Below are 66,341 nucleotides of genomic sequence, written 5' to 3' on the forward strand. Positions count from 1 at the left end.
TTTTATCTGAATATTGTTGTTCTGCTGCTTCACATCCTCCTCTGTTGAAGAGTATGTGGAGGTTTCCTCTCATATTTATTGTATTTTGCCTGTGTTTAGCAGGAAAACTTCGGACTGAATGAGCAAAAAGCTCCAAACTGGCATTGAAAAGTCAACCCGTGCTTTCTTTGATGAATTCTCGTGAATATATACAGAATGCCTGCTGAACTGTTTTAACGTCTTCGGCTTTAAATCATGCTTAAATGATGTGAAACGTGAACAAAGACAGTGAGTAAGTGCACCTTTGAGTTGTCACACAAACAGCTCAGGTTCATGGCATCTTTTGTCTTCTGCAACTTGTTTAGGCTTGTTTGTGGCTGTAATTCACACTGGAGCCTGTAGGAGGCAGTAGTGAGTCTTCTGACTGTTGGTCTGTGCTTCGGGTGGTTGTTTGATAGTCATGAAAAGCTTCTCGGGAACCATAGAAAACACAGTAAAGTCATTAAGGTCCTTCTCCTTCAACTGTCTGACCACCCACTTAGGTGATAGAACTGACCTGTCATTGGTTCTTGGATCTGATTGGCTGCAGACAAAAAAGGACAAAAGAAACAATTAAACTGATCAATAAGTCTCTAAGGAATATGAATGTCTGCAATGTGTTATGATAGAAAAAATGTGAACCTGTCCTTAAGTGGGCCAATTGTTGTGAAGAGCTTTATTTAAAGGTACAATCTGTATTTTTTTTTAAAGCGTTTTAACTCTCCTCTGGAAGGGGGCGCTGTTTTTCTTCTTTCTTTTGCCCGATATATCTAAATTTCTACATTTCCTTTTCTTTTTACACAAGACATGGAAGGGTCGACCTGCTACATGGACTCACTGTTCCCTCATGTGGTACAACGTGGTGTTACATGGTGGTACAGTTCTTGGCCTGCAGGTTAGCATGCTGACTGACTGAGAGATGACTGAAATGACTGATGTGAGTTATTATTTTAGGCTCAGAATTGTATCAATTGTACCTTCAAATGTGTGTGTTGGCTCCTGAATGCAGTCAGGTACTCTGTGTGCAGCCAGACTGGATCAAAAATAGCAATTCAATATGAACAGAAGCGCTCAGTCAACCTGTTAGCAGGTTATTTATTTTCTATGGTTTAATGTTTTCTTGTCCGTCTTCCTGCCTCCTCCTGATTAACTTGAAGCATCTCAGTCTTCCAGTAAAGAGCGAAGGTGTGTGTGTGTGTGTGTGTTTATCTATGCAGTATTTGGTGCAGTAACCCTCTCATCAACATTGTTAAAAGCATCAAATAGGTGTTGCTGATGCTGATTAGCCTCCACATGTTCACATGAACGTCCTCTTCCTCTGTCCAATGATGTCATCATGATGCAATAATGTACAGATCAGCCGCTGCTTCTCATTTTAGCAATACTTAGGCCTGAGAGGCTCGACGCTGGGGTCCAGCAGCAACACTGGAATGAAGCAGAGATGCACTGTATGAACTGAGATTGTGTGTGTGTGTGTGTGTTTAAAATGGGCATCAACCATCAGATTTAATCACCATGCTTCCAAAATAAAAGCTTGCTTCCCATTGATGCAAAGCAAACATTGATCTGATGTAAAGGAGCAGACATGTTGTCTCCCTGAACCAGGCAGAGATGTGGTTATATGTGAATTTTATCGCACAATTACAAGTTAATCGTTCACGATATGCAGACAGGTGAGTTGCAATATTTCATCAAGTCTTCCTCAGTCATGTTTAAAGACGCACCTCCTGCTTCAGAGCTCCTCCATCAGCTTCTTTATGTACAGTATTTATTCTATGAGCGTGTTTTTTATGAGGATGATATGCAAACTTGTCAGGTTGAGATTATGTAACATTTCTCTTATTTTATTTCTGTCATTTTGTTTTCATTAAAAACTGATGTACATCCAGCGTTCATTCTTTTTTGATCAATAACAAATCTGTGTGCAATTACATAAAAACCTAGACCTCTAAACTGTCTGTTCCACTAAAGGAGAAAACAAAACCCCTACTCAGACTAAAGAGGGGTAGCTGTTAGCCTTAGCTAAAGCTAATTAGCCATTTACTTAAATTTGTTGTGATACTTGAAACTGTAGACAGTATTTACCAAAGGACAGAGTTTCTATGACGCCACCTGCAGGTTTCTGAAGAGCAGTTTTGAATCTCTGTGGGAGACTCCAACTGCCACCATGTTGGCATTGTCACAGTCTGCCTAAACATCTAATACAGGCACATATGTGTAGTGCAAATGGAGCTGAGGTAGGCACGAAAGCATTAGGTTCATATTGTTAGTGGGACTGACTTCAGAAGTGCCAAAACTACAGTTCCTCTGTTGGCCTCTAGGGGCTGACTCCAAAAGTGAGTCAATCCCCATAGACTACCATGTTAAAATGGTCAACTTTACAACAGAAATACACGATTACAGTCTGGTTTTGGTCTCTAATAATCTGTTTTTGTGACAACCGTTTGGGGTTGAATTTATATGTCACCCATTTAATTTTGTATTAAGACTATTATGATAGATTGTTGTGCATGCCTGTAGTTGAATGAACCAGGAGTTTAGGCAGACGCTGTCAGCAGGTCTCTCATACAGACCTCACATGAAACTTAAGGATGATGTCATGGAAGGTTATTTAATTTAAATCAAGGCAATTTTAAACATTCAATTTAATTCTAATGCAGCTCCACTGTTGGTGCTTTGGTGCATGAATGAAACCAGGCCTAAAACTGAACTGCTGCTTAAATACATTGTTGTTGTTGAAAACATGTTGCACGCACACACGCCCTTGAGTGGATAACACAGTGAGCCCTGATGGGAAGCCGCTTGCCGACACCCTCCTCCTTTCTTCTTGTAAATATCATTTTTTGATATTAATACAGAACAAAAATGTCATGATCACCTGCAGAGAAGGAAAAACAAACACGGGATCACTTTGACCTGAACAAACTGGAGCCGCAGACAGAACCAGACTGGACTGGAAGCTTTGGAAACTGGATTGATCATTCACTGCACACTCGGCATCGCCCACTGTGGTATAATAAATAATAAGGCCAGTTAAACAGTGACTTCAGCCCGAAGCAGTGGGTGTTGTTCGTCTTAAGACCAGCATTAACCTGCTTTCTCTCACTTAACCTGAGAACAACAACAGTGCTCACATCAATAACATTGAATCATTAGTTTTTCTAGTTTTCTGCATGTTTCACCATCTTTCTTATCACTTGCAGATTATATGGACACAGAATTCCACATTTTTTGTACATTTTGGAAACAACAAGACAACAAAGCCTGGGAAACATAAAGTAAAGTGTCCACTTTTGCATCGTTGAATGCAAATATCAACCATATAATTCTATTATTTGTTTCTCATGAAGCTGAGATTTTGCATTTTAATGTAGTTTGAATTAATTTGAATTGAACATGTTAAGGCTCAGAGCGTGGAGAAAACAAAACTGCTCTAAGGTGAACTCACTGAAAGTAAAAGTGTGTTTTCCAGGACTTTAGCTGATGTCCTGTAAGACAGATACAATGTTTCCTCCTCTCCTGCTTTCCCACTCTACACAGAAGTTAACTTCTCTCAGAGGATGATGAGGAGGGGAGGATCAGAGGTGGAGTTCCTTTGTCTTGTCTGGGATAAAAAGAGGTGTGAGGCTGCAGAAAGACACTGACACCGCTGCCTCAGCAGGAGCACTGATCCGGTATCTAGGCAGCCATAGTCGTGTATGGATTGGCATGGTACATGTTGATGTAAGGCAATTTAAAAAAAAAAACAAGTACTGGTATTAACAGCAAAGTAAACATCACAGTGACACAGCACACAACAGAAGGAGTCCGGTAAAATGCAGGATTACGAGGCGTCTGTGTCGTTCCTGGGCACCTGGGGCCCCTTCCAGAGGAGAGTCTTCTTCCTGCTCTGTGTCACCTGCATTCCATGCGGATACAACATCCTGTCCGTCATCTTCCTGCTCGCCAGCCCTCCCCACCACTGCCACATTCCCACCCACAGCAACCTCAGCCAGCAGTGGATCCAAGCCAGCATCCCTGTACAGGTCAGGACAAGAGCCAGGAGACTTCGAGTCTCTGTGTGTGACTGAGTGATTCATTTTTTCTGTAGTGGTAAACTAATTAGATGTGGCTGAGACACATGTGGTTTGTTGCATTAAGTAGCTTTAACCCATTGCAGATGTATTATTTTTTACAGTGTATTTATGTACGTTACCATCTGGTTAAAAGCTATGTTTGCTTATTTTTAATAACTTCCTGGATACTCTGTTAGATCTGGTGTGGTCTCCCTCCTCCCGCCTCCCTTCTGCTGTGGGACATAACAGAAACATCTATGATGTTGTTCTCTGTCACCAGGTGGTGTCCGGGCAGCCCGATAGAAGCAGCTGCAGCCGGTATGATCTGGACCTGCTGCAGAACCTGTCTGCTTTGGGACTCAGACCCAGCCTGGGTCTGATTCAGAACCAGTCTGCGCTCGGATCGGGTCCAGAGGTCAACCTGTCCAGCCTGAAGCAGGAGGGCTGTAAAGATGGATGGACCTACAGTACAGAGTACTACCAGCACACTGTGGTCACTGAGGTACTGCTACTGTTAATGCGGAATTTACTGTTACTGTTTAGATCATGGGGGCCCAGAATGGTCTGAACCACTGAGAGGTTGTGACCTTAAATGAGCCACTAATCATTGACGACGGCAGCAGGCAGAGATGAGAAACTGGAACTGACTAGAACTCAGTCTGTTACACTGTGTGACAATCTGAGGAGCTGAGCGATGGGGTCAAGAACGTAAACACATGACTGCAAATCTCTGGAATAAAAACATAACAATAATAACTCGATAATTTATTAATATAACTTTATTCAGGAGTATCTGCTGCTGGTGAGCCTGACTGTCAACCAAGAGGGAGGAAGAAAGAGAAATAAAAGATAGAAAAGCAGCAGATAGACTGAGCTAAGAGCTGCGCGGAGGTGAAAGTTCAGACTATAAAAACCTGAACCACATGGACTCTAGATGTTAGGACCCAAAGGAGGAAATGCTTTCTCCAAGAAAATGAAAGTTTCTGAGACACTGGACCAGAAACCCAGGTGGATCAGGAACGTTAAATTTGTGCTTCTTGTCTTGAAGTGTATCTTTATCTGTCTGCTTTGTGCTCCAGAGTGAACTCACTGGGTTGATGATACATTCATATCTGCTCTTTGTCCTGCAGTTTAACCTGGTGTGCAGCGACCAGTGGAAGCAGCCTCTTACCTCTCTCGCCTACTTCCTGGGAGGCCTCTGTGGATGCTTCTTCTCTGGACTGATCTCTGACCGGTACGGTTAACTCTGCTGGTCTTCATGTTTATCATCTCATGTGGCTGACTTTGTTTGTGCTGAAGGTTTGGCAGGAAGCCGGTCTTGTTTGGTACCATCGCCCTGCTCAGCATCTTCAGCAGCGCTGTGGCTTTCGCTCCGTCCTGGCCGGTCTTCATCTTGCTGTTCTTCATGCTGGGTCTGGGTCAGATCGCCTGCTACATAGTCATGTTTGTACTGGGTGAGTGTTCTTAGGGCCTTTACCCTTCAGCATGCTAAATCAAGGCCTTCTGCCACTGCTGGTGATGTTCATGGAGTCCCATTGGAGGACAGTACACGATCATCTGAAGTTAAATGCTGCCTCCTAATAATTTGAAAAACTAAGACTGAAAATGTCGAGTTTGTTTTGTGACTTTCTGAATTACTTCTGCAGGTTCAGAGATCCTGATCGGTTCTTCCAGAGTTCTCTTCTCCAGCCTGGGCTTGCCTATTGCGTATGTGTTTGGCATGTTGCTGCTGCCCTGCACCGCCTACCTCGTCAGCAGCTGGAGACAGCTGGCTCTAATCATGGCCGTGCCCGGCTTGGCCTGTTTCCCCCTCTGGCGGTAAGATGTCCCTCTGCTTATCTTCATGCTGTGTTCATCATTCCTGGCCTGGATCAACCTCTCAATCATCCCACAGACAGTAAGTACCAGTTTCCACCCTTTGTATTTGTCCACCAGTCTGATTCCGGAGTCTCCTCGCTGGCTGGTGTCTCGCGGTCGTATGCAGGAGGCCGACCACCTGCTGAGGTCAGCTGCTCTGGAGAACCGAGTGGACGCTCCACCTGTCATCTTCCCCTCAGCCACTGTGAGAGTCTCAGACTTTGTTTAGCATGCGATAAATGGCTGAGCATTAGAGTGAAGAGCTTCTGTCTCTCTGCAGGTGGAAAAAAGTGAAAGCCATGAGGTGGAATCCTTCGGCTTCCTGGATCTGCTGAGGACCACAAACATTCGACGTATTACCCTCATATTGTGGCTCATCTGGTGAGTTTAAGCAAGAAGTTTTAATGTCAACATTAAGTTAACCATAGAAGAAGAATACTAATGACGACCCTGCTCTGTTTTTTTTTCAGGTTCTCTATGAGCATCAGCTACTTCGGAGTGTCTTTCAACCTGTCTAGTGTTTCTGGGAGTCCCTTCTTAAACTACTTCTTGCTGGCGGCTGTTGAGCTTCCAGCATCCGTCGCCAGCTGGCTGGTCGCATGCAGCCTCCCCCGCTACCTGTCATTTATCGCCTTCTCCCTGCTGGGGACGGTTGCGCTGCTTCTCATTCAGGTCACCCTGCACAGTAAGTAAGATCAGCAAGAACAGTTTATATTTTTTTGAAAAAAGACAATTACAATATCTGCTCAGGTCATTTGAAGGCAAAGGTAACATAAAGTGCTACACAATGAAAAATAAAAAATGAATCATGTAATTAGTTATTTATTCTAGCTACAGTATGAATGTGTAGGTCGTTTCTCTGCCTGAATGGCTTCATAAATCCACCCAACATGTTGATAAATCCCTGGCTTGGCAGGCCTGCCCTGCTTGGTTACGGTTGCTAAGATGTGATGGGACAGTTGCTGTTTGGGACAGCAGTTGAAGGAACGGCCACTTGCTTATTTTACAATGTTCCTCTCCTCACATCCCCTCTCCTCCCTGCAGACCATCCAGCTATCACCCTGTTCCTGGTGCTGCTGGGTAAATTTGGCGTCATGGCTGGCAACGGGGTGTTGTACATCTACACTGGAGAGCTATCTCCGACTGTCATCAGGACCACAGCCATGTCGTCCTGCACCATGTTCTCCAGGGTGGGGTCCTCACTTTCCCCATACCTCCTGCAGCTGGGTGAGCCAGCTTGTGACGTCACACATTTGGTCTCAATGTTTTTTTTGCATTTTTCTTTGTTTTTTTTCTTCTTTTCAAGGTAGGGTAGGAGATTTCATTCTGATGTACTTTATAGCAACCAATTAGTTTGGCAGTTTGGCATTTAAACGAAGAATAAGAATCATCTGTGAAAGCTATAAAACGCTAAAAACATCAGCCAATCCTCCAGGTGGACCCTGCACGGAGTATTGGCTGGTTGTCACTCTCTTCCTGCTCTGCGCGCACCAGAGAGGTACGTGCATGATGGCCGAAGTCACAGACTGGTTGGGAGGCGTGGCTTCGGGGTGAACTCCGAGAGAAAGGGGCGTGTGTTTACTTTCAAAATCTGGCTGACTCTCGCTGAGTTTTCAAAATCTCCTACCCTACCTTTAAAGTCTCAGTTCACCAAACACACCACTGATCTGGTCTTCATTGTTTCCAGCTGTGTTCTATCCATTCCTGCCGTGGACCATTGTGAGTTGTCTGTCACTTCTCAGCGTTCTGTTCTGCATCTTCCTGCCGGAGACTTTTAGACAACCACTGCTGGACACCATCCACCAGATGCCACCCACACGACAGTATGTTTACACACTGCTAGTACAAGAACAGGCTGCTTTTGCAGGGGCACGGCCTGATGAGTCATAAGCTTCATTTTTAGTTGTTTATGTGAATTTATCTGCCACAGGGTTGGATTTTGAAGATCTTTCTGGTGCTCAAGCAACAATTTACAGAGACACATGAACCTGCCTCACTGATGCAGTTCTCCTCATCTGCCTTCTAGGTTCAGGTGGCCTTGGGCTTCCGTGCCTCCCCCAAAGGATGATGGGAAATCAGTGAAAGACCAGACAACTGTGCCTGAGATCATCTGCACCTCTAACCTATAATCACCCTGACACTTTGTCAGGACAGCAGTGCTGTTTTTACCATCCACCAGCGGGCGAGAGTGATGCATTCACTGACACCAAGTTGAAACAACAGATTTGCATCTTTTTTTGTTTTTGATGCAGTACAAAGAGAGAGCGAGAGAGACCGCAACTGTACACAGTGTTGGGAAGAATACTTTTTAAAAGTATTCAGTTACTGAATACAGATTACATGCCCTGAAATGTAATTTGTAATGTATTCCGTTACATTACTCAATCTGAGTAACATATTCTGAATACTTGGATTACTTACTGAATTGCATTTTAAGTGATAGAGTGCAACAATTAGCCCCTGCTGACTACAAGGGACGCTATAAAACATTCAATAGAAAACGTCCAGATTGTTCCAGCTGACTGCACTCAGTGTTATTAGTTATTAGTTGATCTATGATTTTGTGTAAAATGTAAGTCATTTTACACAAAAAAATAGTTGAATATGTACATAAAACAGACTCATTTTACCATGTATAAAACTACCTGAAGGCCACACGTTCCTATTTAAATGTTAATCAGCCTGCGTTTTGGACGGAGTTAGCTAGCAGCTAACAGCTAACAGGTTCAGTTCTTCAAGTGACGCTAACAGTGTACCGGCATCATGACTGAGGAGCATTAAGCACGCAGCGCTTCATCCTCATCCTCAGACTCTGACCTCCATCAGTCCAGCTGCTCTGTCCTCTCTGTCCCCCGCAGCTGCAGCTTTCTGTCCAGTTTGCCGACATGAACCAAAAACTGTAGCTTTGATCAAATATGTATTGACGGTAAGAGCTCTCACTCCAATGACTATTCACTGTCATACACACCTATATGACCACACAATGAGACAAGCAATCAGGAGAGTCAGATATCTGCTGTAAATAAGATCTTTGTTGTAGAATACGATTTTTTTTACGTGACTTGTTTCATCCAGCAGAGTGAAAAAACACGTGAAAGTACCATTGTGTAATCCACAGATTTTAACAATGTAACTGTATTCTGATTACCATCTCTTCAAAGTGTAATGGAATACAGTTACTCATATTTTGTATTCTAAATACGTAACGTCGGTACATGTAATCCGTTACTCCCCAAAACAGACTGTACATTAAATAAATAATAAACTTGTCCTATGTTTCCATCAGATAAAGGTCACAGAGCTGTTTAGTGCACATAAAAACTAGTTTACTGTTTCCCTCATTGATTGAAATGGTGGCGCATTCATGATAATGTTGATGTCATGAATGAACAACTCATTGTAGTTTAACATGAATATGAATACAAGATAATTATAAAGGAGATTTGGTGATATGAATATTTAGTTGTGTAAAAACAGAGTTTAAGGTTTTTGATTGAACCAGTATGATTGGAGACAAATAAATAAGTTGTGTAAATATTTGATATTCTGTATGAATTGATTAATATAAACGAGTAAATAATGTTATATGTGTTGTTCTTGATTCTTCTGTTTGTTACAGTGACATGGTCAAATGTTGTAGACCATTTATAGCACACTCAAAAAAAGGAAATGTCGCTATTGTTGAATATAAACCATATCATTATATTTGAATTACTCAAAATTGTGAGTTTCGCATATCAACTTGAGTTAGTTGTGTTGTTTAAAAGTAAAAATGTGCTCTGCCAGGTTTACTTGGCTGTATTAGTTTTCCCAACGCAACTGTGTTATGTAAAAGTTAGAAGGGCAGCAGTAGCTTACATCCTCTCGTTCAAAGTCACGCAAGATTTCGGGACTCCCGCCAGGCTGCTTTTCATGACTGCTAGCAGCACTGGTAGCTCATCACCTCAATCTGCAGCCATCTCCAAGATAGTGGTAAGTAATTTCATTTTTAATGTCAATAGCCTATACAACAATTATTATAATGTCTTTTCTATCAGTTATATTGAGGTGGAGACGGAGGTGTCATTTTATTTCAAGGTGCTAGCAAGAGCTAGCGCCATAATTTTAAATATTATTCTGTGCAAAGAGAAATATGTTTCTCTTCTTACTTGTGTTGACACGTACGTGCTAATATTGATAGGGATCGGGTTTAGTGAATGGCTTATGAAAAAAAAAATCAGAACAGTTGAGTCATATATTTTGTGCTCATCTATGGTATTTCCAGAGTGTTTAAAGTAGAAAAAACCTTAACAATGTAAACCGAACCGAACCGAAAACCGTGACCTCAGAACCGAATCGTGGATTTAGTGAATCGTTCCCCCCCTAGTAAATACCATGCCGTGCCGTGTGCCGTTCACCCAATTGCAACAATTTTATCATGTGAGGAGTGCAGCCTTGTGCAGTGTTTATGTTAGAAGTTATGCATGGTAATAAAAACAAATGGTAAAAAAATAAATGTAGGCTCAGACGGTGGCACCAAACTATTGGCTCCTACCTACACCGTTCAGAAACTAAATACCATCGCAGCTCTGGCTCATCCTCTAAAGCGCAGAAGTGTTCTTCTAAGGGACCAGGTCACAGGTGCGACTATAGCTCTCTCTCTCTCTCTCTCTCTCTCTCCTCTGCGCTGTCACGTCATGTTCATAAACTTTATCAAACGTCTCATCTGCATTACAGTGAGAGTCAGATTTGCAATACTTGATGTCATATGAATGAGCTGATAACAACAAAGCTCACCTCTGCAAACGTGACACTGCCAGCGATGGAATCCCTGTGTGGGGTCCCAAGATTGTTTTCAGGGGTCTGTGGTCTGTGAAAAGTGTAAACCTTCTTCCATACAAGTGTAGGTGAAATTTTCTCACACCAAAGATGATGCTCAGTGCCTCTCTTTCCAACTAAGCGTAGTTGGCCTCTGCTTTGTTCAGTGTCCTGGAAGCAAATGCAATCGGTTTTTCCTTACCATTTGGAAGCACGGGAGATGACGGCCCCAACTCCATAGGGCGATGCATCACAGAAAAGCTGAATTGGTAGTGCTGGGTGGAAGTGTGTGAGGACCTTAGACGTGATCAGCGCATCTTTAGCACTCTGAAATGCATTATTATTTCCATTTCTATTTCCATTTCTTGTCTTGATATAACAGTTCATGTAGCGCCTGGAGTACTGATGCTAAGTTAGGTATGAACCTTTTATAGTAATTTAACAGCCCCACAAAGGATCTCAACTGACTCACATTTTCTGGTGGAGGCGCATTAACAATAGCCGTTATCTTTGAGGGTGACGTGTGTAGCCCTTTTGCATCTATTACATGCCCTAGGTACTCTACAGATGGCTTCAGAAACTCACATTTCTCTGAGACCGTACTCACATAGTCTTTGCAGTGTGGCATCCAGGTTACAAAGATGCTCCTCATCATTTGTTCCTGTGCAGAGGATGTCATCCAAGTTCACTGTACACCTTGTAATCCGCTGATAACCTGGTCCATGGCTCGCTGAAAGCTGATGTGATGCCAAAAGGTAATCTACAATACCTGAAAAGTCCTTCAGTTTATTGTTAGTAACTCTCCTGATTGTTTATCCACATGCATTTGCAGGTACGCCTGGTTTAGGTCAATTTTGCTGAACTTTTTTCCATCGCTCAGCTCTGCAAACAAATCATCAATCAGTGGTAGTGGGTATTGCTCTGCACTCAGCACTGGGTTTACAGTTACTTTAAAATCTCCACACATGTGCATATACCCCCATTCTTTTTAGGTACTGGCACAATTGGCATGGCCCACTCGCTTCTTGTGACAGGTTCCAAAACTCCCATTTTTAACTAGTGCATCCAGATCTGCTTCCACTTTGTCACGGATTGCATAAGGCACAGTCCTGGCCTTCATGAACACTGGCTTGCTCTCAGGTTTGATATGCAGTTTCACTGTGATATCTTTCAAGCTGCCTAACTCTGCACGAAAAAACCTCCTCATTTTTGTCTGTTAGAAAGCCGCCTCACTTCTTGCCAGTCAAGCCGTGCCGTTTTCAGCCATATCCGCCCCATAATGGGAGCAAAGTTTCCCCTGGTGACATACACTGAGGCTTAGCAGTTTGGTTATTGCATTGGACCATAATGTCAGTCATTCCCTTCATGTGCACTTTGTGTCCTGTGTATGCCTTGAAAACTCGGGCAGGGCGTAAAGGAAGGTGTTTCATGCATTTCCTGTATATTTGATAGGACACAAGGGATTCTTCGGACCCAGTGTCTATCTGCATTTTCACTGGATGACCTTCTAATAGAGGTTTGGAAACTCAGTTGGCTACTGGAGCCAGCAAGGTGACCTGTTTTGCCGCACCTAAAACATGGGCCTTGTACACTGCTTTGACTGCTTGCAACTTTATGCACTCTTCCAGTACCGTTCAATTGTTGCACTACTTTAGATGCCATTTCCATGGTCACATTGATATTGATGGCTTTTTCAAGGGACAAGTCACTTTCAGTCAATAGCTTTTTCTGTGCTGCTTCATTTCTCAATCCACACACCAGTCTGTCCCTCAAAGTGTCATTTAACACATCTTTAAACTCACAGTGCTCAGCTAGTTTCCTTAAAGCTGCTACAAACATGGTGACAGACTCCCCTTCTTCTTGATTTCGCTTATGAAATCTGAATCTCTCTGCTATGACAAAGGGCTTAGGTGAAAAGTGGCTTGTCAAAGTATCAACAGTCTCTTGGTATGTTTTACTGCCTGGTTTAGCTGGTTGCAGCAAGTTGCGAAGCAAGTTAAATGTCTTTGGGCCTATTACATTAAAAAATGTGGGCACCTTTTTTTCATCCTTGATTCCATTAGCTTCCGCAAAATAGCCAAAACGCTCCTTATACGAGCTCCACTGCTCCATGTTTTTATCAAATGGAACGACTGAGCCGATAACTCCTGCCATCCTGCGCCTGGTTATACAGCTTGTGCCACTTATTAAAACTGTCTTACATTTCAGCTGTTACAGTCAAGGCATGAATCTCCTTCACCACTAATTGTCGCTCCGTCCTTCTCCACACCTCACAAACAGTTTCCTCCACGGACCTGGTCGTTGGTCCAGAGCGTGGGTGCAGTCTATCACCTGGAGCTCCGCGATACGCAGAAAACTCAAAAACTGCACCGTCGCAGGTTCAGATGTCCTCGTCGCCACTTTATTATATATTCCACCTTTTTTCAGGTGAGGGTAATGAAGAAACATTTCTTAGGAATGACACAATTTATTAGCCTCTGGCAGCAACTTGGCAGAGCTCAAAAACACACTCTAAGACAGGGGCATTCTCCAAAACATTACGTACTTACGTACAACGTAACTACGGTTACCCGTAAGGACCAAAATACGTGACGCAACTATTCCCCATCACCGTGACAACCAGCCTAACAAAACGACAAACGAATCACTACTAGACTAACACAATATATGGCTCCTACAACTGCAAAGGAAACATGACAGTGAGACAGCACACAACAGAAGGAGTCCGGTAAAATGCAGGATTACGAGGCGTCCGTGTCGTTCCTGGGCACCTGGGGCCCCTTCCAGAGGAGAGTCTTCTTCCTGCTCTGTGTCACCTGCATTCCATGCGGATACAACATCCTGTCCGTCATCTTCCTGCTCGCCAGCCCTCCCCACCACTGCCACATTCCCACCCACAGCAACCTTAGCCAGCAGTGGATCCAAGCCAGCATCCCTGTACAGGTCAGGACCAGAGCCAGGAGACTTAAAGGTGTCTCTGTGTGTGACTGAGTGATTCATTTTTTTCTTTTGTACCTAAATGTTTTGCATGTACCATATGTTGTACCAAATATGTTTTGTTTTCAAAATATTAATAAAAATTCAAAAGCCATTTAACATTGAAGTCTATGAGAGAGCCCTTCAATGAGGGTCATCTGCCAAATGTATCTCCTCCTACAAATTTCAAGCTACAGACTCCATTTTAGTCTTAAAACGCTCACGAGATGCTGCTCTATCAAACTTGTATTCAGAATTTTCTAATTCCGAATCGTTTCCATGCGCCAGGCTCTCAAAGTTGGAGTGGTTTTTGAGGTCTCCTCTGCTGTTACCATGGTGACAGGCTGACACACAGAGGCATATAAAGCTCTGAATTGCTCTGATTCTCCAGCAATTCAGAGCAATCCTTCACATCAGCATTCAAAGCAAAGCTTCAGCTGCAGCAATCAAACTTTTCTAGTTTATACTAAAGTTTGACACATGTGGTTTGTTGCATTAAGTAGCTTTAACCTGTAAAACATATACTGTAAAAATATTTGTCATTGCAGATGTATTTTTTTTACAGTGTGTTTATGTACGTTACCCTCCCTCCTGCTGTGGGACAGAACAGAAACATCTATGATGTTGTTCTCTGTCACCAGGTGGTGTCCGGGCAGCCAAAGAGAAGCAGCTGCAGCCGGTATGATCTGGACCTGCTGCAGAACCTGTCTGCTTTGGGACTCAGACCCAGCCAGGGTCTGATTCAGAACCAGTCTGCGCTCGGATTGGGTCCAGAGGTCAACCTGTTCAGCCTGAAGCAGGAGGGCTGTAAAGATGGATGGACCTACAGTACAGAGTACTACAAGCACACTGTGGTCACTGAGGTACTGCTGCTGTGGAGGGGGTGCGGGTCGATCGCGTGCCATTTAAAAAATGTTTTCATGTTAGTCTATCACCTATCCTCATGGTGCCTCAAAGATCTTTTATAACTAAAATGTCTCACTCTGTCCTGATCACCCATGCCGTTGCGTGTTTGTGTGTGTATGTAGTGTGTGTAAGATCGAAGGAGTGAGAGCTCTTAGCGTTAATACAAGACCTTTGAGGCAAGTTTTTGGGCCGTGTAGCCTGATGCCAGTTTAGACTGGATGCTGCGCGCTGTGTTTTTATAATGTTCTTCAATCATGGTGCTCTGGCTCGTTAGTTAGCTAACTTGTTAGCTAGCCTCTGCTAACATAAGTCCGTCCGTCCATCCATGACGTGCTGATTAACATTACACTAAAGTAGGAACAGCAGTTTAAAATGGATGGATGGATGAAGTAGGAAGATTTTGCTCAGCTAGTTTTATCATTTAAAGCACAGTAAAAATAGTGATTATTATTTTTTTATTGCCTTTATTATCATCCATTTAGCAGCCTCTCTCTTCACTTATTGCCCACAGCCTGCCCCATGACACATTTGTACTGAAAAATGTAATTTAACTACACATTGTTATTTTGAATTTGATAAAGGTGTGTAATTTTAAGATTTCTGTGTTGATTATTATAACCTGTTTATATATACTGTTCATATATCCTAAAATGAAAATCAATTATATAGACTGTTGGGCCCACTAATCATTGACGACAGCAGCAGGCAGAGATGAGAAACTGGAACTGACTAGAACTCAGTCTGTTACACTGTGTGACAATCTGAGGAGCTGAGCGATGGGGTCAAGAACGTAAACACATGACTGCAAATCTCTGGAATAAAAACATAATAATAACTCGATCATTTATTAATATAACTTTATTCAGGAGTATCTGCTGCTGGTGAGCCTGTCAACCAAGAGGGAGGAAGAAAGAGAAATAAAAGATAGAAAAGCAGCAGATAGACTGAGCTAAGAGCTGCGCGGAGGTGAAAGTTCAGACTATAAAAACCTGAACCACATGGACTCTAGATGTTAGGACCCAAAGGAGGAAATGCTGCAGATCTTTCTCCAAGAAAATGAAAGTTTCTGAGACACTGGACCAGAAACCTTAAACACAAGCGGATCAGGAACTTTAAATTTGTGCTTCTTGTCTTGAAGTGTATCTTTATCTGTCTGCTTACTTACTGCATTGTGCCTTCATTATGTGCCTTGTATTTTGTGTATGCCTCATTGTAGGTACATTTTTTTACACTTTATATTTATCTTTAGTTTTTAGTTACATGTTATATGTTGCGGAGTGAAAAGTAACGCAATTTCGATTCTCTGTATGTCCAGCACATATAGCAGATTTGACAATAAAGCTGACTTTGACTTTGACTTGACTGCTTTGTGCTCCAGAGTGAACTCACTGGGTTGATGATACATTCATATCTGCTCTTTGTCCTGCAGTTTAACCTGGTGTGCAGCGACCAGTGGAAGCAGCCTCTTACCTCTCTCGCCTACTTCCTGGGAGGCGTCTGTGGATGCTTCTTCTCTGGACTGATCTCTGACCGGTACAGTTAACTCTGCTGGTCTTCATGTTTATCATCTCATGTGGCTGACTTTGTTTGTGCTGAAGGTTTGGCAGGAAGCCGGTCTTGTTTGGTACCATCGCCCTGCTCAGCATCTTCAGCAGCGCTGTGGCTTTGGCTCCATCCTGGCCGGTCTTCATCGTGCTGTTCTTCATGCTGGGTCTGGGTCAGATCTCCTGCTACGTTGCCATGTTTGTACTGGGTGAGTGTAAGGCCTTCTGCAACTGCTGGTGATGTTCATGGAGTCCCATTGGAGGACAGTACAGGATCATCTGAAGTTAAAAACTAATACTGAAAATGCCGAGTTTGTTTTGTGACTTTCCGAATTTCTTCTGCAGGTTCAGAGATCCTGATCGGTTCTTCCAGAGTTCTCTTCTCCAGCCTGGGCTTGCCTATTGCTTATGGGCTCGGCATGATGATGCTGCCCTGCACCGCCTACCTCGTCAGCAGCTGGAGACAGCTGGCTCTGATCATGGCCATGCCCGGCCTGGCCTGTTTCCCCCTCTGGTGGTAAGATGTCCCTGTGCTTATCTTCATGCTGTGTTCATCATTCCTGGCCTGGATCACAAAGTGCCAGTTTCCACCCTTTGTATTTGTCCACCAGTCTGATCCCGGAGTCTCCTCGCTGGCTGGTGTCCCGTGGTCGTGTGCAGGAGGCCGACCACCTGCTGAGGTCAGCTGCTCTGGAGAACCTAGTGGACGCTCCACCTGTCATCTTCCCCTCAGCCGCTGTGAGAGTCTCAGACTTTGTTTAGCATGCGATAAACGGCTGAGCATTAGAGTGAAGCGCTTCTGTCTCTCTGCAGGTGGAACAAAGTGAAAGCCATGAGGTGGAGTCCTTCGGCTTCCTGGATCTGCTGAGGACCACAAACATTCGAAGTATCACCCTCAAACTGTGGCTCATCTGGTGAGTTTATGCAAGAAGTTTTAATGTCAACATTAAGTTAACCATAGAAGAAGAATACTAATGACGACACTTTTTCAGGTTCTCTATAAGCATCAGCTACTACGGAGTGTCTTTCAACCTGTCTAGTGTTTCTGGGAGTCCCTTCTTAAACTACTTCTTGCTGGCGGCTGTTGAGCTCCCAGCATCCATCGCCAGCTGGCTGGCTGCACGCAGCCTCCCCCGCTACCTGTCATTTATCGCCTTCTCCCTGCTCCCTGTCCCCTGCTGGGGACGGTAGCGCTGCTTCTCATTCAGGTCACCCTGCACAGTAAGTAAGATCAGCAGGTACAGTTTATTAGTTTGATTGCCGTTCCTAGGCAACTTCAACTTCCAAAAAATGTTTTCCAAAAAATTATAGTTTTTCAAATATTAAGCAATTTGATGTCATTTTTAACATGAAAGTCTATGAGAGAGCCCTTCAACAAGGGTCATCTGCCAAATGTATCTCCTCCTACAAATGTCAATTTTTGTCTTAAAACGCTCATTAGATGCTGCTCTATCAAGCTTGTATTCAGGATTTTCTAATTCCGAATCGTTTTGTTTTTTTTTAGGTCTCCTCTGCTTTTACCATGGTGACAGGCTGACACACAGAGGCATACAAAGCTCTGAATTGCTCTGATTCTCCAGCAATTCAGAGCAATCCTTCACATCAGCATTCAAAGCAATGCTTCAGCTGCAGCAATCAAACTTGCATTTTCTTCATTTTCTTCTTATTCTAGCTACAGTATGAATGTGTAGGTTATTGTTTCTCTGCCTGAATGGCTTCATAAATCCTATGACAAACCTCCACCCTCTGACCTCTTAAAATCTCTTTCTCACTGCAGCCCCGCGCACACCACCCAACATGTTGATAAATCCCTGGCTTGACAGGCCTGCCATGCTTGGTTACGGTTGCTAAGATGTGATGGGACAGTTGCTGTTTGGGACAGCAGTTGAAGGAACGGCCACTTGCTTATTTCACAATGTTCCTCTCCTCACATCCCCTCTCCTTCCTGCAGACCATCCAGACAGCACCCTGTTCCTGGTGCTGCTGGGTAAATTTGGCGTCATGGCTGGCAACGGGGTGTTGTACATCTACACTGGAGAGCTATCTCCGACTGGCATCAGGACCACGGCCATGTCGTCCTGCGTCATGTTCTCCAGGGTGGGGTCCTCACTTTCCCCATACCTCCTGCAGCTGGGTGAGCCAGCTTGTGACATCACACATTTGGTCTCACTGTTTTTTTTGCATTTTTGTTGCTTTTTTTTTCTACTTTTATTCATTGTTTCCAGATGTGTTCTATCCGTTCCTGCCATGGACCATTGTGGGTTGTCTGTCACTTCTCAGTGTTCTGTTCTCCATCTTCCTGCCGGAGACTTTTAGAAAACCACTGCCGGACACCATCTACCAGATGCCACCCACACAACAGTATGTTTACACACTGCTTGTACAAGAACAGGCTGCTTTTGCATGGGCATGGTCTGATGAGTCATAAGCTTAATTTTTAGTTGTTTATGTGAATTTATCTGCCACAGGGTTGGATTTTAAATATCTTTCTGGTGTTCAAGCAACAATTTACAGAGACGCATGAACCTGCCTCACTGATGCAGTTCTCCTCAACTGCTTTATAGGTTCAGGTGGCCTTGGGCTTTCGTGCCTCCCCCATGATGATAGGAAATCAGTGAAAGACACTGCACCTGAGATCATCTGCACCTATAATCACCCTGACACTGTGTCAGAACAGCAGTGCTGTTTTTACCATCCACCAGCGGGCGACTTGCGAACAGAAGATCTGCAGAGAGTGATGCATTCACTGACACCAAGTTGAAACAACAGATTTGCATCTTTTTTTGTTTTTGATGCAGTACAAAGAGAGAGCGAGAGAGACCGCAACTGTACATTAAATAAATGATAAACTGCCACAATTGTCCTATGTTTCCATCAGATAAAGGTCACAGAGCTGTTTAGTGCACATAAAAACTAGTTTACTGTTTCCCTCATTGATTGAAATGGTGGTGCATTCATGATAATGTTGATGTTATGAATGAACAACTCATTGAAGTTTAACATGAATATGAATACTAGAAAAGGGCATTTCCTGAAGAAAATGAAAGTTTGATTGCTGCAGCTGAAGCATTGCTTTGAATGCTGATGTGAAGGATTGCTCTGAATTGCTGGAGAATCAGAGCAATTCAGAGCTTTGTATGCCTCTGTGTGTCAGCCTGTCACCATGGTAACAGCAGAGGAGACCTCAAAAACCACTCCAACTTTGAGAGCCTGGCACGCGGAAACGATTCGGAATTAGTAAATTCTGAATACAAGTTTGATAGAGCAGCATCTAATGAGCGTTTTAAGCTTGAAATTTGTAGGAGGAGATACATTTGGCAGATGACCCTCGTTGAAGGGCTCTCTCATAGACTTCAATGTTAAAAATGACGCAGAAATTGCTGAAACTGCTTAATATTTGAAAAATTATAATTTTTTAAGTTGACCCGGAATGCCATCTGTGAGAGGAACATTTCGATAGTTGAATGGCTGAAATGTATACTGAAGATACGCTGCGCCAAAAAACGTACGGAAGGAGATTTGGTGATATGAATATTTAGTTGTGTAAAAACAGAGTTTACAGTTTTGATTGAACCAGTATGATTGGAGACAAATAAATAAGTTGTGTAAATATTTGGTATTCTGTATGAATTGATTAATCCTAAATAAATGTATATAAACGAGTAAATAATGTGTTGTTCTTGATTCTTTTGTTTGTTACAGTGACATGGTCAAATGTTGTAAACCATTTGTAGAATTTTTTGTGGTTTTGTGGTTTCTGAGGGCACATGAACGCCTCAGTGGTCTGAACAGGGCGGGGCGGGGCTTAATTTGACTGTTTCCCCGCCCCGGAAATACAGCTTCAGCCTCATCAAGTTTTACAGGATTTTACCGGATTTTTGAAACTAGACTTTCAAAATAAAAGCTACAATTGCTGAAACAAAACCCATAAAAACATGCGTGTAGCTGTGAGTTCAGTTCCGGAGTATCTCTCTCTGGTCCACACTTACTGCGCCCACAATCCTTTGGTACCCAACGATGATTTTAACTCTACAAATACAGTTCCAATGTTGAGAGTGACTATAAAATAAAATAAAAAAATTAATGAATGAATAAGATTTATTGCCGTTCTTTATGCGAAACTAGCTTCTCAGATAAAAAGTGTACAATCATATTTACAGTATAAATTAAAACTAGTAAATAAATAACGCCTTCAAATCCCTGGCACCAAAGATAAAGACAACAAATAAAGAGCTTAATCGGTCAGAAAATGTGGAGAAACATGTTGATTCAGTCCATCGCAGCTCCTTGGGGCTTTTATTTTGAATGTCTCTCTACCGGAAGTCACCTATTTTGATTGCGCTTCACTGAGGCTGCGCAGAGCAGCGAGCACCGCCGCCTGCTCTGTCTGTGAGTCCACTGTTGTTCAAAGCGAATCGAGAAACAAACTGAGCCCTGCTCTGTTTTTAATGGAACACGGGTCCGGATACTGCTGATCAATCAGCCCGGGAGGAGAAGAGGAGGAAGAGGAGGCGAGGAAGAGCTGCAGAGCACAAGGAGAACCAGAGGAGCAGAGGAGGAGGACTGGGAGGAAAAAAATCCGGACGCTGTAAAATGCTACAGATTTGACTGCAAGGTAAGAAAAGCCGCCGGATCAATACTTAAAAGCTGATCGATCCTAAAGTTGTCGATAGTGAAAGGATCGGGCTGCGGTGCGGTGCGGTGCGGGGAGGTGAGAGCCGCAGCAGCCCGCAGCCCGCAGCTGCTGAATGTAGGTCATTGTGTCTGTGGGCCGAGCCGAACCAAGCCGAGACAAACCGAGCCGGGCCGGGCCACCCTTCAGCCGCAGCCAGGCCGCAGGCAGGCAGGCAGGCTGAGGAGGAGGAGGAGGATGAAGGTGAAGCCCTGCAGCAGGACAGAGTGACTGACTGGTGCTGCATCAATAATCTCATTTATCCACACATGTGCTCTACATCTGCAGAAACATAAAAGTATTAAAGTTTAATCCCGAATAAGTTCAGTAACAGTGTAAATGTAAGATAAATAAACCAACATGGTAGAAAATAAGAGAAACTATCATTGATTGGTGGGATTAAATCTTCATCGTTGACACATGAAGTTCAGTGTTTGGATTAAAACATGTGTTCATGTGCCTCATCAGGCTGTGGGTGTGGTCTCTGGAGCAGATTAAATAACAACTGCCTTCAGTTTTCAATTCAAATATGGCTAAACCCTGTAATGTGACACTGCACGTTCGGAAAGGACCGAGCTCAGGCAGAAAAACAGCCACGTTTGGTTGGAAAGGCTTCAGTGGTTAAGGAAAATTCACTTTTAAAGGCCTTAGCTGTGAAAAATGTCTGAATAAAAATCCTAAATAAGCAGATAAAGCCTCCACATCGTGTCATGGTCACAGTTTTAATGCTTTTTTTGTGCTGAAATGTTCAACGTGTACCTTTCAACAATCCAGCAGTAACTCAAAGAATTTGATTAACGAGGTAAAACCAAAAAATGAGTCCTTCACTACAAAACCACTAATAATTATGTAGCTGCTGAACTTTTCCTTTAAAGGAAAATGACGCCGCAGAATGGGGAAGGTTCATGAGACAGTAACACACGATGCAGAGTGAGAAGTAAAACAACACAGATGTTACAGTGACAGAAATGTAAACTGACTGATTTACTGGCTGGCTGCTCTGACTGCTCCAACACACTGATGGAGCAGGCGGTAAATCACAGGCCGAGCTGCAGCCAAGAATCGGAATCTGCTGGGAGGAGCGCCAGCGGAGAGAAAATCCTTCTGGAAAGTCACTGCTGTCATATTCATATGAAACAAGCCGTGATCTGATCTGCTGCCGTCCTGCAGCTCGTGGGGTCGGTGTGTTCATCACCTCTGTTTACCTGCAGTGTGTTTGTTTGCTCTGCTCTGATGAAGAATCTTTTAAATATTGACGCTCTAGGAGCTGAGACCACAGCGTGCATCTGAACCTGTGGGTTAGTGTCTTTACCTGTGAGGGAGACTGTGGGCCTGTACGTTAACCTTTGAGGCTCTGGACTGCATCAGCAACAACCTCTGAAACTCTGGGCTTGTGAGCTAGCCTGTGAGCTCCTGGACAAAGCATGTGAGCTGGCCTGCTGAGCTCAGAGGCTGTTGTTGTGAGTCTGTGAGACTTGAGCTTGTGATGGTTCCATTGGACGAGCATCTAAGGCTGTGGGCTAGTATCTGAGTAAGCTAGCCTGTGAGACTCTGCGCTGCATCTAAACTTCTTGGCTGGAGTCTGAACTTTTGAGGCAGCCTCACAGACTCCGGTGTAGTGTTTAAAGTGGTGACACACAGCTCTACTGATGCTCTTCTCAACTGTATTTTGGATATCAGAGTCTGGGTGGTATGAAACACTTTGAGTCTTTGGGCTAGGGTTGGAAGTTGTTTGTGCCTGTGTTGGTGCCATTAGACTCACATCCAAGGCTGTGTCTGAGACTACAGGCAGGTGTCTGAGCTTAACCTTTGAGATTTTAGATTAGACCTGAACCTGTGTCTCTGAGGCCAACATCTGAGTCTATAAACTAGTTTTTGAGACAGTGTTAAGGTATCTACATTTCTGGGCTACCCTTCAAACTTTGGGCTAGAATCTGAACTTGTGAGCTTGCTCTGGAGCCTCTGGACTGGCATCTGAACTTGTAAATTAGCCTTTTAGACGATGGGCTCGATCTGAACTTGTGGGTTATTGTCTGAGACTGTAAACTCGTCATTAAGCGTGTATGCGAGCCTGAGAGACTGGGTACACAGCTGGATTTGTTGGTAGTTGTCTGAGACTGTGGACAAGCACCTGGTTGCACCTGGTTGTGAACAAGCACCAAGTTGTGAGCTAGCCTTTTTCTTTGTTTGGAGCAGTGAACCTTTCCTTATGTGTGTTCACAGATGTCCAGCGTTACCATGGAAGCGACCAACATCCTCCCCGTCCTCAAGAAGAAACTTGCCTTCCTGTCAGGTAAAAAAAAACTTCATGTCTATATTGATCAGGATCCTCCTCAGAAACTGTTCAGTAATCAGACTTCTCTGTTTTTGTTTTGTTATAGGGGGCAAAGACCGGCGCAGTGGTCTGATCCTGACCATCCCTCTCAATTCAGATCAGACCAGCATGGAGGAGCTCAGCGCCACTCTGGACTACTTGCTCAGCATTCCCAGGTAGACACACACAGACACAAACACACACATGCACAGAGTCACAGGCAGTTTGTGTGTCTGTTTGGTTTCATCCTGAAAGACTTCAGACATGAGCTGCTGGATCTGGTGTTTCGGCTTCAGTGTGTTCAGACAAACTGAAGACTGCCCAGTCCTTTGCAGAGTTTTGGCAGCTCAGCAGATAATTCAGCCTTTTTTTCCATTTCTGCACTACAGATGTCTTTGAGTTGCTTTGGACTCATTATCACTTCATTTATTTCCTCTCAAACACATCGCACAAGCTGTTTGAAACTCTGTTTGTGATGAATGGCCCATAAGACACAGACACAGCCTCTAAATGGTGTTGAAGTTACAGATATATGTCAGAGGGTTTGAGTCTGCACTCGCCAAAGTAGAAAAAGCATCCAACAATCCACCTGCAGGATCACCTCGCCCTGCAGTGGGGACCAGTTCTTTGACCCTCAATTTCACCTGACGTTGGTGGCTATAGGACAGACATGGTGACCTGTAAAGCAGAAGTGTAGCACGGTCTGCATGCTAGGCCCAGCTGGGTAACGCTCATATTAATCCTGCTGTTCACTGGTCACTTATGAAGTGACACTTTATGGGTTTCATTCGTTGATTTCCAGTGATGGAGGAAGTACTGAAGCTTGGTACTTAAGTACAAGTACAAATACCCAGCAAAATACTACTTAAGTAAAAGTCTTAAGTACTTTTAAATGTACGTAAAGTATTAAAAGTAAAAGTACTCACACACTGAATATATATGATTGAGTTCCACTGCAAAGGATCTGAACAGGTTAAAATAATCAAAGAAATCATCTTAAATTAAAATGGACCATGTGTAGTTAATGTACATGTCCAGTCCAGACGCAGCTATGGACAGGTCTGTGTGTCATGAGGCAGGCTGTGGGCATCAAGTGAACAGAGAGGCTGCTGATAACAAACAGGCATTCAGCATGTTTACTGTGTCAGTGTTCCTGCTGTAGATTCATGTTATGATTCATGTTAATCAGATATTAATGGATGGACCTGTGTTAGCAGACAGCAGCTAACTAGTTAGCTAACTGAGCCAGAGCACCGGCTTCATGACTGAGGCTCATTATAGAAACACAGCTGGCAGCGTGACACCACCTCCATGCAGAGTCTGACCTCTCATCAGTCCAGCACTGTGTTCATCACATGGAACAAGGAACTACAGACACTGTAGAAATGTAGTGGAGTAGAAAGTACAGGTAACAGCTGCAACATGGAATGGAGTCAAAGTATAAAGTATGCACTATTATTTTTACTTAAGTAAAGTAGAAATACATACAAATTACTTAAGTACAGTAACAAAGTACAAATACTTAGTTACATTCCACCACTGGTGATTTCCTGTCCGTCAACATGATTAAATCACATCTAGTGGTGCAATATATATACAGTAGCACATGATGGTACAGGCTAGCACTAGCATGCTAACTTAAAATACAAACTTTTAGTTTAAAATGCTGTCTGCTCTGTTTGTAGTTTTTCCTGCTGGGTGTGACAGCACTGTGAGAGCTGAGAACAAAGCAGCAATTTGCTGGGAAATTCTATCCCATAATACTAAAATAAGATGTGTGTTTTAATGAACTATAATTATCTTTGAGGGGAAAAAATGACACCATGTTTATAAGCAAGCAAGTCTGTGAGTGTTCAGCAGTTGAGCTGGATGTTTTTACTGCGGAATGAATCCATTTGTTACAAAACATATTTTAAAATTGAGACATTTTTGAGTAAACATCTCAAATAAACATCATTGTTTTTCATCCGTGGGTCAAAAAAGGCAGTTTTTAAAATATTACCTTCACTGTTCTGACATTTAAATTTAAAAGAATGAATCACATGATTGTATGAAGCCAACATGCCGACTGAACATTAGAGATGATTTGAGTGGGGTGACTCAGATGATGTCTGTATGACCGGGAAGCTGGATGTAAACGTTGTGTCTGCTCTGTCTCAGTGAGAAGTGTAAAGCTCGAGGTTTCACCGTGATCGTGGACGGACGGAGGTCTCAGTGGAACATAGTGAAGACGGTGGTGCTCATGCTGCAGGTACAAACACATGTAACGTCCCTGCAGACACGACATGCATCGCTGCATTAGCCGCTCCGGGTTTCCACACACTGATGCTGCTGCTGCTGTTTCAGAATGTGATCCCAGCTGAGGTGTCGCTGGTCTGCGTGGTGAAGCCAGATGAATTCTGGGATAAGAAGGTCACACACTTCTGCTTCTGGAAGGAGAAAGACCGGCTGGGCTTTGAGGTGAGGTTTCCTCTGTGTTTTCTCTTCACCCTCACTGTGTTGTTCCAGTCCAAGCAGTGGAGCAACATTCATCATGTTACAAAATGTTAGCATGTTAGCGGCTGCATTCAGCTGAGAGCATCTCTCGGTCTAAATTTAGCCTCGCAGTGGTGTTGCGGGCTATGATTACTGTGTGTGCTGTTTAGTTGGCAGATGAAGTAAACAGATGTGGGACAGATAACAGTAATAACAGCAGAGCTGACATTGTTCATTTTCCTTCACATTGTTTTGTACTGAATCCAAATACCTCACACAACACAACACAACACAACAACACAACACAGATCCCACTGTTCCCATCCCTTCATCTCCTCCCTGCGGGTGTATCCTCTTTTCTTTCTTTTTCTTTTTTTTTCCACAAATCTTCTAAAAAAACAAAAATAATAGTTTCTAGCTGTTCTGAGGAGCCGCAGTCCAAATGGCTGCGTGACAGAGAAATGTGGGGCCAGTTTGAAAACCCAAGGTTTTAATCTAACTTTGGAATAACCCCAGAGACAAACAGGCCGTTTGTATTTCAAGCTTTTGTTCTTGTGAGCACACAAACAAACACACACACACACACTCTTCTGATTTGTGTTGTCACCTGATATGAAACTGAGCCGGTTATAATAACCTTGAGCATCATTAACAGTCCTGAGTGCTGCTGGAAACCTGAGCCAGGATCAATGCATTGTGTGTCTGTGTGTGTGTGTGTGAGGTGACTGTGTGTGTCTGTGTGTGTGTGTGTGTGTGTGTGTGTGTGTGAGATTTTTTGTCCGACCTCCTCCTCAATTACAACAGATGGTTTTACTGACAGAGTTCAGTAGTCACTGTGACCCAGATTTCTGCAGCCATGTTGGCTCCCTGGTTGTTGCCACGGTAACAGAGCAAGTTGATGGTTTATGAAAGTTGTTGCGGAAGGATAATCCATCACGGTCAATGTTAAGATGAAGTCAGAGTGGAGTTTATCTTTGTAACACTGTGAGTGTAACTCTGCCTGCTCCTGCCTTCAGGGAGTGAAACCCACTTCATCCTGATGGTAATGTCCTTGTTGTTTTGCTTGTTTTGTGAGCTGTCAGATTTAAAAACATGCATTTGGTGAGTAAACTACACGTGTTACAGCAATCATCTGCAATTTATTCCAACACTTAGACACACACTCAGCTGCTGGTAGGGTAGATTCCATTGAGGGTGCTGAAATCTGACTCATCCCAACTATGGAGTATGTTTGTGGATGACACAGTGGGGTGTGTGTCATACAGCTGTTCTAATGTCTGACTTAACATTTAAATAAACACACACACACACACATTCTCTGAAATGAGTCCAGTTTCTCTGCCAGGATCAGCTGCAGTGACAACTGGAAGACAGACTCGCTGCCAGCTGTCTTCTCACGGCTGTACATTCACTGTGGTGAATGTAGTGCAGGATGAAACATATTTACAGGAGACATGTTGACTCAGTTCTCCTGAACCTAGAAGCTAGTCTCTTGTAAACCCTTCCATCAGCTTGCAGGCTGTTTTTACAAACCCTGAACGCCTTTATCTCCTGATGCAGAGGGGCTGAGGGAGAAGGTTGTCTTGTGATCCTGCTGAAGCTCGATTTAAACCGTCATTCAACAAATATGTGTTAAAGTTTGCCTCAAAGCTCAGTGTCTCCTTCTTAACCCTCATACCTGTTGGCTGTTAACACACAGGTGATCCTGGTTTCAGCCAATAAACTGACCCGTTACATTGAACCCTGTCAGCTGACGGACGACTTTGGAGGAAGTCTGGACTACGACCACAGTGACTGGCTCAACAAGAGGCTGGTGTGTAACCGGCTTGTTTACAATCGATCGATTTTACACTGATTGATATTACCCTCCTGGCTCGTTGTCATGGTAACCTCCTTTACCCATTGCAGGTTTTTGAGAAGTTTACAAAGGAGTCGACGTCGCTGCTGGACGAGCTGTCGATCATTAATGATGGTGACAAGAGCAGCGGCTCGGTGGATAAGGACAAGTATGTACACACACACACACACAGACACACAGCAGCAGCAGACGTAGATGTAATCCAGAGGTGTGTGCCTGTCTGTCCTCTGCAGATCAGCTGACTGCACCCTCCTGCCGTCCTTTGACCCTGAGACCGTCCTACAGACCGGTAAGTGTGTGTTTTCTCTGTTTTTAATCCTCTTTCAGACTCGCCTGCACTCATGTAAATATGATGGCGGCAGATTAAAAACAGCAGCCGGTGTGACGCGGCATCCAGGTTAAACATCCTCTGTTAGATATATTTCCCTTATTTTATGCGCAGGTTTTAACATAAATTTAAAGTGAGGAGTAATTTGACCAAATGATGGTAAATATGATGAAATGTTGACGATCAGCCTATTTGTTCCTGTAGTCCACAGTGATGTCTGCGACTGTTTCCTCCTGTAAAGAATCACAGCGCACAGTAAATAAAGTTTTCAGGTCGAGCGAGCAGCGCGAGGATTAAGGATTCCTCCATGATAAAGCGCAGACATGATGGTTGACCGAGCAATAAGTTTCCAGTCCTCCAAACATTAATGCACACAGAGAAAATAAATGATAAAAAAAGTCATGTCTAATGATGACTCTGCTGGAAAAAAAAGGGCGGGGGGGCAGCTTAGCTTGTTGATCACTGTGTGATTAAATAGTTAATTACTTCTGGATTTCCGCTGGGAGTGTGAAATCCACAGCAGTGATTTCCATCGTTTTAACTGCAGCACAACAGGGACACACAACGAGGAAATGTTGCACTAATAGACTTTTACTTTGAAAGATAATAACTTGATTTGTTTATCATGTCTGTGCTGATCATGTCACAAGTGTGTGGGCTAAGATCGCTGTCAAATTTTTATCACAGGGTTTGATTAGAAGCCACAATTAATTGCACATTTTTTAAATCGCCTCTTATATTGTATATGATATGTTCTAAATGTACCTTAAAAGGGAAGTGGAGACACTTTGTGCTGCTTTATGCAAATGTACGGTATGTTTTTTTTATTATAACTTGCAAAACAATGGCAAAAACTGTCCAGAACAACCTTTAAAGGATTGCCTGCTCAGAACATCAGAAACGGTGCTTCCACTGTTTAATATCTGACAATAGGGCGATTTAAATGAAACTGTTGTTGCTTCAGTTTGATGTGATCACAAGACACACAATCTCGCTCTCTTTCTCCCACAGGGGAGTGAATTTGATTCTTTAACTCGGTGAAAGTTTGATTTCATAATCCTGGTGACTAAAAATATTGTTGTTGAGTGTCATCATGTGCAAAAGCAGGAAAACAGAGGTGAAAGCATCACGCCTCAGCTGTGCACTCGTATAGTCTCTCACCTAGAGAGAGAGAGAGAGAGAGAGAGAGAGAGAGTCAAAAAGTAAAGGTGTTAAAATAAATGTGTGTTAATGCTTATTGAATTTGACAGCACTGGTTAAAAATAGTCTCCCTTCTACTTTTACACGTTAGTCTGGTGGTCACTGTGCATTCAGATGCCTTTTCTTCAGAAGCTGGCGTCTTGAACAGCAATGACCTCATCATCACATTCGAAATAATGACCAGAGAGCTCCTCCCACATCATGGGGGAAGAGGTAGAAGGACGCTGGCAGCCATCAGTGCTGGGGCTAGTGATAGTGTGACCTTTATCCAGGTAGTTCAACAGCAGCTCTCCCCTTTACAACCCAGGAAACAGAAGCCATCACTGTGATGCAGGTCTTACTGATTTGGACACAAACTCAGCTGCTCTGATTGTTTTTCGGTTGAAAGAATGGGGTCTAACTGGTTGAGTACAGCTCTGGATCCACCTAAAAATAGCAGATCGTCCTCTGACATGAAGCTGTGTGCAGTGTGTGTAGCAGCTGTGGATCCAAACAGCCAGGGCCGGGTTTTCAGGGCTCTGTGTGACCTGGAGGAGGAGAGGAGGAGGTGCTGGATGCTAATAAGAGGTCTAGATAATCAGACTAAGTGTGAAAGATGATGGATGGATGTGTGTGTGCACTGTACTGAGCAGCAGCCTGTGTGTGTGTTGGGCAGAGGTGAAAGCAGCCTTTGTTTGTGGTACCACCCTCCTCCCTCCACCAGCTCCCTTCATAATGTAACAGCATGTGTGCACAAACACTGATGCATTATTGTCTTAGATGCTTTTATAACATCCTGTTAAATCCCAACCTGTCTGTCTGCAGGTCACGAGCTGCTGTCGGAGCTGCAGCAGCGCCGTTTTAACGGCTCAGAGGGAGGAGGAGGAGGCGGCGGCGGAGGAGGACAGGGAGGTGAGGAGGCAGCTGTCGGTTATCCACATGTCCCCGTGATGGCCCAGCTCAGACAGACGGGTGCAGAGATGGATGAATAAAGGGTGTTATCTGCACTGTTTGGTGCATGTCTTGTCTCTGAACTGCTGGAGCTTGGCAGTGGTTCAGCTGTTCCAGAGCACTGTGCAGGACACTACAGCATGAGTGGATGCAGCGTAGACTGATGTATTGTTGTGTACCAAGAGCCATTCAAATGAGATTTAGGTAGAGATGGTGCAGTGTAACACGAAGAAGAACACATTTTCAATGTGAGTCAGAGAAGTGTCACATCAATACTCAGTGCCATTAATAGCAGAAATGATTTATAGCTGATAATCTGCTAGTTTGCTAGCAACACAAGCTAAGGAGTGGGGCTAAGTGAATCTTAGACATTATATTATTTTCTCCCACCGGTGGGATATAAGTCCAAACACTGCAAACTAATTAACAGGCACATGTTTGGGATGTATGAGGAAGCCAGCGTACTCAGAAAACCCAGACAGGCACAGGGGCGATCATTCAAACTCCACACAGAAAGGCCCCAGACTAATTCAACCCTTGAACCCACATCCAGTGTCTGACCCCCTCTGTGACCTCTGACCTGCAGGTCCAGCCTGGCGCCCCATGGAGGAGGAGCTGCTGGCTCAGCCTCAAGTGATGAAGCTGCTGGACTCCCTCAGGGAGCAGTACACCAAGTACCAGGAGGTCTGCAGGCAGCGAAACAAGCGCACCCAGCTGGATGAGATCCACACCAAGGTCATGCAGGTAACACGGCCAGACATGCAGTGCACGCACACATGCATACGTTTGGATGCTCTCACCCTCGCGTAGCGCCAGGCTAGCTGTATTTCCTGAAATAATGGTCTCTGCTCCTTCATACTGAAGCTCATGGTACTGAACATAGCTCTTTGTCCTGCTACAGTGTTAGCTTAGCCTTTGACGTCTAACCTTCAGAAGCGTGTCAGTGAGCAGCCTCAATCATTTCAGGAGTAGTCCAGTAGAAGTAGTCCATTCTATAGTTTCTGGGAGTTCCTACAGCCACAGGGGTTGGTGGGTAGCACTAACACCACCACCACCACCGTCTTGGAGATGAGCCTGGGGGTTGCCATAGTAACCGGAACATGTCGGTCGCTAGCCTGGAGGATTTTCTGCGTGTGTGTGTGGGGGTTGGCCTAATTCTGGATCGAACTCTGTGTGTGTGTGTTTGCTCTTGAAGGCATCACTGACCTCAGAAATACAATTAAGTCCTAATACTGACACACACACATCTGTACGTCTCTGTGTTGTCATGCAGATATAACTTTTGACGAAGTGCTCATCTCCACACAAGAATGAATAAAAATGCTTGGATGCCCTGATCACTGCACATTGTCCCGATTATAGGAAATCAATCATTTTACACAATTTAAACTTACATTTACAGGGAGATGTGAACATGGTCCTTCACAGTGATTTATACCTCATCCATACCAATGCTCTGATCTGCAGAACTATCAGACTGCAGAATGCTGCGTTTGACCAATCAGAATGGATTAATTGATTTTTGTGGAGATTTCTGCATTTATTTATCAGTTCTTCTGACCTTTTAAATGTGACGTCTGCAGCCCTTGTTGTGATGTCACTGCTGATGCATTCATTCTTGGTTTTTACTTACAAACTTGGACAAAGATGTGAGGCATTAATCCTGAGGGTCACACAGGACACACAGTTGCATGCTGGGAAATGTCGGATAGTCGTCTGATCAGCTTGTTGTCATTTGTGAAGTCCCCACTCGTCCTACATATTAGTTGCAGGATATTAATGCTATACAGCGCATCATGATGGATAATAAGTGAACTCAATGACCTAGAGAAGGGTAGCGTGTGAGAGCCCCCTGCTGGTCACTCCTATACGCTGCAGCCTAGAGAAACTACCTATATTTCTTCTGTAGGAGTTCATCAAGGCAGCTGTGGCTCAGGTGACAGAGTGTGGTTGCACTATTGGTGTGTGCTTGTCTGTATGTTTGAAAAGTTAAATGGTAAGTAGGTAGTAGGTAGAAAAAGCTCTGTATAAACACAAACCAGACAGTCACCAGGTTTCCCCTTGTCTCTGTTTCTGTCAGGTGGTCAACTGGCTGCAGGGTCCTGGTTCAGAGCTGCTGAAGACTCATCAAGCGATCGGAGACTCGATGCGAGCGGCTCAGGCCCTGCAGCAGAAACACGAGGAGATCGAGAGCCAGCACAGCGTAATGACACACACACACACACACACACACACACACACACACACACACACACACAGGGCATCATGTGACAAACTGATTAATCAGATTTGGGGTTAAAAACAGATCTGAGAAGGAACAAATTCACTCTCAGTGGATTTCACATGATACTTGGTGTCAGTGTCTGCAGACACAGAGAAACATGTTATTTTTCATTTACACCATTACATCCAGAATACAAAGAAAGGTCAGATTTTTATCTTTCTAGTGGTGCTTAAACACATCATGTGGGAGGTGTGGGAGGCCAAATTAGGGATTCTCTAAACAACAAACAAACAAATGTGCTCCTCGGTTTAACTGAGAAGCCACGACTGACTCATCTGCAACCACATCTCATCTGTTAGCGACTCATGTTTAGCAGTGCTGGAAGGTGGTGTTATTATGATGTAAGCAGAATGTTTCTCCAGATACCACAATTTTCAGTCAGTCAGACTTAGTTCACACTCAGTATAGTAACACATCATGATCTGATATCATCACATCCTACAGCTTTGAGTTGAACATTTTAACCTGAAAACCTGTCAAAGATGTGAACTGTGGTCTGACTCGGTGTGTCTGTGTCTTTATAGGAGTGGTTTGCAGTGTACGTGGAGCTGAACCAGCAGATCGCTGCCTTGCTCAGCGCTGGGGAGGAGGAGGAAGTGGCAGAGCTGAAGACGCTGCAGCAGCAGCTGAGCGACGTCTGCTACCGACAGGCAGCTCACCTGGAGAGCCGCCAGAATGTCCTGCAGGCGGCGCAGGGCTTCCACAGCACCACACAGGAGGTAACGGTTACTGTGGTACAGAGATGAGCTAGCTTAGCACAAAAACTGTTAGCCTTGTGATGTGATGCGATGTGAAAATATTATAAGATGAAGCTGAAAATGTGCTAAGATGGAAAAATCAGCAGCCATAGAGGTTATGTCCGTCTGTGCAGTTGTCGCAGCAGTTGGACGGTCTACTGGGCATGCTCTGTGCTGATGTGGCACCAGCTGACGGAGCATCGATTCAGCAAAACCTCAAACTTCTGGAGGAGAAGCTGCAGACTGTCGGTTTGTACTAATTATCTGATTATTTTCCTCTAAAATAAAGCCAGGTGTGGTGAAATTCCTCTGCAGCATTAACTGTTCTGTCCTCTGTGTAGAAGGCGGTCTTACATCCTTGCGCCAGAAGGGGGCGCAGTTGCTGGAGCAGATGTGTGGCCAGCCATCATGGCCTCTGGAGGAAACTGAGAGCCCAGCTGGGGAGCAGCAAGACAACATTCAGCAAATCCAGGGTGTGATGGAGGAGATGCAGCTCCGCAAGCAGAGGTTACTCATTAATGCACATAATGAACACCGCAGCCACAAGGAAGGGTCCTTAATTAGTACTTGTGTGTGTGTGTGTCGCAGGTGTGAAGACATGGTGGATGTACGGAGACTGAAGATGCTACAGATGGTCCAGCTGTTCAAATGTGAAGAAGATGCTTTACAAGTAAGACTCTTAGCAACAACAACAAAACAAAAATACACATATAGTGCACTTCCTGTGATGTGTGTGTGTGTGTGTTCAGGCTGTAGAGTGGCTAAGTGAGCTGTTGGATGCCTTGTTGAAGACTCATGTCAGACTAGGAGACGACGCTCAGGAAACCAGGACCATGTTGGACAAACACAGAAAGTTCGTTGACGTTGCTCAGGTGAGTTTAACATGCTAAGATTTGAAGTGGTGCATCCATAGAAGCAGGTTAGAATTTCTTTGGTAGTTTATAGAAATGAACAGTCGGCACCTTTCTGTCTTCTCTGTCAGAGCACCTACGACTACGGCCGTCAGCTGCTGCAGGCCACTGTCGTCCTCTGTCAGTCTCTGCGCTGCACGACGCGCTCGTCCGGAGACACTCTGCCGAGACTCAACCGAGTCTGGAAGCAATTCAGCGTCAGTGCTGAGGAGAGGCAACAGAGACTGGAGCTGGCTCTGAACTTCCACACAACCGCTGAGAGGGTGGGACAGGCAGAGACAGAGAGGTCATGTGTGCAAGTTCAGTAACCAGATTTGACAGCTGCTATTTTTTTGGACTGTTTCAGGTGTTGCAGCAGGAATATGTGGACACAGAGTCTTTGGATGACGTGGACTCTTTGGGGAAAACTCTGCTGGACAGACTGACCATGCCTGTTATCTTCCCTGATGGGTAAAAACACGCATTAAATTTTAACTTTTGAGGACATGCGTCCTTTAAAATAAGACCCCTTTAACCCTGTATAATAATGTGCGTTGTGGGGACCTTCTTTTTGTCGCCACCTGGACACACGTCATAATGTATTAATACAAGCTCCTAACTTGCATTGTGTTAATTTCAGAAGCGAGCAGTACTTTGGGAGTCCCAGCGACACAGCGGCGGCAGCAGAGGGTGTGAGAGAGCGCCTCCTGCTGGTTGAGGAGCGAAGGCTCCAGCAACAGGAGGCCAGGCTTCAGAATGAAGATGAGGAGGAGGGAGTGCTAAACGGGCAGGATGCAAGGCTCGATGTGATCGGAGAGGAACTGAGTGAGAAAGAGGAGCAAGATGATGATGAAGAGGAGGAGGAAGGTGCGGGGCAACAGGATGAAGACTTGGATAGGTCTACGCAGGATTGCTAATAGATTGCTGATGACGTGAAACCGGGCAGCCTTAACGAAGCTCCTTAGCAAAAATACTGGAATCATTTACTGGAGTAGTTAACATCTGCGTCTCTTGACGGCTTTGTTGATAATAATCATCTGTAAAATAACCCATTCTGGATGCTGCTCATTTAAATGGGCGGAGCTAATATGGTGCTTACACCAACGCCTCATGGATCCTCGTCCTGCAGCACCTTTCCCGTACATTTCTCTCATGGACGTCATTAGGTTACAGCTACTGACGGCTACAAAGCGGCTTTAAAGTTGAACTGAAATCTAAATTCTCCTAATGTGTAAGATACTCAGCCAGAAGTTAGCCACATGCTACAGGTTTCTTTCCTTTTGGCAGTTTTTTGGAACACAACCCAGCCTCTATATTCAAGGGATGACAGATGTAAAAGTTAGCTTAGCATTAGCCAAACAATACTGGACTTAGAGGCTTTCTATGGCGGCATAAGCAGCTGTAACCTGGAAGATTTGGTGGCGGCAGCTTCATCGCTTTATCGTTAGTAACGGTGTGTAAGTAAGTATCTGAAGATCCAACCGCTGCACCTTTCAGACATCCTCCTAACTTTTTAAAAGGCATCTCCTCTGGAGACTTAACTCAAACCAACCCAACAGAGGAAGAGGCAAAATATTTAACAATCCAGAGCATGATAATAAACACGTTGATGCCAACACTTTTTTTGGCAAGTGGATTTAATGAAATGACACAAGGTGAAACACAAAGATTTGTCTTTAGCATAACAGAGTTTCAGTTTCAGTTCCACTTTAAGCCAGCTGTCTAGACATCTCCTCTTAAAATGGATCATAGTGGAGATCCAACCTGCGACGCTTGCTCTGGTCCAGACTGACCACAGAGACTGATGTGACCTCTGACTGCAGTCTGGGGTCATTAAACCACCGAGACTGAAGATCATTTGAGGACACTGTTACGTAAGAACAGGAAACTTTTGTATTTATTTCCTTTTGCTTCGAGCAAACCCTCTAATTGGTTGGTATTTTTGACCAGTTAACTGGTGCTCTAAGTGTAACCGCTAGATACTGTGTCATGCTTTCTCTCCCCTCCCACATTTACCATGACATTCTCTAAATAAAGAGGCTTCTGAAGTTGACATCTGGGCTCATTCATTCATTTTGATAACCACTGTGAAGGTTTAAAAATGTTATATATTATCACTTCCACATAAACTGTTTAAATATGGAAGACCTCAGAATTTATTACTATTATTAGATATATTAAATAGATCATTATATACTGTCTTTCCAAAACTGCAAAGTTAATCTTCTTCACTGTCTTGCAGGACTCTGAGCAGATGCCTGTGTGTGGTGTTGCTGCTGATGGAGAGCTGAGAGAATGTTAAAGTGTTCGTTAGTAACAGCGCAGGTCATCGGCGGGTCTCTTTATCCAAAAGGTCCTTGGCCTCGTTGATCTTTGCAGCGAGATACGGTGACCCACCTACACACACACACACAAACACACCAGCTTTAATAAGAGGCAGTGGAGCTTTACTGTAACCCACAGCCAGCCAAGCTGTGAAAACCACACTGAGCGATGACATCTGCAGTCGGTGTGTGACAGAAGCAATTACCCCAAATATTGAGTGTCATATTCAGTGTGACAGTCCTGTCTTCAATACATTACAAAGTCAAATTTTTTTTCAAGGACATGGGTCTTATTTTCCTATACGTGATCTCACTATGTGCACGAAACCCAAACAAATAATTGAGAAAATAAATTATAGGCTGGAAATGTGACCTTTAGATACAGTACACTATCAGAAATATGGAGTTAAGTGCAACACAGGTTTGAGCTTACCTTTATCTGGATGATTCAGGACCATGATCCTCCGATGTGCCTCCCGTACTTTGGCCTTAGTGCTAACTGGGCTAAAAGAGACACAAATAATGCATCCATTTAATGAATCATAAATCATCACTGTCCTCAAACAGCTGCATAAAAAAAAATGGGACTTGTGTTAAAATTTGTTTACTGAAACACACCTGATGCCAAGAACCAGGCTGGCCTCTCGTTTGGACATCTTCTGCTCAAAGCCCCCTTTATAATATGATGAGAAAGCCTAAAAGGACACAAAACAGCATGAGCCAACAAATTCTGAAGAAAAAAAGGCACGGACCTAAATAAGAAACCTTTAACTTATTAATTATTATTACCTAAATCTATACCACATTTTTCACATGTGGTCTAGTTTTCTTTGGTAAGATTATTTTCTGGAGAGGAACACATTAATTACTCACTGATGAGGGCATCTTCTTGACAGTTTCCGAGAACATTTGTCCAAGAGGCTTCCATAAATGGAAAACATAGCGGCCTGGGAGTCAGACACACAAAAAATAAAGTGAAAAGAGCAATAAAAGCATAAAAATAATAAGCACTGAAACAATTCTCACAATTAATTCATTGATGTATCACATTATTGATCATAAATCTATTCATACCTGCAAAACCTGCAGCAGCAACACTGAGTCCGACTGCAATCAGAGTCCCTCCCTGTCAGCAAAACAACACATTCACCACATTACACAGTTCCCTCAACTGACTGAAGGGTTTACATTTAGAAAACTCGACAGTGTGAGCCTAATACAGCCTAATTGAGTCAAACTCAAAAAGTATTAATTGCAATAAGGGACCACATGCCTATAACAATATAGTATATAATATAAACAGCTTTTAGATCTTTTAATACAGTCATAATGACAGACATGTGTTATGTAATAAATTCAGCGCCTCTCCCACAGCCTGCTGTTGCACACATGGTCAATAACAGATGTTTTTCAGCATCATACAGAACAAATCAGGGAACAGAGACATGTTGGAGATGAAGCAGGATCAGTTTGGAGACGTTCCTTGTTATAATAATAATATATAATGAATACCAGGTACATTTTCGCTTAATAACATCGTTCGATACAGAGTAAATAAAGACGTGGTCGGTTGTCCTAAAAGCTAAATGATACCAAACCACTGCTTATGTATATTTAACATCTTGTTCACTCTCTTCTAGCTAGCTGTGTGTACCTGATGCAAGACTTCTCATCAACGTGCAGCTAGCGGTCACTGAGGTTAGCTAACACCGGCTCTAGCAGCTACAAAATCCTCCTTGTTTAATTTGACAGGCTCCATAAAGGTCTTCAGCGTTGAAACGAATACTTACCAGTCGTCTGTCTATATCTGCGTCACCTCTAACGTTTGTTTTTGGAGTATATTCAGCGTATCGCATGTCGTCTCCATTCGCGGTCAAACCTCCGGTGTTCGCCATGTTGCTTCACTAATGTCACCCAGAGCACATCCGGTTATGACTTTCAGAATAAAACTCCAGTCTTACAGTCACTTCCTGTTTTGTTTGAAGCGTTCACTCAGGTTCTCTTTATTTATTGTGCTCAAATTAACAGCTTTAATTTAGTTATCACAATTAGAATAAAGAAAAAAAACAACTGTTTTGTTTTATCACTCAAAATGGTGTATTCCACAAATTTCTGGACTATCTAGTATACAGAGTTACACAAAGATAATTATCTTTAACATTACTGCAAAACTACTTGGAACATCATACATAACTTCCTCCTAATAATAGATGGCATGCCCATCTCTGAATAAATCTGTAGCAGAGCTGATCACTTCACACTAATAATAAGTCATTATAGTCAAACCACTGTCCGTTGTTTATCACACAAAATAGTGTGTTCCAGGAATCCTATATTATTATCTATGCAGTTTGTCTTGTCTTTACTATTTTGCAAAATGTGGTGAACACCGGTGGAACATGTGACTTCCTCTGACTGACCACCGCCAGTTTCACGTGTCACAGCAGTCTGTGCTGCAGAACTGATTGTGCTTCAAACCTTACACTGATTCAAGTGATGGAGGAAATTTACATTAACGTCAAACCTGTCCATCCAAAACCTTCTACAAACCACACAGGTGAGAATAAAGTGGCAGAAATGTGTTTGTTGTTATCACAGTTTACTACACTGGTTTAATTTCTGTATTTTCTCTGTTCAGGTCTGAGATGATGTTTTGTAGCTGCCATTGTCTGTTCGGGGCTGCTGAGTGTATTCCTGCTGGTTGGGCTCATCACCCTTGTGTTCCTCTGTAAGTCTGATTTTTCAAAGTCTTTAAGACTTAACTGGTCAGAAGTGATGAGAATTCAAGAAAGTGGTTTGAAGACGGATTTCTCTGTTTTCGTCTCTTCATTTCTTGACACTTTAAAACAGTTTCTGGCTTCAGATGTTTCATGCACTGTATTAGCAGGTATTTAAGATCTTGCAGAAGGGAGACAAATACATATGAATGTATAAGGTGATTTGTGGTTTGTGTTGTATGTCACAGATCATCACTCAGCCCGTGAGGCAGCTGCAGAGTTCTCTGCCATCAAAAACAACCTGACTGAGCGTCTCCAGGACAGTGCTGACAAACTTTCCTCAATGACTGAAGAGAGAGACCGAATGAATGCTAAGCTCAGAGCCAAGATAGAAGAGCTGGGCAGACTTCAGACTCTGTACAAAGAGAGTGAGTCTTTTTTTTCTTTGTAAAGACTGACTTTGTTTTAAAACCAAATGTAGTGTTTCAATAGCCTGACAAACCAGTGTTTATCAGGCTACCACACACACACACACACACACACTAGTCTGGTCTTTGTGGGTTTCAGTTAGATTTCCAGGGTGGTACCAACAGATGCAGAATAAACTATTTTTTTAGACTCTCTGTGGTTGCATGTCTGTCATGCAAGCAGAGTGATCAGAACAGTATAAAAAATTCAAGATGCTGTACAGTGCAGCAGGTATGAATGACCTTTATCAGTTTTACCTACATGACAAATCAGCAGATAATTTTACATTGTCTGTCATTTGATGTGTCTTCCAGAGACAACGTGTCCCTCAGGATGGACCTGGTTTGGTTGTAACTTTTACCTCGTCTCCTCTAAGTCTGGTTCCTGGGATGAAGGCAGAGAGGACTGCAGAGGAAGAGGAGCTGATCTGGTGGTGATAAACAGCCCTGAAGAACAGGTACAGTCTGCTTTGTGTTTGCACATCAATATTGACCTTCATACCTTCTTGACTAGAGGTTTTGATAGAGAGAGATGGAGCAGGGACCCCCTACTTTATTAAATACAATTGTGTTTTATTACACTAAACTAATGCCATGTATAAATACACTTTGTTATTGGGCTTCAGTATTAAGCTGTTCAAATTTATGTTTTAATTTTAAACAAACAAAATGTAACGGCCTTTTAATGCCACTTCCATGCATAAACATATATTACATACAATACTGAATCATAATATTGCAGTGTGCGTCCTAGTGTCTGGGATCTTTGTCATCTGGGGGTCTGAATAGGCTCTCAGTCAACCTGACAGAGCCACCGTGTGTGGTGGGAGAAGTCCACCACCATCTCCTTGGTCTTCTTCACATTGATGCAAAGGTTGTGTCCTCTGCACCACTGCACCAGGTGTTCCACCTCCTCTCTGTATTTTGACTCATCATTGTCAGTGATGCATCCTACTTCTGCTGTGTTGTCTGCAAGCTTCACTATGTGACAGCTGGGGTGTCCCACCCGAGCAGTCGTATGTCAGCAGAGTGAACTGGAGGGGGCTCAGCACACATCCCTGGGGTGAGCCGGTGCTGAGGGTGATGGAGGAGGAGATGGTGTTGTGGATCCTAACAGTCTAAGGTCTGTTGGTCCAAGTCCAGGACCCAGTTCCCCAGAGTGGGACTCAGACCAAGGGAGGAATTAAGAATGTTCATGACAAACAGCAGTGTTGGGCCCAACACTGCTGTTTGTCATGATCAAAACATCCTTAATAGTACCTTAAATAGATTTATAGGTCTGTCCTTGTGCAGCCATGTTGCAGGTGTATCTAATGTATGCTGGGACATTTCTCATTCTCCTTTGTTTGAAATATGGTCTTGTTGTGGTTTGTGGTTTTATTTCATGCCGTGTAATGACAGGGGAAAAAAAATTAAATGAAACATTGTATAGAACATACACATTCTGTGTTCATCTTGTTTGCGCTTTCAATGTTGAACAGGAATTTCTCTCTACATTCACCACTGAACAAAGTTGGATTGGTTTGACTGACAGAGATGAGGAAGGCAAGTGGAAATGGGTAGATGGGACTCCACTGACTCAGAGGTAAGTCTTTATTTTACTGGTTATAATCAATGTTGTACTTCTAGCATAGATGGAGGGGACACGTCCCCACCAATAATTTGATCCCCCATCTAAAAACAGATTTTCATTGGAGTGCAGAAAGGGTTAAATTCCAGTGGAATCTTAGGTCCCCACCAATGTCAAAAGCAAAGCTACACCCTTGGTTATAATAACTATAATTTTAAATGATTCACTTTTTATTGACATAGATTTGGTGCATCCACAAAGACTTTTATTTGACCATTAAGATGAAGAGTTATGTTTTATTTACAGATTTTATCATTACAGATTTGCATACATGTTTCTAGTCTAAATTGTTGATCGAATCAACAGTGTGATGACTCTGACTGCAGGTACTGGAGGCAAGGTCAGCCTGATAATGGAGGTGGAAATCCAGAGTTGGGTGAAGAGGACTGTGCTCATATTACTGACACTTCTTTGAATGATTTGTCCTGTACAGCTCGGCTGAAATGGGTCTGTGAACGTCGTGACTCTGTTTGAAGATCACACAAATGTTTTACTGTGTGAAAACAGTGTTTTCTTTTTTAAATGATTTACTTGTACTGCTCAGCATTTGTTGTTGCATTGTTTTCATGAATCTAATCCAGTGCGATCACAGTTAATGTGAATATGCTTCAATGTTCAGTTAATGAGATTTTTTGTCAACTAAAATTGTCTCAAAGGGTAAAATGGCTGCTTTCATATGTGGTATTTCTCCTGTTGGTACCACTAAAGTCGTTGCAAGCCGGTCAAAGCCTGCTGCAAAATTCAATGGAGGCCATAATGTAGCTAATGCTTTGTAGCAAATTTAATAAATTTACTTTCAGAGTTCCTAAAAATAAAATGGAGGATGTTATTGCTGGATAATTACTGGGTCACATATCTGAGAATAGAACTTTAATCTGCCTGATCCTATTCATGATGGATCAAAACATCATTTCAAAACAGTTTTTCTTTGTGAAGCTTTGCTGCACATACAAGTAACTTATACCACTGAAAGCTGCAATAAAGCTCTTTCATTTTATGGTTCCCTGTGTCGATAGTTGTTTTGGGCTTTGTAGCTGTGAAGTTACAGTATAGCTGTAATTTTAGTGGAAATTACTGTGAAATATATACAGTTAAACATTGTGATATAGTTCCAGTAAATTACTGTAAAAGATAAAGAGAAGACAAGCTGTACACACTTTGTTTTATCTTTATATTTCACATTACTGTTCTATAAACTCTACTTAACACCTATGGAACATGTGACTTCGTCTGACTGACCACCCACCAGTTTCACACAGTCACAGCAGTCTGTCCCTCCAACCTTACATGATGGAGGAAATTTACATACTTAACATGTATGGATCATGTGACTTCCACATAAAGACAGAGCAATAAGACTCACACCTACATTAGTCTGTGCTGCAGAACCGATCGTCCTTCAAACCTCACATCCATCTGAGCAATGGAGGAAATTTACGTTAACGTTGAACAAGTCAAACCTGTCCATCCAGAACCTTCTACAGACCACACAGGTGAGAATAAAGTGGCAGAAATGTGTTTGTTGTTATCACAGTTTACTACACTGGTTTAATTTCTGTATTTTCTCTGTTCAGGTCTGAGACGATGTTTTGTAGCCGTCATTGTCTGTTTGGGGCTGCTGAGTGTATTCCTGCTGGTTGGGCTCATCACCCTTGTGTTCCTCTGTAAGTCTGATTTTTTAAAGTCTTTAAGACTTAACTGGTCTGACCTGGTTTGGTTGTAACTTTTACCTCGTCTCCTCTAAGTCTGGTTCCTGGGATGAAGGCAGAGAGGACTGCATATTGACCTTCACTCCTTCTTGACTAGAGGTTTTGATAGAGAGAGATGGAGCAGGGATCCCCTACTTTATTAAATACAATTGTGTTTTATTACACTAAACTAATGCCATGTATAAATACACTTTGTTATTGGGCTTCAGTATTAAGCTGTTCAAATTTATGTTTTAATTTTAAACAAACAAAATGTAACAGCCTTTTAGTGCCACTTCCATGCATAATCATATGTTATATTACATACAATACTGAATCATAATATTGCAGCGTGCGTCCTAGTGTCTGGAATCTTTGTCATCTGGGGGTCTGAATAGGCTCTCAGTCAACCGGATAGAGCCACTGTGTGTGGTGGGAGGAGTCTACAGAGCATGGCTCGAGTTCAGCAGCCTGACAGCTTCAGGAAGAAGCTGTTTCTGAGCCTGGTGCTCTGAATGCTCCTCCCCGGCCTGTCCTGTCTCAAGTCCACCACCATCTCCTTGGTCTTCTTCACATTGATGCAAAGGTTGTGTCCTCTGCACCACTGCACCAAGTGTTCCACCTCCTCTCTGTATTTTGACTCATCATTGTCAGCGATGAGCCCACTTCTGCTGTGTTGTCTGGGGTGAGCCAGTGCTGAGGGTGATAGAGGAGGAGATGGTGTTGTGCATCCTAACAGTCTAAGGTCTGTTGGTCAAGAAGTCCAGGACCCAGTTCCCCAGAGTGGGACTCATGACAAACAGCAGTGTTGGGCCCAACACTGCTGTTTGTCATGATCAAATACATTCTCAATAGTACCTTAAATAGATTTATAGGCCTTTTCTTGTGCAGCCATGTTGCAGGTGTACATACAGTAGGTCTTATGGTGAAACTGTGGTTTGTGGTTTTATTTCACGCTGTGTAAGGACAGAAGGCAAAAAATAGCATTAAAATAGAACATTGAACATGCACTTTCAATGTTGAACAGGAATTTCTCTCTACATCCACCACTGAACAACGGTGGATTGGTTTGACTGACAGAGATGAGGAAGGCAAGTGGAAATGGGTAGATGGGACTCCACTGACTTAAAGGTAAGTCTTTACTTTACTGGTTATATAATCAGTGTTGTACTTTTAGCATAGATGGAGGGGACACGTCCCCACCAATAATTTGATCCCCCATCTAAAAACAGATTTTCATTGGGTGCAGAAAGCGTTAAATTCCGTTAGAATCTTAGGTCCCCACCAATGTCAAAAGCAAAGCTACACCCTTGGTTATAATAACTTTAATTTTAAATGATTCACTTTTTATTGACATAGATTTGGTGCATCCACAAAGACTTTTCGTGGCGCTGAGCCTCTTTGATGGTGGACTCAATCTTCCAGGTAAGAGAACTGATGACCTGGGAGGCAGGTAGGATGGGTTCAGTCTCAGGAGACAGGTTTTCGTGCTGGTGAGAGAGAGCATCAGGTTTAATGTTATGGCTGCCAGGTCTGTAAGTGAGGGTGAAATCGAACCTGGTGAAAAACAGCTGCCAACGGGCTTGGCGGGAGTTCAGTCTTTTGGCTCCCCTGATGAACTCGAGGTTCTTCTGGTCAGTACAGACCACAAAGGGTTGTTCATCTCCCTCCATTCCTCAAGGGCCAGCTTGACCACGAGCAGCTCACGGGTGAAGTTTATCATCCTCAACTGAGCACTGTGAGAGGACTGCCCCCACCCCAGAATCAGACGAATCTACCTCGACGATTGTCTAGTGGGATCAGGCAGGATCAGGATGGGAGCTGAGGTAAAACGGGCCTTTAACTCACAGAAGACCTCCTTGGCTGGAGGAGACCACACAAACGGTCTGAGAGTGTAGGTAAGCTGAGTTAAGGGAAGAGAAATGTGACTGTAATTGTGGATAAACCTTCTGTAGAAGTTAGCAAACCCTAAAAACTTGCAACCGGTGGTCGGTCCGGGCCACTCAACTACTGCCCTGACCTTTTCTGGATCTGCCTTCACCTGTCCCTCATGAATAATGAAGCCCAGGTAACTTACAGAAGGTGAGTGGAATTCACATTTCTCAGCTTTAGCAAAAAGTTTATTCTCTAACAGGCACTTGAGGACTACTCTGACATGTGCAATGTACTCCTGAAGAGAAGAGGAGAAGAGGAAAAGATTAGGATATCATCAAGATACACAAATACAAATTGGTAAAGGAAGTCTCGGAGGACGTCGTTAACCAAAGTTCGAAAGATGGCCGGGGCATAACTCAAACCGAACTGCATCACCATGTACTCAAAATGATCCAGAGGAATGTTGAATGCAGTTTTCCACTCATCCCCCTTGCGAATTCTAACCAGGTAATAAGCCTTGCGAAGATCTAATTTTGTGAACACACGCGCACCCTGGAGAACTTCGAAAGCGGAACTGATGAGGGGGAGAGGATATTTTTGCAGACAGTGATCTTATTTAATCCACGGCCGCAATACGCCCATCTAGGGCAGTAGCGCGGACTGGCTCCTCTAGTGGCACAGAGAGGAATTTGTGTCGCCGCAGGAAACTGGCGTCAAGTAAATTGCCGTTGGCCCCAGAATCAATCAGATAGTCTAGGGAGAGAGAGTGAGGACACAAAACAACAGGAAGAGACATTCTAGGGTTAGCAGTGACAGTAGCTTGGCCCACTCGTAACCCTAGCCCTACTGGTGAGCCCTGTCATTTGGTCGAATCTTACAGGAAGAAATTACATGCTGGCTGTCCCCACACCTGCCCTCTCTAGGCCTACGATCTCTCTCCTCTGGGGCAAGGCAAGTCCTGCCCAGTTGCATAGCTTCGGGTTGGTGAGAGTGCTCAACAGTAGATGGCGCTGGTGGTAAGGCACTTCTGAGGGTAGGTGGGGAACTGGTGCGGTGGCAAGGAGAGACTCGCTTGGTTCGGGATGAGGTCTCGAGTCAAACCTCTCTCATGCAATTGTCCAACTGGAGGGCTAGGGTAATGAGAGCATCTAGGGAAGGTGGCTCCTTGCAACAGGCTAACTCACTCCTGATGTTATCATTTAGGGACATTAGGAAGGCTCCTTTTAGAGCTGGTTCGTTCCATCCAGCCTCCAGAGCGAGAGTCCTGAATTGAACAGAATATTCTGCCACTGAGTCAGAGGCATTCCCAACACAGTTAGGGACATCAAAAACATCTTTAACCCTTATGCACTGTTCGACATTTTTGTCCTCTGAGAGTAATTTATTTTGGCCATAATTTTGTCAATATGTGAGCAAATTGAATCATTTCTGCTCAACAAGCTTAATTTCACATACATTTTGTTAATATGATTTTAAATAACCCTTTTTTCATAGGTCAACAGTACACTGTGGGAAAATTTTACCCCCTTTCATGTTGTTCGGGACAAAATCGTCCTCTAACTTTAATGGTTTTAAAAATATATCAGATAAATATTTTTTTGGAATTTTTTTGCATAGACCTTTTAATTAGAATAGAATAGAATATACTTTATTAATCCCTTTGGGAAGGTCCCTCTGGGAAATGTGTTATCAGAAGTGGGATTCAAACCCACGCCTCCATTCGGAGACCAGAAGTCCCGCTTTGTATGGGAAGGATTCACCCTTGAGCGTAGACGTAGCTAGCCCTCTGTTAGGGGGGCTTCAGCCTCCCTAAAATAATCCAAAGCCCCCCTATAATTTGCGGCAATATTTTATGTATTATTATTATCTTGATCATTTCGGAGTTGACCACGTCGTATACGGCATGAGAGCATATGTCTTACAAAGTCACTCATACATTAGGAAAGTAATAGCTAGAGACGTTCTGTTTCTTTCCTCGAAAAGAGGACACTTCAGGCATGTCTGTGTGACCTAACCCGGCTGTATTATTCTACGGGCAAGTCAGTGTCCAATTGGACCACCGAGCGATATCACAAGGGGCTCAAATATCCAATTGTAGAGCCTTGTGCCTCTGACGTGGTGTATCAAAGATGTCTTCTGAAGACAAGAGAAGTATCTCCACTAACTAGCTGAGTCGTCTACACATCTGAAAAGCAGCCCTGAACACAATAATAGACGCGTAGCGGACTGTTATCTCAGCCGGAAGGTGCATTGTTCTGCATACCCCTGTTATATACTGTTATTCACTGTTATTTCTTACTGGAAACTTTTATTTGACTTTAGCGGTGCTATGTTTTGTTACGCTAACCCAGAAGTTACGTCGAAGACGTTCCGGATGAACTTTTGCCACACAACTATTGCAGGGACAAAAGAGACATTTACAGCGCGACTATTTCTGAAATAATAAGAAAAGATTATAGACTGAGATGCTGTTTCAGAGTCACTGGCAGAAGACTTTTCCACAGATGAAAAGCTGTATTGGTGGTTGATAGGTGCAATATTCACACAGCACACTATACAATAAATTACTTATTTGTTCTTTTGATGCACTATGTACAGTTTTCTACAAACCACTTCTACCTCCAGTCATCTGTGCAGTAATTGTTAATCTGTAAACTCTTTTTTGATTGTATTGCATAATATCGGTAGTTTATTTTATCATGTATATAGCTTTTCTTATCTTTTGCTTTCTGTAACTGTGCTGTTGCAAAAACGCAATTTGCCCATTGTGGGACAAATCTGTGGGAAATTACCTGGAGCATCTGGAACCATCTGAAAAATAATATATATAATGACAATAAGAAATGAAGTAATTATAATGTGTAAATATGTATTTTGTTACACTTATTTGTGTTTCTTACATTTATTTTATAGAGAAAAGTGTCCAAGTCGCAAATCCCCCCCCCCCCCCCCCCCCCACTAATTTTAGTGGAACTTACTGTGAAATATTCAGAATAAATTACTGTTCTGTAAACTCGACTTAACACCTGTGGAAAATGTGACTTCCTTTAACTGACCACTCGCCACTTTCACATGTCACAGCAGTCTGTCCTTACTTTGATTCAAGTGATGGAGGAAATTTACATACTTAACATGTATGAATCATGTGACTTCCTCATAAAGACAGAGCACTAAGACTCACACCTACATTAGTCTGTGCTGCAGAACTGATCGTCCTTCAAACCTCACATCCATCTGAGCAATGGAGGAAATTTACGTTAACGTTGAACAAGTCAAACCTGTCCATCCAAAACCTTCTACAAACCACACAGGTGAGAATAAAGTGGCAGAAATGTGTTTGTTGTTATCACAGTTTACTACACTGGTTTAATTTCTGTATTTTCTCTGTTCAGGTCTGAGACGATGTTTTGTAGCTGCCATTGTCTGTTTGGGGCTGCTGAGTGTATTCCTGCTGGTTGGGCTCATCACCCTTGTGTTCCTCTGTGAGTCTGATTTTTCAAAGTCTTTAAGACTTAACTGGCCAAAAGTCATGAGAATTCTGCCTGCTCTGAACATTATATGAAAGAAGACAGTGTGAAAAGCCTCAATGTGCGGCACAGCAAGTTGCCATTTTTACCACCTTCCATTCACAGCGTTTGGTTTTTGTTCTGCATTTTGCATGTTTTCTTTATTCTTCATTTCTTGACACAAACAGTTTCTGAGTTCAGATGTTTCATGCACTGTATTAGCAGGTATTTAAGACCTTGCAGAAGGGAGACGATGTGTTTTATAAACATCTCTTATGCAAAAATATGAATGTATAAGATGATTTGTGTTTTGTGTTGTATGTCACAGATCATCACTCAGCCCGTGAGGCAGCTGCAGAGTTCTCTGCCATCAAAAACAACCTGACTGAAGAGAGAGACCGACTGAATGCTAACCTCACAGCCAAGATAGAAGAGCTGGACAGACTTCACACTCTGTACAAACAGAGTGAGTTTTTTTTGTTTTAACACTGATTTTATTTTAAAAACCAAATTTAGTGTTTCAATAGCCTGATGAATCATTGTATACACACACGCACACACACATAGTATTAGTCTGGTCATTGTGGGCGGTACCAACAGATGCAGAATAAACTATTTTTATAGGCTCTCTGTGGTTGCATGTCTGTCATGCAAGCAGAGAGACAACCAGAACAGTATTAAAAAAACATGGCTCTGCAGCGCCCCCTAAAGTGTGAAAATATTCACAGCAACTGCTACAGAATTGACGCTCAGTACACAGATATATCACCTCGTGCCGAGAAAAAAAGCCTCTTGGATGAAAATTCCATGACGTACAGGAAGTCCGCCATTTTTTAAAAAACCATGCTATGTTCCAATTTGCACTCCCCGCAATTTTGCGAACTCCTCCAAGGGGATTTGCTCGATAGGGCTGAAAATTGGTGCGCTCGCTCTTAAGGGGTCAGGGACCAAAAGTTTTCAGACACGCAGCACTTCGTCATATGGTCTGGTGGTCCGAATTTGACCCTTCGCCAAAGCACAGGAAATGGATGTATTTGTGGCTGTACCTCCCACATATTTCATCCTATGTGGATGAAAAAAATCAGGCATGCTGAGCCTGTCATTCTGAACAGATTGATATGCTAATGTGGGGATACTCTCATAGCGCCACCTACTGGCATGAAATGTGTTCAGACTGATTTTCCATGTTCCACACCTCGTATTTGAACGAACTCCTCCTAGGGAAATACTCTGACAGACCTGAGATTTTGTCACATGGTTCTGAGAACATGGCTGAGCAGAAGTTATCAAAAACGCAGCTCGATGTTACACCGCGTGGGCGGGGCAACGCCACAAAGGTGACCCTTCACCACCATAGTGAAAGCTGCTGTGTTTCTTGATTTATTCATCCTACCTGCCTCTTACTCTATCACAACATCATGACCCTGTGCACCTGTTCAAATCACCTTATCGTCATATGTGTGCGCGGCCACATGGCTCAGCAGCGCCCCCTAGAATGAGATCTGAGTCCCCGTTTGATCTACAGACACGAAAATCGGTACACATATGTATCACCTCGGGACAAGAAAAAAAGTCTCTTGGAGGTATCCTCTAAAACGCACAGGAAGTCCGCCATTTTGAAAAAACCACACCCTTTTGCATTATTCACTCTCCGTACTTTTACGAACTCCTCCTAGGGGATTTTTCCAATCCTCCTGAAAATTGGTCTGGTTACTCTTAAAGCATTAGGGACCAAAAGTTATCCAAAACGCAGCACTTCGTCACACGTTCTGGCCGTGGCACCTCAACTAACTTGACCTTTCGCCAACGCACAGGAAATAGATGTTTTGGTGGCTGTATCTGATGCAAATTTACAGTCATGCTGAGCATCTGACTCTGCACACATTGATATGTTGATATGTTACAGTCACTGCCCCACCTGGCCGGTGGACCTGTCTTTTGTATATGTGTATTTCGGTGAACTCTTCTTCCCTGCAGACCACTGCTCGTGCCGGTAACAGGGAAGAGAGGATGCGGAGGGATAGGGGAGGCAGCGGCTGCGAGTCCCGCGGACCGCAAGGAGTGCGAGGGCCCGTCATCACTGCCTGCAGCTTTAAGCTTACATTGTCTCTCATTTGATGTGTCTTCCAGAGAGAACGTGTCCCTCGGGATGGACCAGGTTTTGTAGTACCTGTTACCTTGTCTCTTCTAAGTCTGGTTCCTGGGATGAAGGCAGAGAGGACTGCAGAGGACAAGGAGCTGATCTGGTGGTGATAAACAGCCCTGAAGAACAGGTACAGTCTGCATATGAATGCAATTGTGTTTGCACATCAATATTGATCTGGCGCCCGTCCCTTCTGAAGTCCACCACCATCTCCTTGGTCTTCTTCACATTGATGCAGAGGTTGTTTCCTCTGCACCACAGCTGTTGCAGGTGTACCCAATGTATGCTGGGACACTTCTCATTCTCCTTTGTTTGAAATATGGTCTTGTTGTGGTTTGTGGTTTGTTTTATTTCATGGCGTGTAATAACAGAGAAGGTAAATTAGAACATTGTATAGAACATACAAATTCTGTGTTGATCTTGTTTGCACTTTCAATGTTGAACAGAAATTTCTCTCTACAATCACCACTGAACCAAGTTGGATTGGTTTGACTGACAGAGATGAGGAAGGCAAGTGGAAATGGGTAGATGGGACTCCACTGACTCAGAGGTAAGTCTTTATTTTACTGGTTATAATAACTGTAATTTTAAATGATTCACGTTTTATTTACATAGATTTGGTGCATCCACAAAGACTTTTATTTGACCATTAAGATGAAGAGTTATATTATATTTACAGATTTTATCATTACAGTTTTGCATACATGTTTCTAGTCTAAATTGTTGATCGAATCAACAGTGTGATGATTCTGACTGCAGGCACTGGCAGCAGAATCAGCCTGATAATGGAGGTGGAAATCCAAAGTGGGGTGAAGAGGACTGTGCTCATATTACTGACACTTCTTGGAATGATTTGTCCTGTACAGCTCGGCTGAAATGGGTCTGTGAACGTCTGTGACTTTGTTTGAAGATCACACAAATGTTTTACTGTGTGAAAACTGTGTTTTCTTTTTTAAATGATTTACTTGTACTGCTCAGCATTTGTTGTTGCATTGTTTTCATGAATCTAATCCAGTGCGATCACAGTTAATGTGAATATGGTTCAATGTTCAGTTGTGAAAATCAATGGAGGCCATAATGTAGCTAATGCTTTGTAGCAAATTTAATAAATTTACTTTAAGAGTTCCTAAAAATAAAATGGAGGATGTTATTGCTGGATAATTACTGGGTCACATATCTGAGAATAGAACTTTAATCTGCCTGATCTTATTCATGATGGATCAAAACATCATTTCAAAACCATTTTTCTTTGTAGCTGTAAAGTTACTGTATAGCTGTAATTTTAGTGGCAATTACTGTAAAATATTCACAATAAAGAGAAGACAAGCTGTACACACTTTGTCTTATCTTTATCTTTCACATTACTGTTCTGTAAACTCTACTTAACACCTATGGAACATGTGACTTCCTCTGATGCCCACCACCAGTTTCACATGTCACAGCAGTCTGTCCCTCAAACCTTACTTTGATTCAAGTGATGGACGAAATTTAAATACTTAACATGTATGGAGCATGTAACTTCCTCATAAAGACAGAGCAATAAGACTCACACCTACATTAGTCTGTGCTGCAGAACTGATCGTCCTTCAAACCTCACATCCATCTGAACAATGGAGGGAATTTACATTAACGTCAAACCTGTCTATCCAAAAGGTTTTACAAACCACACAGGTGAGAATGAAGTGGCAGAAATGTGTTTGTTGTTATCACAGTTTACTACACTGGTTTAATTTCTGTATTTTCTCTGTTCAGGTCTGAGACGATGTTTTGTAGCCGTCATTGTCTGTTTGGGGCTGCTGAGTGTATTCCTGCTGGTTGGGCTCATCACCCTTGTGTTCCTCTGTGAGTCTGATTTTTCAAAGTCTTTAAGACTCAACTGGCCACAAGTCATGAGAATTCTGCCTGCCCCGGATAAGTGTTTTGAAGACGGATGAATGGATTTTCTCAGTTTTCTTTATTTCTTCTTCATTTCTTGACACAAACTGTTTCCGACTTCAGATGTTTCATACACTGCATTAGCAGGTATTTAAGACCTTGCAGAAGGGAGACGATGTGTTTTATAAACATCTCTTATGCAAAAATATGAATGTATAAGGTGATTTGTGTTTTGTGTTGTATGTCACAGATCATCACTCAGCCCGTGAGGCAGCTGCAGAGTTCTCTGCCATCAAAAACAACCTGACTGAAGAGAGAGACCGACTGAATGCTAACCTCAGAGCCAAGATAGAAGAGCTGGACAGACTTCACACTCTGTACAAACAGAGTGAGTCTTTTTCTTTAAACACTGATTTTGTTTTAAAAACCAAATTTAGTGTTTCAATAGCCTGATGAATCATTGTATACACACACGCACACACACATAGTATTAGTCTGGTCATTGTGGGCGGTACCAACAGATGCAGAATAAACTATTTTTATAGGCTCTCTGTGGTTGCATGTCTGTCATGCAAGCAGAGTGACAACCAGAACAGTATTAAAAAAACATGGCTCTGCAGCACCCCATAAAGTGTGAAAATATTCACAGCAACTGCTACAGAATTGACACTCAGTACACAGATATATCACCTTGTGCCGAGAAAAAAAGCCTCTTGGATGAAAATTCCATGACGTGTGGCTGTACCTCCCATATATTTCATCCTATGTGGATGAAAAAAATCAGGCATGCTGAGCCTGTCATTCTGAACAGATTGATATGCTAATGTGGGGATACTCTCATAGCCACCTACTGGCATGAAATGTGTTCAGGCTGATTTTCCATGTTCCACACCTCGTATTTGAACAAACTCCTCCTAGGGAAATACTCTGACAGACCTGAGATTTTGTCACATGGTTCTGAGAACATGGCTGAGCAAAAGTTATCAAAAACGCAGCTCGATGTTACAAAATGTTTTCAAACAATAAACCATGGGTGACAAAGGACATCAAGGCATCACTCAACAGAAAGAAGACAGCCTTCTTGAGTGGAGACAGAGAGGAGATGAGGAGGGCCCAGGCAGAGGTGAAGGAGAAGATTGGAGAGGGCAAGGAGAGCTACAGGAGGAAGCTGGAGAGCCAACTTGCCCGGAACAACTTGAGGGAGGTATGGAGTGGTATGCGAACCATCACCGGCCACAATAGGATCTCTGACCAGCTGATGGATGGAGATCTGCAGGAGGCCAACCAGCTGAACCTGTTTTTCAACAGGTTTGATAGTCCACTCCCTGACCACCCTCCCCCTCCCCCTCCCTGTGATGCACCATTAACACCTGTCTATAACAACAATGTACCTCCTCCTCCTCCCCCTCCCCCTAACCATACTAACCAGTCTCACCTCCCAATCAATAACATCACCCTGCTCCCCTTACCCCACCTTCCATTAACAACCCCACAGCCTCCCTGCCCCCCTCCCCCATCAGATCTCTCTCTCTGCTCTTCTGTGTCCACAGTTACCATCACCACAGAAGATGTGAGGAGGGAGTTCAGTCACCTACGACCGGGAAAAGCTGCAGGACCGGACGGACTCAGCCCCAGAGTACTCAGGGACTGCGCCACACAGCTGTGTGGGGTCCTTCAGCACATCTTCTCCCTGAGTCTGAGCCTGATGACTGTCCCTGCCCTGTGGAAGACAACATGCCTTGTTCCTGTGCCCAAGACCAAACATCCAAGCACACACAGCGACTACAGACCAGTTGCTCTGACTTCACATGTGATGAAGTCTCTGGAGAGGCTGGTCCTGAAACACGCGTGCTGTTGTGGAACCATCGCTGGACCCCCTGCAGTTTGCTTACCAGCCCCGTATTGGAGTGGAGGACGCCATCATCTACCTGCTGCTGCTTTCTGCTGCAGGCCTCTAGTGGGTAGGTCCTGCTTCTGGTTTGATGGTTAGTCTCGGATTGTATTTAATACACTGATCACATGTTCAAATTAATGCCACCAGTGCTCCAGATTTCTTAACATCTGAGCTACCCCCACATGGCCTACCCCATGTGCTTCTTCCATGGCAGTTTGTCTCAATCCAGGTGGCAGTATGGGTCGTCCGTCCGGTCCCCTCCATACTCCTCCTGTGTCAGTTGCCCCCCCTCGCTTTCCAAAAAGTCTTTTCCTTTGGAGAGGCTTTGTTTTGTAGTTGTGTTAAGTCATTCCAGTCAACAGGGGGAGGTAAGTCCGTTTCTGAACACATCAAAATCATCTGTTCAACATAGCCTGCTGCCTGCTTTGCTGCCTGATCTGCTGCATTATTTCCTCTGGTGATCCTGTCAGCGCCTGTTCCATGACCTTTGCATTTTATTACAGCTACCTTGCTAGGCAACAACAGGATTTCTGCAAGTTCTCTCATTTCTGCTTCACGTTTTATGGGTTTGTTATCTGCAGTCAGAAATCCTACTCTCAGCCACTGGCCCAACTCCACATGCGCTGCTCCTGCTGCATATGCTGAATCAGTGAAAACATTGATGTGTTGTCCTTCCCCTATTTTGAGTGCTTCGATCACTGCTCTCACCTCTGCTCTCTGTGCTGACTGCTGTCCCTCCAGTCTTTCTGCTTTTAGCGTTCTCATCTCTTCCCGTGTGTCTTCAACAACTGCGTATGCAGAGACATCTAAATAGATAGCTAGTAGCTAGTTCTGCTGCTGTAGCCAAAGATTGTTTCAGTTCAATGAAAGAGCGTTCAGCTTCCTGTGTCCAATTTAGGCGGGCTGTTAAATTACGCATGCCATGTTCTCTGACTAGGTCTCTAAGTGGCTGTGTGAGACCAGTGTAGTTTGCAACGTAGTTTAAAAAATATCTCTACAGTCATGAGCCAGCAGAAGACAAAAGAAAGCATTAGCCAAATCTAATCCACAAAGGTTCAGATGTGTAAACCCGGAATGTCACAGGCTCACAGTTCACTAAGCCTACATCAGTGGGGCCCTCTGCCCATAAATGTGTCGGTAAGTCATTAATCAAAGCCTGAGCAAGAGGGTGATCTGTTTTTTTCTCTTCCATGATGTCTGGCAAGCTGTTTGTGTGCTAATATAACAGTGTTAGTAGCTGAAATAGGTGTAGGTTGCCAATCTGTTTGAGCTATGGCACGTTTAACCATGCCACCTAATTCTTTTGCCTGATGTTTTGGATGTACAGCTAATGAGAGGTGGGAATGCCCTTCGTCACTGATCATATACCAAGCCTGTTGTTCTAGTGTGAGATCCACACCAGCTGCTACGCCCTCAGATGCCACAAAAATATCTCGGACTAAAATCAACCAGTTTTTCTCCTCTAGGGAGCATGTGAAGTTATCATGATACCAATCAGTTTGCCGCCTGTCATAAAACAAAGTCACATGAGGGGGTCAGGGGGAGTGACATATGGCTCGAGCTGGGCTATCCAGGGCTTCCACTGCAGGTAAGCAGAGAGGATTCCTGGTCGTGTGGCGTTTCTGCATGTAACAGACCCCAGTAGATGTCCGCACAAGGGTCAGCTACAGGTTTCACAAGATACTGTCCACCTGTGTCAGAGGCATTACAGTGGAACATGGTGCCGTCCGGCAGTGTCACTGTCAACCCGTCAGGGCTGCATAAAATAGATGCTCCAAACTTAATCAGCAAGTCTCTCCCCAGTATATTCAGAGGCACTGTGGGTGAATATACAAAACAGTGTGACACAGTCTGATGTCCCAGCTGAGCAGTCATTGGAGTGATTATAGGCAGAGTCTGTTTCTCCCCAGAGAAGCCCATCACTGTGATAGAGTCATTTGAAAGTTTCTTAGAAGATGTATGAATCAGAGTAGAACAGGTGGCCCCTGTGTCTACCAGAAAAGGCAGTGTCTCATCTTCTACTCGCATAGACAACATCGGATCTGCCGCAACGATGTCATCAGAGCTGCTCTGTGGGGAGTGTCATTGTTGGGAGGTGTTTTCCCCTCCCTGTTCCCAGCCGGAAACAGAAAACTGCCCCTTCCGTGGAGCTCCAGCAGGGCGGAAAGAAGCCCCTCGTGGACCAAATGCTGCACGCCCTCGACTGTGCTGTTCCTCTCGGCTGTACTGCCCCATAATGTATGGACAGTCCTTTGTCCAGTGTCCAAGCTCCTCACAGTAGTAGCAGCGGTCACGACTGAAGTCTCCCCTCAGCTGTCCCCTAGGCGGTCTACCCCTTCTGCACCGGCCTCCCCAGCTGCCTCTCCCTGGTCCCTTGCCCCTGTATGACCCTGTGGGCGGCTGATCATAATTAGGATAAAATAGCTGTGGCACCCAAGGTGTGTCAGGCGGTGAAGTGGAGCCCTCAGTGGCCACCATGACTTTATTAGTTTTGTCTTTCTTTTTGTCATTACCTTTTTGTCTGGCCTCAGCCAGTTGCATTTTTAATAATTGAGTCTATAATTCCTGTACATCCTTACTTTCTGTGTGCTGCATCCTGGGCATGAGTCAAATGATGCACTAAATCCATGTATCATATATTGTCCCCATACTGCGTACTATACTCTGATTTGGATTATAGTGACACTTATACACTCATACTCTGTACTTAACTACATTTAATGTAACTTGATTCCTCTGGCACAAGAATTTCCTTCGGGATTAATAAAGTTTTATCTTATCTTAGATGTCTCTCCCACACATTGGAATCACAATCTGCCATGTCTAGGTTACTTTCCATGGCATTTTTCACGTTCTCTGGGACCCCGTTTAGGACGGCGGTGCTGTACCACACCCTCTGAATGCCTGATTTAGCTGGATGACAACCTGTGTGTCTAATCCATGCGTCTTTGCTTTGATTAATATATTCTCTTGGACTCTGTTTCAGATCCCATTTTAAGGTGGGGCAGGCTGCTCCACTAGGCAAAGGATATAAAGGGCAGTATATTAGATTGTGTGTAGGGGGGAGGGTCGCTACTCTTTTCTGTTTTCCCTTTCTTTGCTTTGGGCTTTCCTGTCATGAGGTGATTTACACCCTGACATACCAAAGCCCATCTCGCCCACTGAGTTATTTACTCCTCCGCCTTCTCCTGCTCTTTTCTGAATTTTCCTCTCTTAGTCCAACCACACTGCTCTGCACTTTCCTTGGCCCTCTCTCTGTCTAACCTCGCTTCTCCCTCTTTTCTCCAAAACTCCTTCTGCAAACTTCCTCTATCTTTCACCATCAACTTTCACAACATCTTTCTGCCAACAACTTATCTACAGCATCCTCTATAAGACTCTCTTCTACTGCTGCAGTCTTAGAGTCATAAGTCTGGTTCAGTATTTCGCCTAAGACCGTCAGCTGTTCTTCTACCGTCTTTAGTGGGCTCAGTCATTAAAGTCTTAATCTCGTGGTCACGTAGGAATTACAAAACTATAGTTCAAATTCAAATTTACAAAACTGCAGTTACAAGGTTTCTATCCTCTACCAAACTATGTACACATCAGAAAAAAACTAATCCAGTTCGTGAGTGAACCTACTTCAACAGACCACTGCTTTACGTTAACACCAGTTAGGTTTCCAGCAGTGCTGCTGCTTCAGCTCACACGTCCCTGGCACTCATCCACATTTCTCATTCATGCATTACCCATAATATGAGCGCTCAGTATGTGTGTGTGTTACAGCTTCATTCTCAACTGTGTGTCTCAGTACGGGGTGCTTTTGAACTCACAGGACTTTCCTCTGTTCTTGCAGCCGGTCCGACTACTCACAGTTCATCTGTTCTTGCCGTCTCTCTTTTAGAGAGGCTCACAGTCATAACAGTGTTCTTCACTGTCTAGATTCAGGCCGACTGAGAAATATGGCACGCTATGTCCCTAGTACTCAGTCCAGTGGATTTGAGACTAGCCTCTCTTCCACGACACCAGAATCTTATACGTCTGTAATTTGGAAGCCTGTAGACTTACTACAACTTACGCCTAACTAGTGCGGTCGTTGTTTCAGTTTCCAGTCATTCCAACATTCATACCATGTGTTTGCCTGTTCTTGTTCTATTCCTCTCTCTTTTTTTAGTGATTTAGGGTTCCTCAAGCCCCGGGACTCAAACCCAGCTTTTCCGGCCTCTCATCAGAGCACCGGTGGAGTCGCCACACTCAGGATTTTGCAACCCCTTTTTTCCTTTTTCCTTTCTCTTACTCTTTATCTTTACTCTTACAAGAATTCTTTAACCTCTTTTTTTCATTTCTCTTATTCTTTATCTTTACTCTTACAAGAATTCTTTAACCTCTTTTTTCATTTCTATTATTCTTTATCTTTACTCTTACAAGAATTCTTTAACCTCTTTTTTCCATTTCTCTTATTCTTTTGTTTCAGTCAATGTTCATATAATTTACAGGCAGATTACTACTAAGGCTCGGGACACGTTACACTTTAGAGTAGTCAATGCAGATATAAAAGGTCTGCTCACCTTATTGTTGGCGCACCACATGTCCTCTGTCTGTTCGTAATCAACCCCTGTGTTCAATTGACGGATCTGAGAAATATATAATTACCTTTAATCCCGGACGGGCCCCCAAAATGTCGTGACCTTCCCTGGTCACCCCGATTGTCAGATTCCGTCTCCTGTATTCAGAACATTGAGTGAAAGAAAATACCCTGGGTTTTGTAGTTTCGCCTTTTGCAAAAGGGAGAACACAGTGAACACAGGCCTTTCAGTCTGCTTCACTCCCGTCCATAAGTGTTCTGCCCCTCCCTAGACACAGGCATGTTTTATTGAAAGTTGAGTTACATTTGCATAATAGATAAACAGTTCTTCAAGACCCTCGTTGGTATTCCCATATTGGGACATGTTGCCCTGTTATCCACACCTACTAATTATAATAATGTTATTTATGACTGTGAAACACTTTCCCTCCTATGTTGGATGATTTATCTTACGTCCACCTTCACCACAAAAAGGGCTCCTCCCTAAAGCTGGATCCATACTCCGCGAGACAAAGACATTTTTCCCCCCTGCAGACGTTACGCCCACAAAATGACGTCATTTTTTGTCTCTGACCGCCCGCTGATCCGCACTTTTGTGCACAGGGTCCGGGCCGAACTTTGTCTTTCAAGGCTGTGCGGCAACCATGCTGTGATTGGTCGGAATTTATTGTGGGCGTGATGAAAGTGGAGAAGCGCAAGAGCCTCTCCAGGTATATAGGTAGGTGTATAAACAGCGCTGATTCAGCAGATTTAGATAAGACCATACCGGTTTTGCATGATGAGCAATAAAAGAAAGAAAGAAAGGCAAGTCAGGGTGATTTGTCACCAATAACCCCAGACAGCCATTCACACATACCAGATGGTGACTGTTATTACCATTCTATATACTCCTACATACCCGGGCATAATAGGCTCGTTAACAGTATATCTTTGCTATTGTTACTTTTAATGTCGCATCTTCACAGCTCATCACCGGACAGTTTGAAGTATCGCAGGCACATTGGAACACAGTAGATGTGCAAATGTGGTCATAAAGGCACAAACACTGAATCTTTGCTATTGTTACTTTTAATGTCGCATTTTCACAACTCGTCGCCGGACATCTCACGCTGTTGCAGGCACCCTCTCTGTATAATGCCCTCTTGCCATGGCACAAGTCCTTGTGGTGTGTTAAAAAACTCAGTAAAGTCTTTCCTTATAGTTTAGTGGGCGGGCCGTATGAGGAGTTCTGCACACATGCGTCTCGCGGAGTATGGTACCTCAGTGCGGAAAAGACCTTTTTTTTGTATCTCTTACCACCCGTGGAGTGCGTTCTCCGCTCTTTGTCTCGCAGAGTATGGAACAGCCTTAACTCTTTGTAAGAGTTATAGATGTGTTTTTCTCTGAGTGTAAGCATATATAATCAAATACATATGTGGTCTATATCATGTCATTGCGTAAATAACCTTGTATACTTCACACTGCACAGAGCACACACCTACTTGGAGGAGGCAGGTAACACTGTTAGAATCATGTTCTTTGATTTTTCCAGTGCGTTTAACACCGTGCAGCCTGCTCTTTTGAATAGGAAGCTCCTGGACATGCAGGTAGAGACCCCACTGGTCACCTGGATCACTAACTATCTTACAGGTCGACCACAATTTGTGAGGCTGAGGAACACCGTCTCGGACACGATAGTGAGCAGCACGGGGGCACCCCAGGGCACAGTACTGTCTCCATTCCTGTTCACACTCTATACATCGGACTTCAGACACTGCTCACAGTCCTGCCACCTGCAGAAGTTCTCGGATGACTCTGCCATTGTGGGCTGTACCAGCAGAGGTCGGGAGGCGGAGTATATGAGTGTGGTGGACAGCTTTGTGGAGTGGTGCGGACAGAACCACCTGCAGCTGAATGTCACAAAGACAAGAGAGCTGGTGGTGGACTTCAGGAAGCACCAGACACTCCCTAACCCGGTCAGCATCAAGGGTACCAATGTGGACATTGTGGACAGCTACAAATACCTGGGTGTCCACATTGACCACAAACTGGACTGGTCCACAAATGCAGAGGCAATATACAGGAAGGGACAGAGTCGCCTGTATCTACTGAGGAGACTCAGGTCCTTTAACGTCTGCCAGACCATGCTGCAGATGTTTTACCACTCGGTGGTCTCCAGCGTCATCTTCTACGCTGTAGTGTGCTGGGGCAGCAGGATGAAGACGGCCGACACCAACAGACTCAACAAGCTCATTAGGAAGGCTGGCTCGGTATTGGGAGTGGAGCTGGAGTCTGTGGTGGAGGTGACAGAGAGGAGGATACTGAGGAAACTCCTCAGTATTCGTAACAACACGTCTCACCCCCTGCACGACACACTGCTGTCCTACAGGAGCACATTCAGCGGTAGACTGAGACTACCGAGGAGCAGCACAGAACGCCACAGGAGGTCCTTCCTGCCAGTGGCCATCAGACTGTATAACTCCTCCCCTTTCTGTAGGGAGAAGTGCTAGATAATCATGTCAGGCATCACTGTCATTCCCTCCACTGGTCTATATTTATGTTTACTTAGCACCTTACATCTCCATATTTGTATCCATGTATCATATATTGTGCTCATACTGCGTACTGTACTCTTATTTTTGGATTATAGTGACACTTATACTCTGATACTCTGTACTTAACTGCATGTAATGCAACTTGATACCTCTGGCACAAGAATTTCCTTCAGGATTAATAAAGTTTTATCTTATCTTATCTTATCTTATCTTATCTTACACCGCGTGGGCGGGGCAACGCCACAAAGGTGACCCTTCACCACCATAGTGAAAGCTGCTGTGTTTCTTGCTTTATTCATCCTACCTGCCTCTTACTCTATCACAACATTATGACCCTGTGCACCTGTTCAAATCCCCTTATCATCATATGTGGGCGCGGCCACATGGCTCAGCAGCGCCCCCTAGAATGAGATCTGAGTCCCCGTTTGACCTACAGACACGAAAATCGGTACACATATGTATCACCTCGGGACAAGAAAAAAAGTCTCTTGGAGGTATCCTCTAAAATGCACAGGAAGTCCGCCATTTTGAAAAAACCGCACCCTTTTGCATTATTCACTCTCCGTACTTTTACGAACTCCTCCTAGGGGATTTTTCCAATCCTCCTGAAAATTGGTCTGGTTACTCTTAAAGCATTAGGGACCAAAAGTTATCCAAAACGCAGCACTTCGTCACATGTTCTGGCCGTGGCACCTCAACTAACTTGACCTTTCGCCAACGCACAGGAAATAGATGTTTTGGTGGCTGTATCTGATGCAAATTTACAGTCATGCTGAGCATCTGACTCTGCACACATTGATATGTTGATATGTTACAGTCACTGCCCCACCTGCCCGGTGGACCTGTCTTTTGTATATGTGTATTTCGGTGAACTCTTCTTCCCTGCAGACCACTGCTCGTGCCGGTAACAGGGAAGAGAGGATGCGGAGGGATAGGGGAGGCAGCGGCTGCGAGTCCCGCGGACCGCAAGGAGTGTGAGGGCCCGTCATCACTGCCTGCAGCTTTAAGCTTACATTGTCTCTCATTTGATGTGTCTTCCAGAGAGAACGTGTCCCTCGGGATGGACCAGGTTTTGTAGTACCTGTTACCTCGTCTCTTCTAAGTCTGGTTCCTGGGATGAAGGCAGAGAGGACTGCAGAGGACAAGGAGCTGATCTGGTGGTGATAAACAGCCCTGAAGAACAGGTACAGTCTGCATATGAATGCAATTGTGTTTGCACATCAATATTGATCTGGCGCCCGTCCCTTCTGAAGTCCACCACCATCTCCTTGGTCTTCTTCACATTGATGCAGAGGTTGTTTCCTCTGCACCACAGCTGTTGCAGGTGTACCCAATGTATGCTGGGACACTTCTCATTCTCCTTTGTTTGAAATATGGTCTTGTTGTGGTTTGTGGTTTAATTTCATGCCGTGTAATGACAGAGAAGGTAAAATAAAACATTGGCTTTGTAGCAAATTTAATAAATTTACTTTAAGAGTTCCTAAAAATAAAATGGAGGATGTTATTGCTGGATAATTACTGGGTCACATATCTGAGAATAGAACTTTAATCTGCCTGATCCTATTCATGATGGATCAAAACATCATTTCAAAACTGTTTTTCTTTGTGAAGCTTTGCTGCACATACAAGTAACTTATACCCCTGAAAGCTGCAATAAAGCTCTTTCATTTTATGGTTCCCTGTGTCGATAGTTGTTCTGGGCTTTGTAGCTGTGAAGTTACAGTATAGCTGTAATTTTAGTGGAAATTACTGTAAAATATTCACAATAACGAGAAGACAAGCTGTACACACTTTGTCTTATCTTTATCTTTCACATTACTGTTGTATAAACTCTACTTAACACCTATGGAACATGTGACGTCCTCTGACTGACCACCCACCAGTTTCACATGTCACAGCAGTCTGTCCCTCAAACCTTACATTGATTCAAGTGATGGAGGAAATTTACATACTTAACACGTATGAATCATTTGACTTCCTCATAAAGACAGAGCAATAAGACTCACACCTACATTAGTCTGTGCTGCAGAACTGATCGTCCTTCAAACCTCACATCCATCTGAGCAATGGAGGAAATTTACGTTAACGTTGAACAAGTCAAACCTGTCCATCCAAAACCTTCTACAAACCACACAGGTGAGAATAAAGTGGCAGAAATGTGTTTGTTGTTATCACAGTTTACTACACTGGTTTAATTTCTGTATTTTCTCTGTTCAGGTCCGAGACAATGTTTTGTAGCCGTCATTGTCTGTTTGGGGCTGCTGAGTGTATTCCTGCTGGTTGGGCTCATCACCCTTGTGTTCCTCTGTGAGTCTGATTTTTCAAAGTCTTTAAGACTTAACTGGTCTGAAGTCATGAGAATTCTGCCTGCCCCGGATAAGTGTTTTGAAGATGGACGAATGGATTTTCTCTGTTTGTTTTCCTCTCTTCATTTCTTGACACTTTAAAACTGTTTCTGACTTCAGACGTTTTATGCACTGTATTGTGTTTTATAAACATCTCTTATACAAAAATATGAATGTATAAGGTGATTTGTGTTTTGTGTTGTATGTCACGGATCATCACTCAGCCCATGAGGCAGCTGCAGAGTTCTCTGCCATCAAAAACAACCTGACTGAAGAGAGAGACCGACTGAATGCTAACCTCACAGCCAAGGAAGAAGAGCTGGACAGACTTCAGGCTCTGTACAAACAGAGTGAGTCTTGTACAGTTTTAATAGCCTGATGAATCATTGTTCTCACACACATTTATATATAGTATTAGTCTGGTCTTTGTGGGTTTCAGTTGAGGGTGGTACCAACAGATGCAGAATAAACTATTTTTATAGACTTTCTGTGGTTGCATGTCTGTCATGCAAGCAGAGTGATCAGAACACTATAAAAAAATTCAAGATGCTGTACAGTGCAGCAGGTATGAATGACCTTTATCAGTTTTACCTACATGACTCAAATCAACAGATAATTTTACATTGTCTGTCATTTGATGTGTCTTCCAGAGAGAACGTGTCCCTCAAGATGGACCTGGTTTGGTCGTAACTGTTACCTCATCTCCTCTAAGTCTGGTTCCTGGGAAGAAGCCAGAGAGGACTGCAGAGGACAAGGAGCTGATCTGGTGGTGATAAACAGCCCTGAAGAACAGGTACAGTCTGCTTTGTGTTTGCACATGAATATTGACCTTCATACCTTCTTGACTAGAGGTTTTGATAGAGAGAGATGGGAACTGGGACTAATGCCATATATAAATACACTTTGTCATTGGGCTTCAGTATTAAGTTGTTCAAATTGATGTTTTAATTTTAAACAAACAAAATATGACGGCCTTTTAGTGCCACTTCCATGCATAAACATATATTACATACGATACTGAATCATAATATTGCACATGCGTCCTAGTGTCTGGGATCTTTGTCATCTGGGGGTCTGAATAGGCTCTCAGTCAACAGGACAGAGCCACCGTGTGTGGTGGGAGGAGTCTACAGAGCATGGCTCGAGTTCAGCAGCCTGACAGCTTCAGGAAGAAGCTGTTTCTGAGCCTGGTGCTCTGAATGCTCCTCCCCCATCTGTCCTGTCTGAAGTCCACCACCATCTCCTTGGTCTTCTTCACATTGATGCAGAGGTTGTGTCCTGCACCACTGCACCAGGTGTTCCACCTCCTCTCTGTATTTTGACTCATCATTGTCAGTGATGCATCCTACTTCTGCTATGGGTGTCCCGCCGAGCAGTCGTACATCAGCAGAGTGAACTGGACGGGGCTCAGCCCAACACTGCTGTTTGTCATGATCAAATACATTCTCAATAGTACCTTAAATAGATTTATAGGCCTTTTCTTGTGCAGCCATGTTGCAGGTGTACATACAGTAGGTCTTATGGTGAAACTGTGGTTTGTGGTTTTATTTCACGCTGTGTAAGGACAGAAGGCAAAAAAAATTCAAATAGAACATTGAACGTGCACTTTCAATGTTGAACAGGAATTTCTCTCTACAATCACCACTGAACAACGGTGGATTGGTTTGACTGACAGAGATGAGGAAGGCAAGTGGAAATGGGTAGATGGGACTCCACTGACTCAGATGTAAGTCTTTATTTTACTGGTTATAATCAATGTTGTACTTCTAGCATAGATGGAGGTGACATGTCCCCACCAATAATTTGATCCCCCATCTAAAAACAGATTTTCATTTAAATTCCATTAGAATCTTAGGTCCCCACCAATGTAAAAAGCAAAGCTACACCCTTGGTTATAATAACTTTAATTTTAATTTTTTTATTGACATAAATTTGGTGTACTAAAATAAATTTGCAGGTACTGGAGGCAGGGTCAGCCTGATAATGGAGGTGGAAATCCAGAGTTGGGTGAAGAGGACTGTGCTCATATTACTGACACCTCTTTGAATGATTTGTCCTGTACAGCTCGGCTGAAATGGGTCTGTGAATGTTGTGACTCTGTTTGAAGATCACACAAATGTTTTACTGTGTGAAAACAGTGTTTTTTTTAATGATTTACTTGTACTGCTCAGCATTTGTTGTTGCATTGTTTTCATGAATCTAATCCAGTGTGTTCACAGTGAATGTGATTATGCTTCAATATGCAGGTAATGAGATTTTTTGTCAACTAAAATTGTCTCATAGGGTAAAATGGCTGCTTTCATATGTGGTATTTCTCCTGTTGGGACCATTGAAGTCGTTGCAAGCCGGTCAAAGCCTGCTGCAACATTCAATGGAGGCCATAATGTAGCTAATGCTTTGTAGCAAATTTAATAAACTTACTTTCAGAGTTCCTAAAAATAAAATGGAGGATGTTATTGCTGGATAATTACTGGGTCACATATCTGAGAATAGAACTTTAATCTGCCTGATCCTATTCATGATGGATCAAAACCTCATTTCAAAACCGTTTTTCTTTGTGAAGCTTTGCTGCACATACAAGTAACTTATACCACTGAAAGCTGCAATAAAGCTCTTTCATTTTACGGTTCCCTGTGTCGATAGTTGTTCTGGGCTTTGTAGCTGTGAAGTTACAGTATAGCTGTAATTTTAGTGAAAATTACTGTAAAATATTCACAATAAAGGTAAGAAAAGCTGTACACACTTTGTTTTATCTTTATCTTTCACATTACTGTTCTACTTAACACCTATGGAACATGTGACGTCCTCTGACTGACCACCCACCAGTTTCACATGTCACAGCAGTCTGTCCCTCAAACCTTACTTTGATTCAAGTGATGGAGGAAATTTACGCACTTAACACGTATGGATCATGTGACTTCCTCATAAAGACAGATCA

The 66,341-nt window shown here is 43.5% G+C and overlaps 4 protein-coding genes and 1 pseudogene across 5 annotated transcripts; 4 read left to right on the plus strand and 1 right to left on the minus strand.

The window, feature by feature from the left end:
* Positions 1–3,671: 3,671 nt before the first annotated feature.
* On the plus strand, positions 3,672–8,791 carry LOC114426498 (solute carrier family 22 member 5-like). Its single transcript, XM_028393944.1, has 11 exons — positions 3,672–4,043; positions 4,354–4,575; positions 5,204–5,307; positions 5,373–5,527; positions 5,720–5,891; positions 6,009–6,135; positions 6,211–6,311; positions 6,401–6,615; positions 6,975–7,157; positions 7,618–7,753; positions 7,957–8,791. The coding sequence occupies exons 1-11, from the start codon at positions 3,834–3,836 to the stop codon at positions 8,057–8,059; spliced, it is 1,728 nt and encodes a 575-aa protein (XP_028249745.1). The 5' UTR covers positions 3,672–3,833; the 3' UTR covers positions 8,060–8,791.
* A 4,669-nt stretch (positions 8,792–13,460) lies between these two features.
* LOC114426812 (solute carrier family 22 member 5-like) lies at positions 13,461–21,327 on the plus strand (annotated as a pseudogene).
* On the plus strand, positions 20,500–35,894 carry sestd1 (SEC14 and spectrin domains 1). Of its 2 annotated transcripts, none has more exons than XM_028393821.1 (19): positions 20,500–20,768; positions 23,049–23,118; positions 23,207–23,315; positions 25,300–25,390; positions 25,486–25,599; positions 27,314–27,427; positions 27,523–27,620; positions 27,706–27,761; positions 29,805–29,891; positions 30,517–30,674; positions 32,011–32,133; positions 32,739–32,933; positions 33,086–33,200; positions 33,293–33,458; positions 33,540–33,621; positions 33,701–33,823; positions 33,934–34,125; positions 34,209–34,312; positions 34,482–35,894. In XM_028393821.1, the coding sequence occupies exons 2-19, from the start codon at positions 23,049–23,051 to the stop codon at positions 34,756–34,758; spliced, it is 2,274 nt and encodes a 757-aa protein (XP_028249622.1). In that variant the 5' UTR covers positions 20,500–20,768; the 3' UTR covers positions 34,759–35,894. The 2 variants fall into 2 exon arrangements, with proteins under 2 accessions (XP_028249622.1, XP_028249623.1); XM_028393822.1 differs by having other exon boundaries at positions 34,485–35,894.
* Positions 35,883–38,060, minus strand: dnajc15 (DnaJ (Hsp40) homolog, subfamily C, member 15). Its single transcript, XM_028393823.1, has 6 exons — positions 37,956–38,060; positions 37,240–37,291; positions 37,039–37,112; positions 36,784–36,860; positions 36,599–36,669; positions 35,883–36,238 (listed from the first exon to the last, which is right to left on the minus strand). The coding sequence occupies exons 1-6, from the start codon at positions 38,058–38,060 to the stop codon at positions 36,168–36,170; spliced, it is 450 nt and encodes a 149-aa protein (XP_028249624.1). The 3' UTR covers positions 35,883–36,167.
* A 601-nt stretch (positions 38,061–38,661) lies between these two features.
* Positions 38,662–41,554, plus strand: LOC114426813 (CD209 antigen-like protein E). Its single transcript, XM_028394456.1, has 6 exons — positions 38,662–38,722; positions 38,825–38,893; positions 39,131–39,310; positions 39,665–39,807; positions 40,831–40,934; positions 41,306–41,554. Exons 1-6 carry the CDS (start codon positions 38,662–38,664, stop codon positions 41,451–41,453), a joined length of 705 nt encoding a protein of 234 aa, XP_028250257.1. The 3' UTR covers positions 41,454–41,554.
* Positions 41,555–66,341: the final 24,787 nt, after the last annotated feature.

The sequence above is a fragment of the Parambassis ranga genome, chromosome 21 (assembly GCF_900634625.1).
Source record: "Parambassis ranga chromosome 21, fParRan2.1, whole genome shotgun sequence".
Taxonomy (NCBI): Eukaryota; Metazoa; Chordata; class Actinopteri; family Ambassidae; genus Parambassis; species Parambassis ranga.

What these genes read in the sequence shown, in the direction of transcription:
- LOC114426498 (XM_028393944.1), top strand. Translation starts at nt 3,834, where the DNA reads ATGCAGGATTACGAGGCGTCTGTGTCGTTCCTGGGCACCTGGGGCCCC. An exon ending in TCTGGACTGATCTCTGACCG is followed by an intron (nt 5,308 to 5,372) that starts GTACGGTTAACT and finishes TTTGTGCTGAAG; the next exon opens with GTTTGGCAGGAAGCCGGTCT. An exon ending in CATTCAGGTCACCCTGCACA is followed by an intron (nt 6,616 to 6,974) that starts GTAAGTAAGATC and finishes TCCTCCCTGCAG; the next exon opens with ACCATCCAGCTATCACCCTG.
- sestd1 (XM_028393821.1), top strand. Translation starts at nt 23,049, where the DNA reads ATGTCCAGCGTTACCATGGAAGCGACCAACATCCTCCCCGTCCTCAAG. An exon ending in TACTTGCTCAGCATTCCCAG is followed by an intron (nt 23,316 to 25,299) that starts GTAGACACACAC and finishes GCTCTGTCTCAG; the next exon opens with TGAGAAGTGTAAAGCTCGAG. An exon ending in TCCACACCAAGGTCATGCAG is followed by an intron (nt 30,675 to 32,010) that starts GTAACACGGCCA and finishes TGTTTCTGTCAG; the next exon opens with GTGGTCAACTGGCTGCAGGG.
- dnajc15 (XM_028393823.1), bottom strand. Translation starts at nt 38,060, where the DNA reads ATGGCGAACACCGGAGGTTTGACCGCGAATGGAGACGACATGCGATAC. An exon ending in TGCTGCTGCAGGTTTTGCAG is followed by an intron (nt 37,113 to 37,239) that starts GTATGAATAGAT and finishes TCTGACTCCCAG; the next exon opens with GCCGCTATGTTTTCCATTTA. An exon ending in TCAAGAAGATGCCCTCATCA is followed by an intron (nt 36,861 to 37,038) that starts GTGAGTAATTAA and finishes GTGTCCTTTTAG; the next exon opens with GCTTTCTCATCATATTATAA.
- LOC114426813 (XM_028394456.1), top strand. Translation starts at nt 38,662, where the DNA reads ATGGAGGAAATTTACATTAACGTCAAACCTGTCCATCCAAAACCTTCT. An exon ending in ACCTTCTACAAACCACACAG is followed by an intron (nt 38,723 to 38,824) that starts GTGAGAATAAAG and finishes GATGTTTTGTAG; the next exon opens with CTGCCATTGTCTGTTCGGGG. An exon ending in GGGACTCCACTGACTCAGAG is followed by an intron (nt 40,935 to 41,305) that starts GTAAGTCTTTAT and finishes CTCTGACTGCAG; the next exon opens with GTACTGGAGGCAAGGTCAGC.